This window comes from Canis lupus, chromosome 15 (genome assembly GCF_003254725.2).
Source record: "Canis lupus dingo isolate Sandy chromosome 15, ASM325472v2, whole genome shotgun sequence".
Classification (NCBI taxonomy): Eukaryota; Metazoa; Chordata; class Mammalia; order Carnivora; family Canidae; genus Canis; species Canis lupus.
In genome coordinates this window covers 53,423,685-53,490,002 of record NC_064257.1, presented here as the reverse complement: position 1 = coordinate 53,490,002, position 66,318 = coordinate 53,423,685, and the positions used below count along the sequence as shown (strand labels likewise).

Genomic DNA, 66,318 nt, shown 5'->3' with positions numbered 1-66,318 from the left:
TAAATGGACATTATTAGTTTACTGTTTACCTGTAAGCAATTATGGGACAATGGGAATCATCCTCACTGGGTACTTTGTACAGAATGTAAAAATAATAATAAAGAGCCCACAATTCCAAATAATGTCAGTGATAAAATATTTTTCCTAGAACACATTATTTATTAGTTTAACTTCTCAATTGTTACTTTGAAAACTATTGAACCAGGCCAGGAGCTCCATCACCCTGTCCTTTGTACAACCACAGCTACGCACTAACCACTACATGTAGAGTCAGTATTTCTCATCAATTGGATTATCTAAAAAGGTCAATTGAGGTTTAATTTACCAAAGTAATTAGATGTCAGAAACTTCATTTCTAGTCATGGCTCCACCACTGAGGAATTGTGTGCTACAGGGAAAAGTGATTTAAATTCTATCGGTATCAACTACTCTCTCAAAAGAAATCAGAGTGTTCAAAACAGGTCATAACTAGTTTGATCCAACATAAAATCCTGATTTTATGATTCTTAATAAATTATCATGTTTATTTATTTATTTTTTTTTATTTATTTATGATAGTCACAGAGAGAGAGAGAGAGAGAGAGAGAGGCAGAGACACAGGCAGAGGGAGAAGCAGGCTCCATGCACCGGGAGCCCGATGTGGGATTCGATCCCGAGTCTCCAGGATCGCGCCCTGGGCCAAAGGCAGGCGCCAAACCGCTGCGCCACCCAGGGATCCCAAATTATCATGTTTAATGCAATTTTACAGAAAGATAGACAACATGGAAGTGCCATGTTATAAGAGAACTGGGAAATCATCAAAACCATACCCTAGACCCCTTGTATTCCCTTTGGGTTTTTACTGGTGACTCTGGCATTGCTCATGCAATGAGTAAGGGGGTTTGCAAGCGAGGCAGAGTCACTTGTCCTTATTGTTCTCACCCATGGTGTTTGGGACCAGATGATTACTAGCTCCTTTTTTCCCACATGGTTGTTCAACTAAGTAGTGTTTACAAAGAATACAGCTATATAATTTACTCTACTGCCTGTAAGATTTTTGGGCTAAGAAGTGTTCTTCCCTTATTGATGAATATACTAGTGAAAAAAAAATGAGGAAATGTTCTTTTCAATACAAATTGGAAAAATTAGGTATTTTGAAGCAATAGTCGTCGTCTTCTTCTTCTTCTTCTTCTTCTTCTTCTCCTCCTCCTCCTCCTCCTTTTCTTTCTCCTTCTCCTTCAGAAATAGGACTCCATTTAGATTTTCTAAGTAGTTTCATTTCAGTGGTTAACCTTAGCAACACAGGAACTGATTTTTCAAAGTTAAATTTAGTGCATTAGAGAAATTATGAACTAATCTAAGAAAAACTTATTGCCTTTAGCCAGGACAGTAAATATAATAGCAATGCCTCAACATGAGGCAACATGCCTAGAAACACACTTTCACTTAAAGAATCAAATTTAAGGATGAGAGCCTCAGGCATTATACCAAGTAAATAGAGGAGAACATGAGTATAAGGCAATGATTTGTGGTGACTTCTAAACCCATTGTATATCCATATACATTTAATTCTGTGTATACATTAATTACAGAAAGAATATGCTAAAGATAGGATTGACTGATAAGTCTACTTAGAAGATACAAATCAAGACCAATTCTAGACCTAGGAGAAACTCTAGAAACCACTGAATCTGTTTTAGAAGTAAGAATACCAAAAACCTGAGAGGCACCTCGGTGGCTCAGTTGGTTAAGCATCCAACTCTTGATTTTGGCTCAGATCATGATCTCAGGGTCATGGACTTGTACCCCAGCTGGGCTCCATGGAGCTTTTTTAAGACTCTCTCTCTCCCTCTCTCTTACTCCCTCCCCTGTATGTCTCTCTCTCTCTTAAAAAAGGACTTTTTTTCTCATATATGTCATAAAAGAATATAAAAAATAAAGACTACTAAAACCAAAGACTACATCTCTGGTTCTTTCCTTGTGATTTAAGATTAGAATATAGAGAAGTGAGTCTGGGAGATGAAACAAAGACAAGAATTAGCACTATCAGGTGTTGGGATAAACTTTGAAAGTGAATAGGAATTTTCTTTATTCCTTCAACCATCATGATATTGGTTTCAAAAAAAAAGGCTACAAATAACCAGTTGTAGAATGTAACATTATCTTCTTTCCCATAACCCTCAAAGCTTAGAATTCTTGAAACTTCCACCCCTGCTCTATAACCCAACTGTTCACATTTTTCTTAGTCAACAGTTAAAGGTTGTGGCAGACACAGAAACACTAAGTCAAGAAGGGAGTTCTCATGGATAAATGCTCCAGCATCTTATTTTTCAAGGATAGTTCTGAAGACACTCTGCACCTTTCTCCAAATATACTGGAGGAATCCCAGTTATTAATCCCAGTTATTAATGCTATTAATCACAGGATTGACCTCATTAATGAATCCTTTGTTTTTTTTTCTTTCCCTTCCTATCTCACACCCCCTGCTCTCCCACTATTATTCCTGGGAATGTCTCCCAGATAAGTTCCCTCTACTCAAGTCCTTGTCTCAGGCTCTGCTTTGGAGAAAGCCAAACTAATATACAGATCTCTTACTTATCATGAGATCTAATACATTTAGGAACTAAATAGCTGCTTTTTTGTTTTTCAAAATATTTTTCCTTTCTCAGCAAAGGAGGTTCTGTGAACATATCAGCCATTCAAAAATCCATTCATTTGGTTGATATAGGGAAATACCATTTGATATATAAAATAGTCATTTGTTGATGTTATTCTGTTGTTGTCATTAATGTTTTGTTTGATTCTCAAGATGGCAATCTAAAGAAAGTTAAATCCCTTAGCTAGGATTTGAACTTACTTATACAGTAGAAGCTTTTCAAAGTAAAGCTGGTAAAACTGGGGAATGGTCATCCATAAGTAATATTTGCTCAGTTTTTGTTATGACAGACCCAAGAAAAAGCAGACAAGAAACTATTAGGACACTGATTTCAAGGAAAGGGATACTCATGATACTAATTATGGATCAATTAAGAGATTATTTTGTTCCCTTGTATGGATTTAAGATGACGAGTTTCCAAGGGAAAAATTTATTGGGAGATGTGTCTATGTAAGGCGGCTTTAAGCCATTGTGTAAATATAACTCTTATGTCTCACACAGCAAAAGTATCAGAAAGGAGCCAAAAACTAAGTGATCTTTTGTTATCCTGGGCTATGGAATGTGATATTTGTGGAAAAATACTACAGATAAACTCATATTTTATTTCATCATTTCTTAAAAACCATGGATATTAGAAAAAATAATTCCTTTAATATATCCAATGTAAATCGTAGCAGGTTTCAAATACAAGATCATAAAAACTGCTTTTGTCCATTATTGATGTAATTTGCTATAAAACTCCAATTGACATTTTAACATTTATTCTTGCCCCCAGGTCAAATTTGATATATTGTCATTTAAAATTTGTCACAAAATTAATGTTTTTCATTATAAAAGTTAATAGAAGGATTAGGCAAGATGGCAGAGGAATAGGGGTGCTCGTTTCATCTGGTCGCCCCAGCTTAGCTGGGTAACTTTCAAACCATCCTGAACACCTATGAATTCAACCTGAGATATAAACAATAACTGGAATGCTACAAATAGAAAAGTGACCACTTCCTGGAAGGCAGGAGTGTGGAGAAGAGAAATGGAGGATATATAGGAAGATAAACATCGAGGGGAAGGAGCCATTGTAAGCCAGCTGCAGAAAAGTGATACAACCCCGGAACGCCAAATAAGGACCTTTACAATCTGCTCCTGAGAGAGTCTTCCCTACTTAAAAAGTGTTCAGTGGTGAAATAGGGTAGAAATGCAGGAGGGACAATGAGGTCTCAATATTCCTGGAGGCACAGAAAGAACAGGGGCACCTGAACCAGCAAAGTTACCAAGCACTGGATTGAGGAAATGGGTTTAGGTCAGCAAGCCTGGGAGAAGGCTCCACTTGGTGGGCCAGAAACCACAAACCTCAGAGGAATTGGGCACCCCTATCTGTGCTGGGTCCCTGCAAAGGACCGGAATGCAGCAACCTCCCACTTGCATCTGGGAGAGGCGGAGTGGGTACACACTCAATAGGGTGAAGGCCCTCCACACCGGGGCTCTGCAATAGACAGAAGTGGGGCAACCCTCTGCTTCCTCTGGAAAAGACAAACCCAAACTTTCCCTGGCACAAACCAGGGAAAGTTCTCCTCCCACCCAATGCTCTTGGAATTGTACAAATCAGTGCCCCACAACCTGCCCCTGAGGAGGATCTGAGTTAGTGGGTCCTATAGGAGTTTGCAATTTGGCACATGGTAGGAGCTCTTGGCTCCAGGGCTGGAGATCTGGCTGCTGCCATTGTTTTTCCTTTCACCCTCAAGAGAGGAGAGGCCTCCAGAAAACAAAAGACCTCACAAGGCAAACAGCTTACAATGAGCCTGGCCAAAGAGGGGAGGCAGCATCTCTGCCCAGGCAGAGACACCTGAGAATCAGCACAGCAGGCCCCTCCCCTCAAAAGAACTGCTGGAAGAAGAGGGAAACAGCAAGTTTACTGACCAAACAGACTGGAAAGCTCCAGGACTGAGAGAAAATAGTATATAGAACTCAAGGTTTTTTCCTTATGATTCCTTTATCTTTAAGATTAAAATTTTCCAATATTCTTTCTTTTTTTCCTAACTATAGTATTTATCAACTCACTGTTTTTAGTTTTTTTTTCTTTTTTGACCTTCATATTTTATAATTATATGTTATAGATATATTCTTCATTTTTGGCTTCCTTTCACTGTATTCAATTAATTTTTGTATATATATAATTTTTGTTGTTGTAGTTTGATAACTTAGTTTTGGAATTTAGTACTTTCTAACATACAGACCAAAATACACTCAGAACCAACTGGATCACTGCTTTGGTCCACTCTGTGAAATTATATTCTCTTTCCCCTACCATTTACCTCCCCCAACTTTTTAATTTGTTTTTCATTTTTGTTTTCTTTTTTTCTTTTATTTTCTGGTCACTGACCTCTTCGTAATTATCTAGTGTGTATTTTGCTTGTGTTGTGATTGATATTTCTGAATCTCCTCACTCATACAGCCTTTTTACTTGGACAAAGTTACTTGAAGGAAGAATTCACCACAAAAGAAAGAACGAGAGGTAATACTCTCTGCCACAGATCTAATGAATATGGATTTAAGTAAGATGTCAGAGATAGAATTCAGGATTATTATAAAATTACTAGTGGGACCTGAAAAAAGCATAAAAGACTCTAGAGGTTCTCTTACTGGACAATGAGATCTAATTAGTCTGAACTTAAAAAAGACACTAACTGGAATGCAGTCTAAACTGGATGCTCTAACAGCTCTGGTAAATGAGGCAGAAAACAGTAAATGACATAGAAGACAAGTTGATGGAAAGGAAGGAAAATGAGGAAAAGAGATAAAAACAACTAAGAGATCACAAGGAGAGACTCCAATAATTAAGTGACAGTTTGAAAAAGAATAACATCTGTATTATTGAGATTCCAGAAGATGTGGAGAGAGAAGATCAGAAGGTACATTTGAAAAAATCATAGCTGAGAACTTCCCATTTCTTGGGAAGGAAACAGGCATTCATATCCAAAAAACAGAGAAGGCCCTCCTCCCCAAATCAACAAAAGCTGATCAACACCCTGACATATAACAGAGAAACTTGCAAATTTCAGAAATAAAGAGAAAATCCTAAGAGCAGCTCAAGACAAGAGATTCCTAACATATATGAGGAGAAATATCAGATAAACAGCAGACCAACCCACAGAGACCTGGCAGGTCAGAAAGGGCTGGCATGATGTATCAGGGTACTAAATGAGAAAAACATACAGTCAAGAATACTTTATCCAGCAAGGTTGTCATTCAAAAAAGAAGGAAATAAAAGAGCTTCCAAGATAGACAGAAACTGAAAGAATATGTGACCATCAAACCAGCCCTGCAAGAAATATTAAGGGGGATCCTGTATGCAAAGAGGGAGCCCAAAGAAGCAATCTGCAGAAACAAGGACTATACAGGTATTAGTATGACACCAAATTCATGTATTTCAATAGTTACTCTGAATGTGAATGGGCTAAATGATTCAATCAAAAGACATAGGGTATCAAACTGGATAAAACAGCGAGACCCATCTGTATGTTGTCTACAAGAGACTCTTTTAAGACCTAAGGACACCTTCAGACTGAAAATGAGGGTGTGGAGAACTATTTGCCATGCAAATGGACCTCAAAAGAAAGCTGGGGTAGCAATCCTTAAATCAGATAAATTCGATTTTAAATCAAAGACTGTACTAAGAGATGAAGAGGGACACTATATCATATATAAAGGGTCTATCCAACAAGAAGATCTAACAATTATGAATATTTATGTCCCTAATGTGGGAGCAGCCAATTAAATCAACCAATCAATAGCCAAAGTAAAGAAACACATAGATAATAATTCATTTATAGTAGGAAACTTCAACACAGCACTCTCAGCAAAGGACAGATCACCAAAGAAATAAGGGCTTTGAATGCCACACTGGATCGAATGAATTTCACAAATATATACAGAACATTCCATCCTAATGCAACAGAACACATTCTTCTCAAGTGCACATGGAATTTTCTCTGAATAGACCACATATTGGGTCACAAATCAGGTTTCAACCAATACCAAAAGATTGGGATTATTCCCTGCATATTTTCAGACCCCAATGCTTTATTTTTTTTAAAGATTTCATTTATTTATTCATGAGAGAGGCAGAGACGCAGGCAGAGGGAGAAGCAGGCTGCCCCCACAATGTTTTAAAACTAGAATTCAATCACAAGAAGAAATCTGGAAGGAACTCAAACAATTGGAGGGTAAAGAGCATCCAACTAAAAAATGAATCAGTCAACTAGGAAATTAGAGAATTAAAAAGATTCATGCAAACTAACAAACATGAAAGTACAACTGTTCAAAATCTTTGGGATACAGTAAATGTGGTCCTAAGAGAGAAGTACATTTCAATACAAGCCTCTACTCAGCCATTAGAAACGACAAATACCCACCATTTGCTTCAACATGGATGGAACTGGAGGGTATTATGCTGAGTGAAATAAGTCAGTCAGAGAAGGACAAACATTATATGTTCTCATTCATTTGGGGAATATAAATAATAGTGAAAGGGAATAGAAGGGAAGGGAGAAGAAATGGGTAGGAAATATCAGAAAGGGAGACAGAACATAAAGACTCCTAACTCTGGGAAATGAACTAGGGGTGGTGGAAGGGGAGGAGGGCGGGGGGTGGGGGTGAATGGGTGACGGGCACTGAGAGGGGCACTTGATGGGATGAGCACTGGGTGTTATTCTATATGTTGGCAAATTGAACACCAATAAAAAATAAATTTATTATTAAAAAAATTGGAAAAATCTCAAATACACAAGCTGACCTTACACCTAAAGGAACTAGAGAGAACAAACAGCAAATAAAGCCTAAATGAAGCAGGAGAAGACAAATAATAAAGATTAGGGCAGGACTCAATGAAATAGAGACCAGAACAGATCAACAAAACCAGGAGCTGGTTCTTTGAAAGAATTAATAAGATAGATAAACCTCTAGCCTGACTTATTAAAAAGAAAAAAGACATTAATAAAATCATGAATGAAAGAAGGGAGATCACAACCAATACCAAGGAAATACAAATGATTTTAAGAGTGTATTATGAACAACTATATGCCAACAAATTAGGCAACCTGGAAGAAATAGATGCATTCCTGGAAGCCTACAAATTACCAAAAACTGAAACTGAAAGAAATAGAAAACCTGAACAGACCAATAAGCAAGGAAATTGAAGCAGCCATCAAAAATCTCCCATGAAACAAAAGTCCAGGGCCAGATGGCTTTCAGAGGAATTCTACCAACATTTAAAGAAGAAATAATACCTATTCTACTAAAGCTGTTTCAAAGGATAGAAATGGAAAGAAAACTTCCAAACTTCTTCTATGAGGCCAGCTTCCCTGGATCCCAAAACCAGACAAAGACCCCACCAACAAGGAGAATTACAGAGCAATATCCCTGATGAATGTGGAGGCAAAAATTCCATCAAGATACTAGCCAATAGGGCCCAACAGCACATTAAAAGGATTATTCACCACAACCAAGTGGGATTTATCTCTGCAATGCAACAACATTCATAAATCAACCAGAATAATAGATCATATTAATAAAAGAAAAGAACCATATGATCCTCTCAATAGATGCAGAGAAAGCATTTGGCAAAATACAGCCATCCTTTCCTGATTAAAACTCTTCAAAGTGTAGGGATATCTTAATATCATAAAAGCCATCAATGGAAAGCCCACAACAAATATCATTCTCAATGGGAAAAAACGAATAGCTTTTCCCCTAAGATCAGGAACATGTCCACTCTCATCACTGTTAATCAGTATAGTACTAGAAATCCAAAGCTCAGCAATCAGACGACAAAAAGAAATAAAAGGCATTCAAATTGGCAAAGAACTCAAAATGTCACTTTTCACAGATGACGTGATACTGAATATAGAAAACCAAATCCTCCACCCCAAAATTGCTAGAACTCATATAGCAGTTGTGCAATGTGGCAGGATACAAAAATCAATGTATAGAAATCGGTTGCAGTTCTATACATTAAAAAAGAGACTGATGAAAGAGAAATTAAGGAATTGATCCCATTTACAATTGCATCAAAAACCATAAGATACCTAGGAATAAACCTAAGAGAAGAGATAAAGGATCTGTACTCTAAAAACTACAGAACACATATGAAAGAAATTGAGGAAGATGCAAAGAAATGGAAAAACATTCCATGTTCATTGATTGAAAGAATAAATTTTGTGAAAATGTCTATGCTACCCAGAGCAATTTACACATTCAATGCAATCCCCATGAAAATACCATGGACTTTCTTCACAGAGCTGCAACAAATAATCCTAAGATTTGTATGGAACCAGAAAAGACCCCAAATAGTCAGAGGAATGTTGAAAGAAAAAAAGAAGCTTGGGGCATCACAATGCCTGACTTCAAGCTGTACTACAAAGCTGTGATCATCAAGACAGTGTGGTACTGGCACAAAAATAGACACATAGATCAGTGGAACAGAATAGGGAACCCAGAAATGGGCCCTCAACTCTATGATCAACTCTTCTTCGACAAAGCAGGAAAGAATATCAAATGGAAAAAGACAGACAGTCTCTTCAACAAATGGTGAAATAAAAATGGAACTGGACCATTTTCTTACACCACACACAAAGATAAACTCAAAATGTTTGAAAGAGCTAAATGTGAGATAAGAATCCATCAAAATCCTAGAGGAGAACACAGGTAACAGCCTTTCTGAACTTGGCCACAGTAACTTCTTGCAAGATACATCTATAAAGGCAAGATAAACAAAAGTAATAATGAACTATAGGGACTTCATCAAGATAAAAAGCTTCTGCACAGCAAAGGAAACAGTCAACAAAACTAAAAGACAACCTACAGAATGGGAAAAGATATTTGCAAATGACATATCAGATAAAGCGCTAGTATCCAAGATCAATAAAGAACTTACCAAACTCAACGCTGAAAAAAACAAATAATCCAGCCAAGAAATAGGCAGAAGACATGAACAGACATTTCTCCAAAGAAGACATACACATGGCCAACAAGCACATGAAAAAATGCTCCACATCACTTGTCATCAGGGAAATATAAATCAAAACCACAATGAGATACCACCTCACACCAGTGAGAATTGGCTAAAATTAACAAGATAGGAAATAACAAATGTTGGTGAGGATGTGGAGAAAGGGGAACATTTTTGCACCATTGGTGGGAAAGCAAGCTGGTGTAGCCACTCTGGAAAACAGTGTAGAGGTTCCCAAAGAAGTTAAAAATAGAGCTACCCTATGACCCAGCAATTGCACTACTGGGTATTTACCCCAAAGATACAGATGTAGTGAGACTAGAGGACACCTGCACCCCAACATTCATAGTAGCAATGTCCACAACAGTCAATTGTGGAAGGAGCCACGATGTCCTTTGATAGACTAATGGATAAATGTGTGGTGTATATATATAATGGAGTATTACTCAGCCATCAGAAAGGATGAATACCCACCATTGACATCGATGTGGATGGAACTGGAGGGTATTTTGTTGAGTGAAATAAGTCAATCAGAGAGACACAATTATCTTATGGTATTACTCACATATGGAATATAAGAAATACTGAAAGGGACCATAAGTGAAGTGGGGGAAACTGAGTAGGAAAAAATTAGAGAGAAAGACAAACCATGAGAGACTCCTAACTCAGAAACAAACAAACCGTTGCAGAGGGGGAGGTGGGTGGGGGATGGGATGACTGGGTGATGGGCACTAAGGAAGGCACATGATGAGATGAGCACTGGGTGTTATACTGTATGTTGGCAAATTGAATTTAGATAAAATTTAAAAAGCAAAAAAATTAATAGAATTTTTTAGACTAAGTTACTATTTATAAATGAGAAATGATTTTAACATTATATTTAGTATGACTGGTACAGAAACAAACTATAATATAATCTTCATAAATAAGTCTTAAAATACTAACACATTTTATAATCAACCAAATAAAATCAATGAGATGATGAAAAAGCTTAAGTACTGTAGCCATAACATATAGTTTAAACCATCTGAAATTATTGCTTTTATAAGTCTGAATGGTTGAATATCAACAATTTCATATGGTTCATCTTATTATCATTAACGTAGTATTAAAGCTATACATAAAAATACTATTAAAAGGGGTTTTGAATCAGGAAAGTTTGCAAAATACTCAAATAGACAAGTTTGTTCTTCAAAAAAGAAAAGGGAGACAAATTCTGATGCTACTGTAATAAACTTGTATCTCTAAATATTCAACAAAATATGCAGAATGACTTATTTTATTAGCAGAGAACCCAAGACTTCATATTCTTAGACTGTATAATTTTCAGATTTCATTCCCCATCACTTCCCACTCAAATGTTTTGTAATAAACCCAAAGCATAGTTACTAAGTTCTGGAATCTTCTAAATTCTCCTCGCTTAGAGTAATCTGCCCCTCCACCTGCAGAACTCTTTCTCATTTTTTGAAACACATTTCAAATAGCACTTTCTTTTTCCAACGTACCATAGGTGATGTAATTACCTCCTCTTCAGTGATTCAACAACACTGTGTATTTAATTTCTTAGCCTTATCACATGTCATTGTTATCTTGGGTTTTATGTCTGACTTGTTCACAAAGCTATATTTCCTCTAGACAAGTAGTACTCTGTGTTCTTCCCCTTGGCTCTTCTGCATCAGGCCAGGTAAATAAAGACACAATCATTTATCAATAAAATTGAATCTCATCTTTTTATCACCCTTTGTTTAGCAGAGTCAAAGATAAATTTAAAAATTCAGGTATTGGGGCATCTGGATGGCTCAGTCGGTTGAGCATCTGCCTTAGGCTCAGGTCATGATCCTGGAGTCCCCAGACTGAGCCCTGCATTGGGCTTCCCGCTCAACAGGGAGTCTGCTTCTTTCTCTGCCTTTCCCCACCCGCCCTTCCCATTCATGTTCTCTCTCTAGCTCTCTCGCTCTCTCTCTCTCAAATGAATAAATAAAATCTTTAAAAAAATAAAAGTTCAAGTATCAAGCAGAGAAGTAGCTTATTGAGAGTATTGAGAAACATGGGAAGGAAAAACATGCATAACCAATGAAGGCAGCGAATGAGCTTTGTTTTAAAATGGTGAAGCTTCAGGTACCATATGTTGTGTATTTACACCTAGTCTGTGCATGCAAGCAGGTCAGTGAGTCAACAATTTGCTAAGCACCTTCTCAGTAAAAGTTGTTCTGGGGCAATTAATGATCTTTTGTGCAATTTTAATTCTCATGAGTCGGAGATTAAATTGCTCATTCTCAAATAACTGGCTTATATTTATGAAATGATTTGCACAAATGATTGGAGAAAATTCAATAAAGAGAAAGAGAAAAGGACTGTGTTTTTGTAACATCTACTATATGTCAGGCATTGTTCCATAGGTTCATGAATTCAGTCCTCTGAGAACTGAGACCACAGATGCTGGTAATGGACAGAGCCAGAATAGAAACAGAAGATTCTCACTCTGAGGTATTTGCTCTTTCTCCCATATAGGCTGCCTTGTAATTCCCAATTGTTAGACTTCAATAACGTACTGTGACATAATAGAAAATATATATTGGTCTCTGCCTCCAGTTCCTGGCACAGAGTTCCTTAAACTTTTGTAATTTCCTAAGCAATAAGAGCACTAGGAACATTTTTGGTTCTAATATTTGGTCTTTGACCCTATTCCTGATACAGCTCCTACAACTTCTAATGGGGCCACTCTGGGTGAACTTCTCGATGGTTCTTGGATGAGGGATGGTCACCAGAAAGAACAAGCTATGTATGATAAAAAGCTCAGAATCTTTGGCCCCACCTCCCATTCTCTTGAGAGAGAAGGGTTGAAAATGGAGTTAATGATCCATCGTGCATATATGATAAAGTCTCCATAAAAATTCTAGTAGTATGAGGTTAAGAGAGGTTCCAGATTGATGAAATGGTGGTGTGGGGACAGTGAAACACAGAGAGGGCATAGAAGCTCTGCACTCATCCCCAAATATTTCACCTTTCATTTGTCTGTTCATCTGTATTCTTTTTCATGTCCTTTAACAAACTGATCAACCTTAATATTTCCTTGACTTCTTTGGGCCACTCTAGTAAATTAATTGAACCTTAGGAGGGGGTCATGGGAAACTCCTATTTGGAACTAAATTGGACAGAAGTTATGGGTAACCTGGGGCTCTACCACTTGTGATGGGCACCAGAAATGGGGTAAAAGCAATTTTGTGGGACTGAGCCCCTAAACTATTGGATCTGACACTATCTCCAGGTAGATAGTGTTGAATTGAGTCACACTATAGGAGACCCATCTGGTATCCAACTTTCTTGTTCCTTCCTTTTAAGTGCTTTTTGTTCTTGTCTCTCTCATGTTTTTAGTTGGGAGCTCATGATGGCCTCTGTACCCTGTTACTCTGGGGCAGAGACACTGCCTATCAGGGTCACTTTTTTTCTTTTCTTTTTTTTTTTTGTAGCCATTGTCAGGTGGAAAAATAAGTGGCCAGAGGCTTACCTGCCTCTTGTCTGCTTGATCTACAGTTTAATTTGCTGCCCACCCTTTGTCCTGCTCTTATCTGATATCCAAGTGAGGCCTTAAAGTCTTCACTGGTTGTAATAACTAGGGACATGGAGACAGAGAAAGATACAGAGAGAGAGAGAGAGAGAGAGAATTGCTTGGAGGGGGAAAACTTCCACACATTTGGTGACCAAAAGTAAAGTGTTCTGTGTAAAGGTAAAGGACACACAACTGCTGGAAAACTGAGTTTTTCCTTTTTATATACTTTTACTGATTCTCCTCTTTTTTATTAAGTCCCATGTTTTGTATTGCTATAAATCTAGGAATACCCTTAATTGTCTCATACAATAAAGAAATCATTTTTTACAGTAATGATCTGTTAATTTGACTTGGATTTAAACTTTTCTTTAATGATGTAACAAAATTGCAATATCCAGGATTTGACCTATACAGCAAGCTTACTAGCTTCTCCAGGAAGTAAGGCATTTATGAAACAGTAAGTCTCACTAGTTCCAAATTGGCTTCAAGTCTTGGGTCTATTTAAACAGCCAAACTGGAAGAAACATATCCAAAGGTAATAAAAAATCGATAGGATACCCAAAGACTTGTATCTCTGATGTAGAAACAATTGCTTAGTATTTTCTACATAGTATTTTTTTTATCTCATAATGTCTTAGGTATTTTATTTTATTTTTTAAAGATCTATTTATGTACTTTAGAGAGAGAGAGAAAGAGAGCTGGGAAGAAGGGGAGAGGGAGAGGGAGAGAGAGAATCCTCAAGCAGACTCCCCACTGAGTGCAGAGCTTGGCACAGGGCTCAATCCCAGGACCCTGAGATCATGACCTGAGCTGAAACCAAGAGTTGTCCAATTAAAGGACTGAAACTCCCAGGCACTCCTTAGCATTTTAAATACAGCCTAGGTTTTAGGAATTAAAAGTCACCTAGTTCCATCATCTGTCCAATAAACAGAGAATCCTTTGAAACCGTGTACCCAGATATAATTTTAAGTGTTGATTTAAATTACATTTATTATAAGGTTATTTAAATTTGTGTTAAAAGTATTCATTCTCTCAGAATATTGAGTATGATGACTATGCTATAGGCCATGTTCTAGGCCATAAGATCAAAATGATGAACAGGACAGAATATATTCATTCTTTCATGAAGCTGATGCTCTCAGTTAAGACTGAGAGGGAAATGGCAATAAAAACCAAGACAAGTTAAAGATAAGATAATGATTTTAGATCACAATAAAGATTATAAATAAAATAAAATGGTGTCATTAGACAAGGAATAATGGAGTGGGAAGGTTTGACTGATAAGGGAAGGCCCCTGTGAGAGGGTCAAATAGCTGGGTCCGAATGGCCAGACAGAGTTGGTCAGGCCCAGATCTAGGTGAATGTATATAATGCTTATATCTTCCATGGAATTTAAACTTCAAGCAAATTTGTAAAAACATACAAATACAACTATATATTCAATACATTCAAATTCACAAATCTAACTCAGTGTCCTGTTGAAACTGTGTGACAGGCCATTGTGTGACTGTTTACACTTGTTTTGATACAGGTCCTTCTGAGTTCTGCTTGCCTATGATGACAGGGACGTGTGATGCTTAATTCTGCCAACACTTTTGTCTATTCATACGATTGTGAAACATCTGTTCCAAAAGAACATGGTGATCATATCTGGGTTTTACTTAGTGTCAGATATAGAAAAGTCAGACACCTATTAAGCTCACCTGTGTTCGTATCTTGTTTCCTAGGACAGTTACAAATATTCTGGGTAGTGTGTGATGACTCGAATATAAACATAAATGCACAGCTCTTCTTTTTATAGGTGAAATAAAACCAGAGTTTTCCCCTGTCTGTGTAGAAAGCATCCTCCAGGCTGGAAGGGTAAAGACGGACTTCTCATCAGCCATGACCTGTTGCTCATGACCATTTTTGCCTTGAGCATGTGCAAGACTGTCAGCTAAAATTTTTAAAGCAAATAATGCAAAAATATTCTGTTTAATGGGAGTGAATAACTTATTTTCAATATATAAATCCTCAACCTTTTGATATGGTATTTTCAGAAGAATTTAATGGATAAAAAAATAGTGAAAATGTCATTTGTTGAAGTTTTCTTTTTAATTACCCATTCCACTTCAGATATTGGAAGTGAATTATGATGTGGATCTGTTTTAAAAAATAATTCTGATTAAATCAAAGCATGTCTCCAATAAAAACATATAAAAATAAATAAAAAATAATCAAAACACGTTCTTCCCTGCTCCCATCAAACAAATGAAAACAAAACCAGATCCATAAGACATATCTATTTAAATAGTCAATGAAATATTAGCTAACTCTAGCTGCCCACATATCATAGACCAACCCTATTTCTATCCCACATCTGACAGAAGCTAACTCCATTCCATTCCACTTTCTTCCCCAGGTGGCATAGAAGTTCTGCTGTGCCTTCCAGCTCAAACTACTTGGCTTGCATGCAGTCTTTAAGCTAAGCTGTCTATTTCTAACTGACTGTGAGAATGAAAGCCCAGAGAATTTCAAAATATTAACTAAATGCACAACTAGTTAAGGACAGAATTGAGGCAAAGTCATTTTCAAGCCTCTTGGCAGGATGCCTGGTTTGCTCAGTTAAGTGTAGGCCTTTGGCTCAGGTCATGGTCTCTCATGGTCCTGGGATCGAGCCCTCTGGCTGCTTGCTCAGCAAGAAGTCTGCTTCTCCTTCTTCCTCTGCCCCTCAGGTCATGTTCTCTCTCTCTCTCTCTCTCTCTCTCTCTCGTAAATAAATAAAATCTTTAAAATAAATAAATAAATACATAAATACATACCTCCAAGAACACAATGATCATTCTACTATATCACATTACTTCTCTAAAAGGATAAAAGGAGACTGCATTGATTAAACAAAATATATACAGGTAATTGGTAAAATAAAGTTATGTATTTGTTTATACCCCTCTTGTTCCAAAAGAAAAGAAAAACTTTAAGGCAATTGAGCATGGAAAGAAAAACCACAGCTAAAACTAGGCCAATAAACAGAATAAGTCAAAAGGAAAATGAAGGTAAGAAGATATGATTAAGCCAGAAATGAGATTATTATAATGCAAGCTATAAGAATCTAGACAGTTTTTAGAGATGAGCCAAAATTTGGCTGTAAGTTTTCTAGAAGCCAATACGAAGAAGGAAATAATATAGTTACTTGACTTACAGTCCTATTAAAATAAAGATAAATCAGTTATTCATGAAATCTACAAATGAGAAAAAGCGAAAATTATTTTCTTTTATTACTTAGGAGTTTACCTAGAATATGAATGAAGCTTTTGGATGGATGTCACTAGTCTCATTTGATAGATATTCCATTGAGGATTATGATGGGACTGAATGCCTAAGAAGGTTTATTCGTACCCTACAGGCTTAACTCATCACTTTGGTTGGAGGTGGTTTGGAACAGAACTTCTCTTACTGACTTCATAGGATTAATGGAAATAAAAGTTTCTGTCATCAAATGCTGGCTGTACATAAGTAGGCGTATGCCCTGCAAGTCTTCTTAAAACCTTTCAAATTGCCAAAGTGCATGGTAAATTACAAATTAAGGGATTCTGCTTTAAAAATTCACATAAGCTTATCAAAGACCTAATCTAATTCTATAGAATAAAATTTGGAAAATCTTATACTGAAAATCCTAAATATTTTGTACCTCTTATCAAAATCTTGACATCTCAACTGGTGAATTTACCTTGTGTAAATGTGGCAAAATAAATGAAATACCGTGAGAAGCACTGTGATTTTACAACAAGTGATTGGTGACTGGATGTGATAAGTTTTAACCAGGAGGCAGGAGTAAAAAGTGGAGTTGAAGTTTTCACTAGAGAAATAGGAGTCTCTCATATTAATAGGAGAGGAAAATTAAAATCATTGTGTGCAGTATCCTTTGCTGCAATATGTAATATACACAATTTTGTTAGATGTTTTCTTGGGGTGCAAAATAAAATGGATAATTTCCCAAGGCTTTCTTTAACTCTTGAAGATTTGATTGAAATCCTCCTTTATCATGTTTTCTCCTCATAGCACCATCTATCCATAGTAAAATTTAATTCCTATGATTTCTGAAAGTATATTATTTATAAAACTCTTCTGAAAAATGTTTGCTTTGTCTCTGAATCTAAAGAGCAGACTCTGTAGGGCACCTGGGTGGCTTAGTTGGTTGAAGTCTGACTGTGATCAGGTCATGATCTTGGGATCCTGGGATGGAGCCCTCCCTTAGGCTCTGAGCTCACCAAAGGGTCTGCTAGTCACTCTGCCTCTATCCTTCCCCTTGCTCATGTACTCTCTCTCTCTCTCTTTCTCTCTCTCTCTCTTTCAAGTAAATAAGTAAAATCTTTTTAAAAAAAAGAAGAGCAGGCTTTGTATCTTCCAGAGAGCACAATAAATTTTCTTACTCATGGCAGTCACTATGAAGTTATGTGCATTTAATGCACATAATTTAATGATATTTGCATGACTGATTTGATTACATAGAAGGTTTTTTTAATAATACTCAAAGACAAATAATAGATTATAGACTGCAAATGACTTTGAGGACTGAAATAGGTATGATATTTTTCTATGTAAAAATTAGGAATATGCTTGTAATTATAATTATTGTCAATCTTTTAACCAAAAAATGTGTAAAAGTCATTCCTGACAATATGGGCTAATTCATAACAATAATTGCTAGTATGTGTAGAATTTAACACGTAGCAGACACGTTATCTCATTTAATTCTTGTGACAAATTTATGAGTTGCCACTATATTATTATACAGACGTAGAAAAGCTACCTTGTGGAATTTGAGTGACTTCTCATGGTTACTAATGTAGAGTCTGCATTCAAGTCTCAAGCATGGTTTCAAATACTGTCTCAGACCACTCAGGCTGCTGTAACAAAAATGTCATAAACTGGGTAGCTTATAAACAATAAACATTTACTTCTCGTAATCCTGGAGGCTAAGAATTCCAAGATCGTTGAACTGGTGGATTCAATGTCTGATAAGAGCCTTGCTTCCTCTTGGATCCTCACAGCGCAGAAAGGACCAGAGAGCATTGTTGGATCTCAGTAGAGGACTAACCCATTCCAGAGGCTCTGAGCTTTGGCCTAATCACTTCCTAAAGGTCCAAGTCCTAATATCAACACTTAGGGTGTTAGGATTTCAACACATGAATTTGGAAGAGAAATAATTGATTGCAGACACTATGTTCTTTCTAATCTGTTATGTTGCCTTCCAATAATAAAGTAACTTTGTCACTAAGTGAATTTGTTATCTTGATATTTGTCCAAACTAAGTTGACAAAGTATAACTAGGCTAATGAAGTATAATAATAGCAAATAGGAGAAGCACAAGATATAAGAGGAAGGAATTCCATAAAAACAAACAAAAATAATGGCAACTCTAGATTTTTTTTTAAAGATTTTATTTATTTATTCATGAGAGACAGAGAGAGAGAGGCAGAGACACAGGCAGAGGGAGAAGCAGGCTCCATGTAGGGACCCTGATGTTGGATTCGATCCCAGGTCTCCAGGATCATACCTGGACTGAAGGCAGCGCTAAACCGCTGAGCCACCCGGGCTGCCCTAGATTTTTTTTTTTTTTTTAAGTCTAATTATCATTCTAACTTGAAAGAACTGTGGTTTATTTTAAGCAAAAGATTTTGGTCATCTCAGGCAAGAAAAGGCTACAATAAAAGAGCCATGGGCTCTGAAAACTATAGCTGCTACCACCAATCAAGAGGCAGATGTTATTTTTTAAATATTTTATTAAAATTCAATTTACTAACATATAACACCCAGTACACATCCCATCAAGTGCCCTCCTTATTTTTTTACAAATATGTATTTATGTGTTTATGTATTTATTTGAGAGAGAGAAAGAGAGAGAGAGAGAGAGAAAGCACTAGGGGGTTGGGAGAGAATCATAAGCAGACTCCATGCTGAGTGTGGAGCTTGATGTGGGGTTCAATTTGGGGCTCTATCTCACGACCCCGACATCATGACCTGAGCTGAAACCAAGAGTCACACGCTTAACTGACTAAGCCACCCAGGCGTCCCTGGGGCAGATGTTATTTTACAGAAGAAAAAGAACCATTGCTCTCTGATTGATTTTTTTTTTTTGATGGGGGGAGGTATTTCATTGATTGTTAAATCCATTTCACACCTCAGTAGCAATTTCTCAGCAACTCTGTAAATACACTTAATGCCAATAGATTCCAGCTTTCTTTTAGACGCCTGCCTTGGTGCTTAGTCTGAGAAGCATGTTGTTAAGGTGAAGGTTGGTGTTTGCGTTGTATACAGTGAACACTTAGAATTGTCATAGTAAGGGAGGAAAAAGTTTTCCTTGACCCTCTTAGGGTCCCTGGTTGGGTCTGAAAATTAAACTGACCGGCAGACCAATGAGAGGAAAGTTTACAAATGTTATTGAATTTGTACATGGGAACGAGGGCATTCATAAGAGAATGAAGACCCAGACTGACCAAAGCAAGAGGGTTTCATACCTTTTAAATAAATAGGTAAGTAAGTAAGTAAGTAAGTAAGTAAATAAATAAATACATAAATACATAAATAAATAAGTGAAGAATTGGCAAAACAAAGAGATTTAGACGAAAGGGTATGGTGAAGTAACTAGAAAAATAGTTTAACAATTTGTCTGCAGATTACCCGGGTTACTTCTCTGAGCTGGTAAGAGTGTATTTCCAGTAAAATGTGAAATTTTTTCTTGCCTTTAAGCAGAAAAGGGGGAGCCTTTTTTGCATTTACTGCTTCTTTATTGCCTTCAGCTTAAAATAACTTTTAAGTCAAAGAAGTATATTTTGGGATGATGTATTCTGGTTTCATTCACTAATGACTGCTTGATCACTTTGGTTGTTCTTTGTATTTTTATCTAACTGGCTATTTAACACACACACGTACACACACACACACACACATACACACACACAATCTTACTTAGCAATTCTTTTGAAAACCCCTTTTTTTTCTGCAGGAGAAAGGGTTTATCAAATATAAAGACCGCAGGGGAAGAATAGCGTTTTTGAATATTTTATTCAAACAAAAACATACGTGTTGTAACAACATGCTAATACACAAATGCAACAAGTCAAAAATGAAAGTCACTGGAGCTCCACTTCCCAGAAATAACCAATCATCAACTTGAATCTTACCCTCCCTGAATTTTCCCCTGCCCAGAAAAACAATAGATTTAAAAAATTTTTTTTTTTACTTTTTTAAGATTTTCTTTAAATTTATTTGAACGAGAGAGAGTGAGTGAAAGAGAGAGCATGAATGGGGGAAGCAGCAGAGGGAGAGGGAGAAACAGACACCCTGTTGATCAGGGGGCCAGGACTTGGGGCTCAATCCCAGGGTTCTGGGATCATGACCTGAGCACATGCTTAACCAACTCAACTACTGAGGCACCAACAATTGACAATTTAATACTTATAATTTTAATTTATATCATTTTAGGCAAAGCTTTCTTTACTTCTGTTGAAAACTATATGTATGTCTATGAAAATGTCTATTGCACAATTCTTCAACCTCAGCCAAGACACATTCATATCCTAAGCAAACCAGTATTTCTTGCTTAACCAGTTATGTTCATCCTATTGAAGACACTGATTCTCAAAGAAGATCTCTTCAAGGATGGCTGCAGCCCTTGTACCATGAGAAGGGACAGAAATTCTACTCCCTTATTTTCAGATTGCTCTACTTTTTTCCCTAAAAATTCCATTCCTCCTCACTGTTGCTATTACCTGCTGCCTCTCACATCCTCCTCCTTGTTTTCTCACTGATTTTACCTACCTGCTTATTGTCTGTCATTCTCTTCAAAAGTTCTCCTTTGTTAGTTCTTAGAATTTTCAGTATAGGTATAGATGATCCTACCAACAGCCTGGCCATTTAGTTCACTGAACTTTCCTCCTCCCCTAAGGCTTCTGACCTCCAGGGTCTCTCAGCCAGTCACTCCTCACCGATCACCCAGACCCACACCACCAGTGCAGGAGCCATTAGCCATGTGGCTACTAAACCCCTGAGATGTGGTTGGTCCAAACAGAGATGGAAAGTGTACATCAGATTCCAAAGACCCAGCACTGAAAGAAGAATGGAAAATGTTCCCCCTTATACCTAATTTGATTGCAAGTCAAAATAATACTTTATTTTGTTAAATAATATCTATTATTACAATTAATTTCACCTGTCTCCACCTTTTTTTTCCAGCCACAAGAAATGTTGTACTTGTCTGATACTAGTGCCACACTGCTGGACTCACTTTAAATCATAACCATGAACTTCAAGTGAACTCTTTATATTGCCATGCAGTTATATGATACAATCCCAGGCCATTCATTCTATTAATTTTCACACCTTCTTGTCTCCCCCCACTCCTTTATCTACTCTCAGCTGATGATCCTGATTTCATTTTCACTGAAACATTTGAAACAGTCCGAGGAATATTTCCATTTTCAATGTATTGTCACCTCCTAGCATCAACCCCAAATATCCTGTGCTCCAGCCCTTTACCATAAATGAACTATCATACAAAGCTCTCTACTTGTGTATGTATATCATAATCCACCCTGACATAAGAGCTTTGCTCCAACAATTATGCCCTCGTTCTCCCACATATTTGCACTTTCACTCTTAAGTGCATCGTATCTATAAGCACACAAGCATGCTATTATATTTGAAACTCATGAAAATTTTTTTTGACCACATTTTGGATGTCAGCACTATTTTATTTTTCCATTTAGTGGTAAAAGCCCTCAAGAGAGTTGTTTATATGCACTGTCTCAAACTTCTTGAATTCTCCTTTCGGCCACTGGAATACCCACCCGCCACTTCTCTAACACTGCCACAGTGCCTAGAGCAATGTCAAATTTCAGGCCTTATCTTGCTTGAACCATCAGCAGCATTTAACATTGTTGATTACTCTATCACCACCTATGATTCACCTTCTTCATTTGGAGACAAGAATACCTCACTCTCTTGGTTTTTCTCCTGTCTCACTCTCACTGGTCATTCTACATGGTCTTCCTTTTTCCCATAGCTTTTAAGATTGGAGATCAGGGGTCAATTCTTAGTCATGCCCTCTTCTCTAGCTATACTCCCTGAGTTGGTGATTCACTCATTCTAATGGACTTAAATACAATCCATTTACCACCAATTCCCAACTGTCTGTCTCCAGCCTAGACCTCTTTTCTGAACTCCAGACTCATATCTCCAAAGCCTATTGAACATCTCTATTCCGATGGCTAATAGACATTGCAAACTCAACAGGTCTACAACTGACCTAATCTTTCCCATTCTATAAAATCAACTCTACTAAAAGTTTCTTTATCTTATTTGATAGTAATTCCATTCTTCTGATTGCTCAGGTCAAAACTCCTGGAGTCATCCTTGACTTCTATCTCTTTCTCACAACCCCCATGTAATCCACAAGAAAATCCTTTCGGAAAAAAAAAAAAAAAAAAGAAAAAGAAAAAAAAAGAAAGAAAGAAAAGAAAAAAAGAAAATCCTTTTGGCTCTACCTTTAAAAATGTAAGAATCCAACAGCCTCCTACAGCCTTCTCCAGCACCCCTTCACTTGCTCCACCCACTTACCACACACATGCTCTTCCCAATACCTCAAGCAAGAATACATGTAAATTGGATCATGTCATTCTTTAAACAAACTTGAAAAAAACTCTCCATTTTATTAAAATAAAAGACGAAACTCTCACTGGTTTATAAGCCCAGTATTATATGTCCTCCCATTACCCTTCTGACCTATCCTCTCTTTTTCTCACCACAGTCTACCTACTCTGGCTTATTTGCTCCTCCTCAAAAACTAGTAGCTTCCACCCAGGACCTTAACTTTAGCCCTGCAGAGTGCCTGGAATGTTCTCCTCTAGAGTAATTTCTTTATTGTTTTCAAGATTGTTCAAATTTGACCTTCCCAAGTATGTCCATACTGCCTACTCCGCTTATTACAATTGACACCATCTCCTCAAACTGAGAATTCTTGATCTCTCCTGCCATGTTTTATTTCTTTTCTTTTTTTTTTCCATAGCACATTTCATCTTCCACCTCATTAGGTAACTTACTTAGTGATTAGTGATTAGTTTTATTGTCATCTATTGTAAGATACATTAAGCACACAACTTATAACCTTCCTTTAGAATAGTCCTCCAAGGTATGGAAATAATGACAAATATTTTTGTTCTAAGTAGTTGGAAGGCAGAGACATTTCTCTCAAATGTTCTATTGCACAAAAAGATAAGGGATTCGAGTCAAGAAAACAGAAAAAAAAAAAAACTACATAAAATTGCAGCTAGAATGTTTGTATAATTGGACCCTGTCCAGGCTACCTTGACCCACAGGGTTATGTACTATACAGACACATAATTTTGCAACTTCCTGGCCCTACAAGTTAAGCATTAGTGGAGTCCTTCCCCCTCCATTGACCAATAACAGGAACATTTTCAATACTGTGCAGAAAACCACAAAGGTGTATAAACAGAGGCGTGGCTGCAGTTGAGTGACAAACAGAAACCTCCCACAAACTGAGCCAATAGCAGACTATGGCAGAGAAATGGAATAAGAAACTCATTAGCAGATTCTCAAAAGCCTTTCATTTTCAGAGAGCTAAGCATACCAGTGAGGGAGGGGCTTTAAAAAAAAAAAAAAGATTTTGTTTATTTATTTGACACAGAGAGAGCACAAGCAGGGGGTATGGTTGGCAGAGGGGGAGGGAGAAGTAGGCTCCTCTCTCCCCTCTGAGCAGAGAGCAGATGCTGGGCTCCATTCCAGATCCCTGGGATCACGACCTGAGCTGAAGTCAGATGCTTGACCGACTGAGCCACCCAGATACCCCTAGGGATGTACTTCTTAAATACATGAATAATTGGAATAGACCCATAGTACATTTGATATGTTTGTTAATGATGATGTCACAGATATGTAACATTTTCTTGTGTATACTACTCCTATATAAATTATAAAGCAGTTGTTTCCTATATTTAAAGATCTAGGGATGAACATTTCATTCAATCAGTACATGGAAACATAAGTCAGAAGAATTCCATTTGGATAACAAGTTTAACGTCTTATTAGACAAACTAAGGCAACAAGAAATAGAATAAAGAAATACACCGTATGCTCTTCACTGTTGTACTGATCCAAGAAATTTGGTTTCTAGTACCTTTACTAGGAAAGCATAAAATAAACATAACACAAGCAAATTGTTGACTTATTTAAAAGGAACAACCAGAAATTAGCATGTCTATATATTGTCTTAACCGCACTTTTCATAACCACCCAAATAATTGAGAGCCATGAATCCTAACCCTTCTTCTACAGCTAATTATTTTAGTGCTTTAAGTTGATTAATCTGAGTCTAAAGCATCACAAGTTTGTCTCTCAAACTGACCGTGTTTTTCTCCTAAAACATATTTGAGTTACTAGCTTTTAATAGAAAATGGGACAGCAGTAAGCCTACTAATTTTATTTTAGTTAGTCCTTCCAGAAAAGGTGCCAATTTAAAGAATCCCTTAGATGAATAACCATTGGACTACATTTTCATGTACAGAACAATGAAACAATCCATTGGCTAAAAAAAATAAGCAGGGAAATCAGAAAAGAATGCTCTTTTTTACAGAAGAATGCAAAAAAGCCCCACAGAAATAATGATAGGAAGAAAATATCATTATTTTGGAAACATCATAGCAATAATGAATTCAGACAAGATGTGTTGATTTATGCTGAAACTCATTGCATGAAATGCTGAAAAGGAGATATTTTAATCTCAAAGAATCACTCCTAGGATTACTTACCAATTACAAAAGGGAACAAGTACCTTTATAAGAACAAATCTGACGGCACCTTAGCCACGAGATCAAACATGCTGCCACCAATAATAGGAGAAACTGAGATCATGTACTTCTTGATGTGATGCTTTGTGAAGAACACACATCTTTCTGGTACTCCAGAGACCTTAAACATTTGACTTGAACTTGATCAGGAAGAAGAAACTATACAACCAAGAATTGAAAGGTATTATGCAAAACATCTGACATTGATTCTTCAAAAACATCAATGTAACAAGAAGACAAAAATAAATTGAAGGTTAGGAAACCATTCTGGATTAATGGTGTGACTAAATAGACAGGATAACGGAATGCAATCCATGATCCTTGACAAGATTCTGGATTGGGGAAATAAAACATTATAAATAAAGTGTTCTCTGTTTGGGGAAGAAGTTGGAGATTCTGAATGTGGAATATATAATGAATAATGGTGCTGTATTGGAGTAAAGCTTCCTGACTGAGATTTTTATATTATATTTCTTCAGGAGGATGTCCTATCTTTTTTTGTTTTTTTTTTTAAGAGATAAGAGAATGGGGGAACCTGGGTGGCTCAGTCAGCTAAGCATCTGCCTTTGACTCCGGTCATGATCCCAGGGTCCTGGGATGGAGCCTCACAGAGGGCTCCTTGATCAGCGGGGAACCCGCCTCTCTCTCTCTTCCTCTGCCTGCAGCTCCCTCTACCTGTGTGTGCTCTCTCTCTCTTAAAAAAAAAGAGAGAGAGAGAGAGAGAGAGAGAGAGAGAGATAAAAGGATGATACATTTAGAAGTGAAGATAAAGCAAATATGGGAAAATGTTTATAATTAGTGAGTTATAGTAAAAAATATTTAGATATTCATTGCACAATTCTTTTAACTTTAAGTCTGCACTTTAATTATTTTTTAAGATTATTTATTTATTTGAGAGAGAGAGCATGCACACACATGCAAGAGGCAGTAGGAGAGGGAGAGAGAATCCAAGCAGACTCCCTGCTCAGCACCAAGGCCAACATGAGGCCCACGTGGGGTTCCATCTGTCCACTCTAAGATCACAACCTGAGCTGACACTGAGAGTGGGACCCTTAACCGATGGAGACACCCACATCCCAGTCTGCACTTTTAAAAATGAAAGGTTGGAAAAAATTGCAATAATTTTCTTCTGTGTGTCATGAGGAAAGTACAAGGCTAGGAGAAACTTTATATTCATTCGCAAATATTTATTGACTGCCTCCTATCTGCCAGACATTCTTCCAGAGAATCAAACAGGCAAAGAGCCCTCCTTTTGCAGAATTTCTGTTCTCTAACCTCATGTCTGAGCTTCCTCCCCTGTTACATGGGTGAGGGTGGGAGATGGCAATGAAGTGAGACATGGTGATGTCCATCGTAAGGCCCCTTTCTACACTAACTGCTATCATTTTTGATGCATGAATTTATTTGTGTTGAGTAGATATGATAGAGTGGCTAAACACTTAGTGTTTTAGAAAAGATTATATTGTACTGAATACAAAAACACTAACCAACAAGGCTTACACACAGGGTATAACAGAAAATAGCAGTATCACTTCTGCTTTTGGTATTATTGCAAACCAAAGCAAGACATCATCAAAGTATTTATTGAAAACATGCTAAGTTTTGGGTTTGCTTTAGTTTCTCTTTCCAAAATTATTAAGAAAAAAAATATCTATTTCCAATAAAAGATAAAGTATTCTTTACCTTCTCTTCTTTTGCAGATCCTATAGTCTTTCAAATCTGTCTAAAAAGAACAAAAATGCTTCACTATTAATGGTTATGCATTGTCCCAAACATAGTGTAAAATACAGAGTTTTAATTCAAAGCTAAATTCAAAAGTCGTAGCCAAAGATGATCCTTTAAAATACCTTTAGAGGGCAGCCCGGGTGGCTTAGGGGTTTAGCACCACCTTTGGTCCAGGGCAGGATCCTGGAGACCTGGGATCGAGTCCCACGTCGGGCTCCCTGCATGGAGCCTTGCTTCTCCCTCTGCCTGTGTCTCTGCCTCTCTCTCTCTGTATCTCTAATAAATAAATAAAAATCTTAAAAAAACTATTTAAAAAAATAAAATAAAAGACCTTTAGATATGTGCCAGTTCAATAGGATCAACATTTTTATGAAAAACATAGGAGATTTAAAAAAATAGAATAAATAGGAAATACTTGAATAAGACACATTCATGTGGCATATTATTGGTACTAGGTCCTAATATACTTCTTTAGACACTGCATAAAATTCTTAATGTTATGTTCTGAATTCAAATTTGAGGTCAGATGAAAGGTTTTTTCCACCTCCTCTCCATTCTCTTTTATTTTACCTTTTGCATTTATTAGTAATGAGTGACTTTCTGCTGTTGACGCTACTTGTGCTATGACAATTCAGAACACTGTAGATCCTCACTGCATTTGGTTTGCCATGTGCTTACTCACCTTTGTATGTGTGCATGTAATGGGGTGTTGTTGGAAGGGATCAGGAAATCAGTCTTTTACCAAATGCACTCGTTATGCAAATCAACTGCAAGAAGCCCAGAAAGTAGGAGGAAAGAAAGTGGGAGTTTCTGTATTTTTAATGAGATCCCCCAGAGAGTTAAGAAAGTTCAGAAGAAATAGGAGATAATGGTGGAAAGGACAGTTGACTTTAATTTCAATCAAACAGGGAAGACAGGGCAAATGGGTGGGAGATTTTCTCATTGGACATTTCTCATGGAATTTAAGTCTACTAAAAGTTGTTAATAGAATGGAGGAGAGGGTGAAGTATTTGTAACCGAAAGAGAGGAGAAAAGAAAGCAGCCTTGAAAAGTTCATCTTAAAGCGGAAGAGAGGTGAGGATCAATGCACTGATGATGAGTGCAAGCAGGAGCAAATACTTTCATCATTTTTAAATGTCCCAGAAAAGACAGAGAAGTTTGAGCAAACACGAAATAAGAAAATGCTTTTCTTTTCTTTTTTGTTAAGTAAAAATAGGGAAGAAATTGAGAGATCTCCTTTCTTTCTGTTTCACTCTATTTTTCTTTCTCTCTGATGGATGAAGACGCTGTGGGGAAGTAACCCAAGGTATAGGCTCCAGAAAGAGGAAGTGAAGCAGAAGTGAAAACAAGAAGAAGAAGTAAATATGAAAACATGAATACACTTTAAGAAAATTGCTAGTTATTTCTGAGCCTTGGTTAAATCATGAAGAAAATAATATATAGCTTTAGAAGACTTTCTTTTGATCCCCCTCCCCCATCTCTGCCCAGAAACTCCTCTCCTTTCCCTCTTTATTACTCTTGCTCCACCTGGCCTGTTCTTTCTGGACTAGCTCCACTTCCCACCAGGCTGTTCCCAACTTGTGTCAGCTAATGACTGCCCTGAGAAGTTCAAACAGTGGATAACTGGTAATTAAGCCAACTTAGCATTCTAACCCATTACCTGGTTCATCCAAGGGTTCCCCAGCCTCTGTGGAAAAATGGTAGGATGAAGAAACAAGGAAGACAGGAAAGGGAAGAAAAGGTGAAGAGGTAAGTCAGCTGCCATTCCTCTCAAGAACCACTGAATTTAAAAATTCTCTGAGGTTCTAATGGAATCCCCAAAGACCCCTTTCATGGAGAAATCCATACATCATGAGATTGACCCTCTTCCTAATATCTTTCATTTGTTGAGAACATCATCCCATGACTTTCATTTTACATCACTTGAAATTTCTTAGTTTGCTTCCATATAACACTAGTCTTAACTTATAGTACTGAGTTTCCAAGGAAATATATGTAAAATGTATCTGACCATGTTAATGGTTAAAACACTATTATGGTAACTAAAAAGACTGGAAGTAGTGAGCCATGCAGTTCCTCAGTTGTGTCAAGAGGTGGTGCCATTTATACACAATTATGCATATTTCTCAGTTTATTATTTAATATAATAAATTCTAATAATTTCTCAAAAATGTTAATAAGAAGAAATAATTGACCTCTGTGCTTTATTAAATTTGTATGCTTCCCGCAATCATTACCTCTTGAAGAAGTTTTATGTTTTATGCTGTCATTTTCATTGATTACTATTTCTGTTTAAAACATCTTCACTTGTTATTAAGAAAGTAACTTCAACCGGGAGAAGACATCTTTATCCCCCAAAATTCAGTTCAACTGCATTTTGATTGAAAGCAGGATAAAGAGAGAGGTAGATAGAAGAGTGAAGGAGACTCTCTTCCAAGCGTATCACATGAGTGTCAACTAGGCTCCTCAGGGGTGATTCTAAAATCACAGATTTGTTGGGATTCTCTCTTTAATTCTGAGAAAACGATTTCCAAATTATATTTTTTCATTTCACTCTATGATGGCTTCTCCTCAGTCCGTAAATACCCATAGCTGTTTCTAGCAGCATTTTTGGTTTGCTGATCATGCTTTATGAGGCAAAACATAGCAACACAAACATTTAAATTACCCCCATGTTTTACGACCTCAACTGCTGTATTTTATATAAAGGCCACAAAATGAATATGGTTATCGATGAAAATCGGATATACCCCAAGGACTCTGCACGCTGAACTTGAGAATGGAGCAGACTGAGAAACCAAAAGCATCTGCTGAGAAAGGTGGGTAAGGAGTCAACTGCTCAGAGCAGTTTCTACGTTCATTCCCACAGGCTAGACATCAGCCAAAGGGAAGGGGGATTATGTTTTTCATTTGGGAAATCTGATTTCCGCTATTACTTGGATATGAGTAGCATAGTTTCTGTTACATAGGAAAGAAGTAATTTGTATGAGGGAGACCAATGAAAATTGTTTTAAAATATTTACTATATGCTAGAATCTATTTTTTGGTTTTATTTTGTTTCTTTTTGTTGTTGTTGTGGTTGTTTTTTGGGGTTATTTCGGTTTGGTTTGGTTTGGGTTTCTATTGATCATGTGCCTACAAGTTTTATTTTTAAAATACAGTAAAAAGTGTTTGATATTCCTCGAAATGCCTCTATGAGGATCAGTATTCAATACAAAGGCCACTTCCAAAAACTGTGTAGTGTTTACTTCGGTCAGGGAAGTAAGACATTTCCCTAGCTTTGCGGGCTCATGTGCCGTTTATTAAGTCAATTTTAACCTTCCTCATGGTAATATTTTACCTTGTTTCTTCACTGTTCGTGTACAATAATAAATTATTTACGAAACTCTTTTAAAACCTTAGCAAATGATTAAGAATATTCCAGTAACACCAAAGCAATTGTCAAGGAGTAGTATTAAACAAGCTGATTTTCAACAAATAAGCCTGAAACTTATTTTTCAAGGTAATACTTGCAAGCGGCAATACTTTTTGGTTTGCCAGTTACTGATTCCTAGATTACTCTTCCCCTTCTAACAGCATTGAGCCCTCTACTAGGAGGGGTGCCAATGCCCAGAAACAGAGTTGTCCCTCTGTAAGAGTCAATTCTTCGTGTTTGTAACTAAGGCTAAGTAATACACGAAAGAGTGTTGCTAAATTTATTTTGCTAGGAAATATTAATAACAATAAACTTTTCTTATATTTTTTTTTGCCCTGGGACTGTGCCAGTTACTTTACATAAACATTACCTAATTTTGTATAAAAACAACAGTATGTGGGACTATTGTAAAAGTTTTGTCTAAACTCAAGCTAATCAGATTAATACAAAATTTCCTGTTTAGTGGATAGTCTATAAAATAATCATAATATAATCTGTGCTTTGCAAATGAAATGGGGTATCTTAGAAAATGTTTTAATAGGTACCTTTTATATATCATAATGGAAGCTCAGCTAATTGGTTGGGACCTATGAAGTATTAAATCATGATTTAATGGTAAGCCACACTTGAAACCTTTTAGAAATAAATTAATGCTGATCAGCTGACAGAAATAATACTTCTTGAATTGAAGTAAAAAATATAAAAGTCAATTTTTTAAATTATGAACATTTTTTTAAAGATTTTATTTATTTATTTATTTATTCATGAGAGACACAGAAAGAGAGAGAGAGAGAGAGAGGAGCAGGCTCCATGCAGGGAACCCAATGCGGGACTCGATCCTGGGACTCCAGGACCACACCCCGGGCGGAAGGCAGGCGCCAGACCCCTGAGCCACCCGGGGATCCCAATTCTAAGCATTTTGAGGCCATTAAGAACTAGTTTCTTAAATTAAAATTGTAGACAATGTTAAAAAATATTTTAACCATTTGCCCCGTCACTAGTAAATTAGCAGAATAATAAAAATAGCTAAGACAAATTGAGGACTTATTATGGTTCATATGACATGCCAAGCCATCCCAGGTATTATCTTATTTAAAACTCCCAACAAACTCTTGAGGCAAAAGACTGTTCTCCCACAGAGAAGAGGAACCAAGTATTAGAAAGATTGAGAAACTTGGCACAGTGTCTGAACAATAGCACAGATTATAAGAGGCAAGGCCTAGAATCAGGAGGCTGATATTTCCATTTCAAAGACTGTCTCATCCTCTGAGATGTTTGCAGCCCTCCTTCAGCAAAGAAACTCTCCATGTCTTCTACAGAAAGATAAAAATGAATTAAACCAACAGAAAATTTGGAATAAGTTCTATACTGCCAGAAAAAAAAAAAAATAGGGCCACCTTTTACCAGTCCTTATCAATCAATACAAATAAACAAGAGTTGAATGATCACTGGTAGTGTTGAAAGAATTAATTCACTGTCTAAAGAGATTGACGATAGACTCCTCACCTGATGGTGCAACTTTAAATATTCCAGACTAGATTAACCAATTGAAGTAAAATAATTGTGTTTCAAAGCCAGCGAAACTCCAGAAGTTCAGTCCCACAATACATTACTGTAGGACTAAAATTAATTGAAGACAAGATTGCTTTTTAGCCCCACTTACGACCCTCAGAAGAATCAGCCTGATTTTGTTCATGACATCTAAGGGACTCTGTGATTCTTCAGTGAGAAATTTAATTAAATTAATTGATTAATTACTTAATTTTTAAGACTTTATTTATTTGAGAAAGAGAGCACACGTGCGTGTGGATGAGGGAGGGCAGAGGGAGGGAGAGAATCAAACTCCCTGCTGAAGAGGAAGCCCCACCCAATCCCAAGACCCTGGGATCTTGACCTGAGCTGAAGGCAGACACTTAACCAACTAGCCACTCAGGTGCCCCAAGAAACTGTATTTCAAAAGTAAGAGCCATTTTTTTTTTGAAGATTATGAGTTGCAAGCCACCCATTCTATCAGACCCATGCCATCAACACTTCTACCTCTTGATTCCTAAAGAAATCATTTAACCAAGATGGATTTTGAATATCTATGTATTATGCATAAAAAGGATAACCTGCTTGAACTTCTTTGAGTTATATTTCTCACAGATGGCATTACTTTTGTTTGTTTAATTATTTTGTTAAAACTTAAGGACTCTTGGAAAAGATAAAGCTATGCCTTTCAAAGAAGCCGCTGCCATCTCCCACTGAACGGAAGAAGTTTGACCATGACTTTGCCATCTCTACTTCCTTTCATGGGGTCCACAATATTGTTCACAACCAGAGCAAAATTCGCAAGCTGATCTGGTCGGTGATAGTCTTGGGCTCAGTCTCACTCGTCGTATGGCAGATCTACAGTCGCTTGGTCAACTACTTCACATGGCCCACCACAACATCTATAGAGGTTCAGTACGTGGAAAAGATCGAGTTCCCAGCTGTGACATTTTGTAATTTAAACAGGTAAGGGATCCCTGGGTGGCGCAGAGGTTTGGCGCCTGCCTTTGGCCCAGGGCGTGATCCTGGAGACCCGGGATCGAATCCCACATCGGGCTCCCGGTGCATGGAGCCTGCTTCTCCCTCTGCCTGTGTCTCTGCGCCTCTCTCTCTCTCTGTGACTATCATAAATAAATAAAAATTAAAAAAAAAAAAATAAAAAAAAAAAATAAACAGGTAAAAATTCCTCTTTCAGTAGTCATAAGTCTCTATAACTTTGCTAGCATGACTTTATATCACTGAGATAGTTTCACTCTATGATATTGAATGTATATGAAACCATAAAGTTCTTAAATTATACCTAAAAACCTAAATTTAGGAGGGCAAAGAAGCTTATTTGATTTCTTCTTTAATTTTCTTTCTTTTTTTCTTTGTTTCTTTCTTTGTTTGTTTCTTTCTTTGTTTGTTTCTTTCTTTGTTTGTTTCTTTCTTTCTTTCTTTCTTTCTTTCTTTCTTTCTTTCTTTCCCCAATTGCTTACTAGACATCACACCAAATCCTGTGCTTCGGTAAATGTAAAGGTCCTGATCCTTGTGTTTAGAGTGTGTTAATTAGCAAAAATGAAAGAAACATAAGCAACCACAATGCAATATGTATGGCGCTTGTGCAGTACAATAAAGTATGCACACGGGATATGCTAGCACAGGGGGCAGGTGACAGTCTATATCTGGTGTCACAGGAGTCAGAGTATCAAGGATAACTAGGCAGTTTCCAGGTGGGAATGAGGAAGAATCTGAAGAGGGAACCACTGTGCAGAAGTAGTTTGGAGACAGGAAACGTTCTGATGTGTCCGTGATGAGACCTTTAATGTAACAGAGGCAGGCCAGCTTCATGGGTGTGTGACCTGTGCAGTCACAGAGGGCTCTGAGCTCAGAAGAGCCTCACCCTTGGTTTAATGCTCTGCTGTTTTTGAGTCTTTAACTACAAGTCCCTCCAGAAAACAGCAATTCAACAACTACCCCAAGTCCTGTAGGAGGGCAGCTATCCCCCACGAGGCCTTCCAGGGAAAACCCTGTATTTGCCCATTGATGAGCCTGAAAGATCACATATAGGATTTATCTGGGGGGTGGCAAGGCTGATTTCCTTAAGGTCTACCACTGATCCACTACTTGATCCTGGACAACTCGCTTAATCTTAGCTCAATTCTTACATGCATAAATTATAATGTATATATATAATATATATGTAATATATATATTAAAACATAGTTGCTGTTATGTTAGATGAGATAACATATACACCATTTTGTCTTGTTCCTGGGGTCTTCCTTGGATAGGTGTTCCATACATATTAGATATTATAGCATGTTTGTGTGACTGTTACATAAGTGTCTAGGTGTGTGTGTGTATCAAGGTCCCAAAAGTAAAAGCAAATCAACCCCACTCCCCAAAGATTTTCTATACTATTGCCCATGTTAAATGGCCTGCATTCTAATATAAGCAAAGGTTGGTTGAAGATATCTTATTAAAATAAAATGTATATACTATTTTGAAAATGGCAGTCTGAGGAACTTCACAGATCTCTTCAGAGAAAACAATCATAACTAGTAAAAAAGCAATCATTGAGGGTTAAAGCTTCAAAATATAAAGAACTCCTACACCTCAATAGCAGACAAGCAAACAAAAATAACTCAATTTAAAAATGTACTAAGGATTTGAAGAGACATGTCTTCAAAGAAGACATACAAATGGGCAACAGGTATATGAAAAACTGTCAAATGTCACCAAACATCAGAGAAATGCAAATGAACACCACAATTAGATATCACTTCACACCTGTCAGGATGGCTATTATTAAAAAAATTAAAAATAAATTAAAAGAGTAATAAGTAAATAATTTAAAACAACAACAAAGATAGCAAGTATTGGTGAGGATGTGAAGAAATTGGAATTTTCATACACTGTAGGTAGGAATGCTCAAGGGAACATGCATTATGGAAAACAGTGCAGGGGCTTCTCAAAAAATTAAAAATAGATTTACCATATAATCCAGCAATTTCACTTCTAAGTGTGTACCCAAAAGAATTTAAAACAAGATCTCAAAGAGATCATCATTGTACTGGGGAAAAACTCCGTATTTGCCCATGGATGAGCCTGAAAGATCGCATGTAGGATTTATCTGGGAGGTGGCGAGGGTGATTTCCTTAAGGTCTACCACTGATCCACTACTTGATCATGGACAACCTCATTTAATCTTTAGCTTCAATTCTTGTATGTATAAATTATAATGTCATAATATTATAACATGGTTGCTGTTACGTTAGATGAAATAATATATACACCATTTTGTCTTGTTCCTGGGGTCAACAATTCTGTATTGTACACTTAGATTTGTTTGAAGAGTAGATCTCATGTTAAGTGTTCTTATCACATAAAATCAAATTTTTAAAAAACTGGTAGAAAAAAAGAGAAAATCATTGTATCTACTACTTAATACCTAAATATAATAAAACATACCTAAATATAGTTTTCTAAAGCAACCAATAAAATATCAGGAAATTGTCCTCAGAGAATATAGCAAATGAAGAAACACTAAAAAAAATAAAAATAAAAATAAAAAAATTCCACTAAATCCCAATAAGAACAGTGTAGAACTTGCTTCACAAACCACTTAGTTCTTCTCTCTTTCTGTCTTAGCATGATAGAAGCTACATTCTAGGTGGGTTTGACGAAAAAGAAGGGCTCTTTCTCCTCCCCCTTTCCAGTAAAGGGCTATATTATGCCCAGGAAATTCAGGCAGCCGACATTCCATCCAATTCAACCTCATACTGAAAGGCTAAATTCCAGACTAGAAGAGGTAAAAGATGGGTTCCCTTCCTCTATGTCACCTCCTCTTACAGGGTGGAAGCTCTACCCCAGGCATGGTGGGCTGTAATGCTTAATTACCTTCACCTCAACGTGGAGCTTCCACACTGAGAGAGAGGCATGGTCAGAAGACTAAAACCACTGTCCTGTCCAGAATGCTGCTGGTAAATATTTTGCCCAATGGGAGGGGCAGGCCATAAGAACAAAGAACTCTGACGTTCTCCCTAATGGAACTCTTCTTGTAACAGAGTGTGGTGAAATTCAACTTTTCTTTTAACAGATTATATGGCTCAAGCCTAAGGATGCCCTCAAAACAGAATCGATTTTGGTGGTAAACGATTAAGTGGAGGTTAGCAGGTTCATGAGACCAACAAGCTAAATTGTAGGCCAGCTAGTTTTTCAGTAAGAATAAAAAACAAGAGGGGCACCTGGGTGGCTCAGTCAGTTAAGCATCTGACTCGGGTTGTGGCTTAGGTCATGACCTCAGGGTTGTGGGATAGAGCCCCATGTGGGAATCTGCTTGCCCTTATTCCTCTGCTCCTCCCTTTGCTCATGCTTTCTCTCACTCTCTCTCTCCATCTATCTCTAAAGTGAATAAAATAGTCTTAAAAAAAAAAAAAAAAAGAATGCAGAAAAGAGATATACAAGAAGAATTCTCCCAGGGTCAGAAGAACTCTCAAAGACTGGCCTCAAAATTTACTCCTTTAAAGGGGCATGAATTCAATTAAATTAAACTGTGGAGAAATCTATGCCTCACAGTATTATTAAAAACAATGGAGGGCAGCCTGGTGACTCAGCGGTTTAGCGCCGCCTTCAGCCCGGGGCATGATCCTGGAAGCCCGGGATCGAGTCCCACGTCGGGCTCCCTGCACGGGGCCTGCTTCTCCCTCTGCCTGTGTCTCTGCCTCTGTCTCTCTCCCTGTGTCTCTCATGAATAAATAAATAAAATCTTTAAAAATAAATAAATAAAAACAATGGAGATTAAGATAAGGAAAAGACAAGCCACAAAATGAGAGAACTATTTGCAAAAGACATATCTGATAAAGGACAGTTAGCCAAACATAGCGAACTGTTAAAAATAAGAAAACAACTTGATTAAAAAATGAGTCCAAACATCAACAAACACCCCACCAAAAAGAAATGTACAGGTGGCAATGGGGCACATAAAAAGATGCTCCACTCCACATTATATGTCATCAGAGAAATGTAAATTAATATAACAATGAGATACCACACCACACACGTATTACAATGGCCAAAATCTAAAACAAGACCTCAAATCTTGGTGAGACTGTGGAGCTACAGGAACTCCCATTCATTGCTCTCATTATTGAATTTAAAACACAGTATGTTACTGGAGATAAAGAGGTCAGTTTATACTGATAAAAGGGGTGATCTATCAGGAAGATATGATTCAGCATATATAGTTGCATGCTTCAGTACCCTACTTTCGGTAATCAGTAGAACAACTGGGCAGAGGCTCAACAAGAAAACAGAAGCCTGAGCAGACTTGAACAGCCATATAAACCAGAAACTAGGCCTAAAAGACATCTGTAGACTATTCTATGCTGTAACAGCAGAATCCATACTCTTCTCAAGTGCACATGAAACATTTTCTAGGCTAGGTCATATGCGAGGCCATAAAATAAGCTTCAATGAATTAAAAAGATTTGAAATCATTCAGAATATGTCCATCAACAATAGAATGAAATTAGGAATCATTAATAGAAAGAAATTCAGGATAGTCACAAATATATGGATATTAAACACCACACACCTAAATAGCTGATAAGTCAAAGAAGAAATAAGATGATATTAGATAATACTCGGAGATAAATGAAAAATAAGGATACAACATAGAAAAACTCATGAGATTCTGGGGCTCCTGGGTGGCTCAGTCAGTTGAGGATCTGACTCTTGATTTCAGCTCAAGTCATGATTCCGGGTCATGGGATGGAGCCCTATGTCAGACCCCAAGCTCAATATAGAGTCTACTTGTCCCTCTCCCTCTACTCCTCCCCCTGTTTGTGCTGTCTCTCTTTCTCTCTCCTCAAATAAATAAATAAAATCTTTTTTTTTTAATTTTTAGAAATTTTTTTATTTATTCATGATAGTCACACGGGGGGGGGGGGGGCAGAGACACAGGCAGAGGGAGAAGCAGGCCCCATGCACCGGGAGCCCGACGTGGGATTCGATCCCGGGTCTCCAGGATCGCCCCTGGGCCAAAGGCAGGCGCTAAACTGCTGCGCCACCCAGGGATCCCGAATAAATAAAATCTTAAAAAAAAAATTATGGGATGCTACTGAAACCACACTGCCAGAAAAATTTGAGAGCACCTAATTTAGAAATAAGGAAAAATCTTGGGAAGCCTGGGTGTCTCAGTGGTTGAGCGTCTGCCTTTGGCTCAGGGCATGATCCTGGATTTCTGGGATCAAGTTCCATGTTGGGCTCCCTGCATGGAGCCTGCTTCTCCCTCTGCCTGTGTCTCTGCCTCTCTCTGTGTCTGTCATGAATAACTTAATAAAATCTTAAACAAAGAGAAAGATCTCAGAGAAAATATTTAATACTCTGTGATTTAAGTATTTTCATAACTTTTAGTATAAAAATTTAATTCATTTTACGTAGCTCAAATTGCAAATCAATGATTTAGGCTCTTGTGTTAGATGGTGCTATCTCAAAAAACTGCTAGTGTATTCTAGTTCAGTTAGATACAGGAAATACCCAGACCAAAAACAAAATTCAATATTTTAGAAACTATAATTACTGAATAAGGAAATTCTTAATTGTAAGGGAATTATTCTTTTTTATGTGACAAAGAACTTAGGTGACATCTATACTGTAGAGGTTACAGAATTTTCATCTCCCAAAGTCTAATTTTATAGGTATATAATTTGAATCCCAGTACATGGGCATCTAACCCAATATAGTCCACCAGATTATTGGCAGGTCAGGAAAAAACTGAAGCTGTCTACTGTTTGGTTCTCAAAGCCACTGGTCTTCAAATGTTTTGGTTCTTGGGCCACATAATGGAAACTTGAAAAACTATTTTTCTTGCATATTTTAAATTGGTATCTAATTTTAAACCATAACTGTAAATAAGTTTATTTCTTATTTTAGGAGATTAAAAATGTAAATTTGGGGATCCCTGGGTGGCACAGCGGCTTAGTGCCTGCCTTTGGCCCAGGGCATGATCCTGGAGACCCGGGATCGAATCCCACGTTGGGCTCCCGGTGCATGGAGCCTGCTTCTCCCTCTGCCTGTGTCTCTGCCTCTCTCTCTCTCTCTCTGTGTGACTATCATAAATAAATTTAAAAAAAATTTAAAAAAATGTAAATTTTATGAGATAGAGTAGGAGAAGAATCATTGATGATAAGAAAACATATTTTAATTGATTCCATGAAGTTTTAAGAATTTTATTGCGTAAACCACATTGATATAAATCACATAAATAGTTATCTGTGGACTTTATTTTCCCAATAATCTAGAAGTCACACAGAATAACCTAGTTACATTTAAAATAACAAATCATACTGCTTTGTACTACTACAGCTTTTCTCAACTCACAAGATCCCAGCAAGGGCTCAAGCACCTTGTGTCTAACGCCAACCTTCACCTTAATCAGAAATATGTGCATGATAAAGCAAGACAAAATTTAAGGAGCCTTGATAAATTAATTCTTAGAGTCTTTTCTGAAGCAAGATACAATTTAATTGTGCGAATCGGTCTATCAGAAGCCCTGAGTTTGTCACACACCAGTATGCATTATATGCTATGATTTGTGATGGGTGACAGGCAAAAAGTCTTTCATAAATGAGAGAAGAACCATGGTGAATGCAGGCTGTTTTTAAACTTCAGGTGAAAGTTGAAGATCTGGAAATTTATTCCCTTAAAATTGACTGTTCATGAGTACCTTCAGGTCCATGCACATCGTTTGAAGACCAAGCTAAGCTAAACTCATCACCTCCAATTTACATGAGAGAAAATAAGGCTTACCATTGCAATTTTCCAGACCTCTGCAAAAGATGTCTGCTGTTGGATCCTACTGTCTGTAGTCTTGCTAAACTACCTTATCAGCAGGAATGGATACCTGCGGTCAAGAAATTTTGCCAAGGGATCTCAAATTATTAGAAAAGGTTTACTTTTAATCATGGGACTTATGCAGTATATATGACAGCCTAGAGTACATAATTTTTGTACCATTCCCCTCTTTTATACAAAAAAATATATTTTCAGTTACAATTATGAAATTAAATATATGGCAACAATAGCCTATTTGTATTTGTTCTAAAAATGTTTTTAATTAGGCAAATATAACACAAAAATGGGAGGGGGGAGCAATGCATTGATAATTTTTAACATTAATGTATTTTTGAAATAAAAAGAAAAGGTTTGTATTTTGCATCTGTTGCAGTTATGGATAATAATAGCATTGTAGCTTCCAGTTTTTCAGCCTTTTGCAAATTTGCCAATGGTTTCATCAAAATTAACCTTCTTAATATATTCATGTTCAATAGAGCTAGATTTGTAGATACAGTTTGATTCACAGTTGATTGAAAAATACTTATTAATTTTAGTTTTGAAAATTTCTTTCACACTAGGCAAAGATTATACAAAGAAGACAAACTCATCAGGATGCACTTGGCAGAGATTTATAAAAATTACACTTCATGATAAATTCCAGGAATTGCAGTACTGCTTATGGTTTTGTTCCTGTGGGATCCATTCTAGAGACTTTCAGATGTTCCTGTGTCAAACATTCTCACTAAACTATCTTCATAAAATTAATCACAGATTTCCCTTATATTTGGTAAAAACTTCTGAAATTTGTTTCCTTCTACTAAATGCAGGAATAAAATAAATAAAAAATAAAAACAGAGATAATGACTGGATGTAGTGAATATGGATACTATTTGAGCAATTGTATTAGAATGAGTAACTCGAGTTCTGTTCCTTTATCATCACAGTAGTCACTGTGCTTTTTTGTTTATTCCAAATCTACTATTTAAATGCAAAAACAATATGAGGTAAGAGATTTTATTTTTTTGTTTTTTGTTTTTTAAGATTCCATTTATTTATTCATGAGAGACGCAGAGAGACAGAGAGAGAGGCACAGGGAGAAGCAGGCTCTCTTTAGGGAGTCTGATGCAGGACTTGATCCCGAAACCTTGGCATCACGCCCTGAGCCAAAGGCAGGTGCTTAACCCCTGAGCCAACCAGGCGTCCCAGTAAGGGATTTTAACTAAAAGATAAAATCATGACTCTTACACAAGTATAAAATGAACACCTGTCAAAGATTTTATTTTAGTAGAGAACTGTGAAATATTAAAATTGGCTCCCAGGAGAATCCAAACAGAAGATATTCTCACCTATTTTTCCTTCCCATAAAATGATCTGCAAAATATACATTTCTTGTTAATACATGGTAGACTTAAATCTGTCTTGGTGGGATTCAATGAGGGCCTGAGTCAGGCATCAACTTGGACATCAGATGAAATGTGTGCATTTGGGTCACAAAACCTGGGGATGTGTAGTTAGAGGCATTAGTACATGCAAGGACAGATTCATTAACCAGCTATTATATTAACTTGTTTAAACAAATCAATGGATTTTTATTCCTGTTTTCTTTTGCCAGCCTCTTACCAGTGTATGTTAAATAAAAGAGCAAGGCAAACTCTAATTATGCAAGATTTCTGAAAGAATAGACTTGGGAAGATTTAGAAATTTGAATTAAAGTAAAAAATACACTCAGATCAAGACGCTTTGGTTTTATGATGAACAATACGTCTCACAATTTTTTTTTACTTCCTTTGTTCCAAATATTGTTAGACCTTATTCATTAAGTTTAGCTCATCTGCCTAACTCACCTTCATGGTCTCAACTATTATTATTATAATTAAAAAACCTTTTTTGAGAATATTTTAAAATGCCCTCCCTTTTACCCTTTTTAGCTATTGTATTTATACCTCTTACATGTGGGAGAATTCCTTCATTTCTTTCCATAGGCGCTTTTGAAAAGAATCCAGTGAACATTGAATCTCTTTGGGTAGAAACTCCAAAGTTGCAGGGCTTGGGAGCAGGTCCCTTGTATGTCATCATTCACAGAAACAGAGAGCTGAAGGAAGTTCAGTTAGGCCTAACACTGTGATCCTCCCCCAAATCACTTGCAGATGTGGACTGTTAACTCCCCAAATTTTGACCAAGAGAAGCAAGGTTGTTGGATATACTCCTGTTAGGTATAATACCACCATGGATTTCCTTTTCTCTAAGAAAAGGGGAAGTCAAAGGAGGATATGTGTAGGATTCTAGAACCTTAAGGCCATCTAGGTTTCAAAGCTGGTTATGTAAGATATTGTATTAGGACCTGACCATGAAAACCTCTAAAAGAATGTATGATATTGGTTTGGGTTTGTTTTTTTATTTTCCATGTAGGGCACTCTACCTTGACTGAGAAAGGGTTTAATGTGGCTTGTATGAGAAAGCAAAATTATATAAAAGATAATAGAAAGTGAAGAAAGTACTTACTGTAGTTAGGGCAAGTAGATTCCTTCTGCTTTAATTGCCAGGAAAATACTTTGATAATAAAAGAGGCATTAATTTCATGAATATTTACCTAACTCTCACTAAATTCCAAGAACTCTTCTAAATGTTTTAGGAAAAATAACTTAATCCACAAAATAACATTTTGAGGTAAGTTTTTTTTTTTTTTTTAACATACCATGATTTTACAAGGGAGGAAGCTGAGTCACAGTGAGATGAAGAAATTAGCCAAGTCATACCATGAAATGCCTACAACAATCAGGGCTTGATCGGAGAAAAAGAAGCACTGTGAGTGACACAGAGAAAGGACTTTTTTATAAGGATTAAGCCCACTGCATGTAAGGGCTGGGTAAGCTGTCTTTCTGAGTCTCTTGCCTCCATTTCTGGTGCTGGGCTTGAAGTCAGCAAGATCAACAGTCAGAAAGGAACACTGATCTGAAGCAAAGGGAAGAAATACCAACTAGAAGGGTACGGCTCTCTTTTTCACTACCCCTGATCTCGATGGTGCAGGCGTCTTGCAGGATGAGCTGGCACCTTCTCCAGGTTGCACTCCCATTTGACCCAGGATTTGAAGAAGCTGAAGGAGGCAGGAAGGAGGAGCTACAGTCCTGGCTGTTGGCCCATATCAACAAGTTGAGTCAGGAGATGTACCGCAAATGGGTATGAGGCCCAAGTTCCTACTCTACGATGAACTTGAGATTGTAACTAGATACATCCTATGGAGATGTTGGAAGATAGTTCTAACATAGTCATACGGGTGCAGGGCAAAGCCACAATGAAGAGCTGGGATTTGAACCCAGGAAATCTGGCCCCTGAGTCTCTATTCTTAGCAGCTTCACATTCCTACCTCTCTCTTCATGCGGGGTCTTCAAGATCCATTAGGATGCATCCAGATCAAGGTTTGGAAGTGTTCTAGATAAATGAAACTACATGCACAAATACAAAGCAAATGCAGGAAATGACAAAGACCTCTTAGGAATTCCATTTTGCTTGAACGTATTATGAACGAAGGAGAGCGTAGCAGATAAGCTGGAGAAGCTGATAGGATCGGGATATTTGGTGTCTGTCCTCTAGATAACAGAAATTTTTTGCTATTCTGAATATTGCCTTTATTTTTACTCATAGGTTCCGAACAGAGGCTGCAGCCAAATTTGGTGTTATTTTTTTCTTATGGAATATCGTGTACAAAGTCGTCCATCTTCAGGAAATCAGGTCCAATTACTCTGGCTTTAAAGATGCTACTGATTTTCTTGAAAGTCATCAAAACTTCAGCATTACAGAGTTTGTTAAAAAAAATGGTTTTTACCTCAACAATAGAACTCTGTTGGAATGTAACTTTTTTGGAAAGCCATGTGGTCCACAGGTAACACTTTGATGTTTCTGCAAAGATCATCAACATAAGAAACTACTGCAACTGTACTGTTTCATACTGAGATAAAGTTTACTTTCATAGGGAATCAATCTAAATTTACTCAAAGATTATATTTCATTAGCTCAGCCTTATGACATCAGGGGGCGTGGAATATACATGAGACATATTTCTTTTTCCAAGTGGTTGGATAAGAAAAAATAGAGAACAGAAATTTTGATTACCTTTACTTCAGGACAATCTCAAAAAAAAAAAAATTTAACCCAAGGGAATATTTTAATATTTCCCATTCTTTGATAACATATGCCAAGACAGCATTTTTATTATCATGAAGGAGCCAACATTCAAGGTTTGTTTTTCTTTTTGCTTGGAGGCAGTAGAAAATGAGCAGGTGCTGGCATTTGACTATGTAACTATATATATACACACACTTATATTTCCTTATATATATATTTACTTATATATATATTTACTTATATATATATTTACTTATATACTTATATATTTACTTATATATGTATTTTATTTTATTTATTTATAAATATATTATAAATATATTATAAACTATATATATTTCTCTAATCACTCATAACATCCTGTTTTTATACTTAGTGTAATTTACATTTAAGATAGTGTTGGGTATACCTGGAAACTATTAGCAAAGGGTATGTAGGCACTTCAACACCCTGTTTCTTGTATCAGCAATTCTGTAGCCCGTGTTGTTAGGTGATCCCAAGCAAACTTCACGAATTCATGATTCTGGGACACAATTCCTTATCCTTCTGGTAGCCTTCCTTAGTGCACAGAAAACAGAAAAAAAAAATGCTTGACAGACCTCTGACAGAGATGAAGCCCTGTTCCAAACTCTTAACTTAGAGAAGTTCTTCTATGTTGCTTGTTATTTACCAACCAACATGTTTATTTTTTGTTTTTTTAAGATTTTATTTATTTATTCATGAAAGGCACAGAGAGACACAGGTAGAGGGAGGAGCAGACTCCCTGCGGGGAGCCTGAAGCCTGCTGTGGGACTCCATCCTGGAACTCCGGGCTCATGCCCTGAGCCAAAGGCAGAAGCTCAACCACTGAGCCCACCGAGGCGTCCCTCAACCAACTTGTCACCAAAAAATTTTGTATTAGACATGTATCAGACGGGAATTTTTCAGTTGCAAATTACAGAAACCCACCTCTGGAAGCTAAAGAGTAAAAAGAATGCATTAGTGTAATGAACAGAGAACTCTTGAGAGTAAGACTGGCTTCAGAAAAGCTTCAACCAAGGATCTTTGACAACCTCAATAACATTCTCTCTCTTGACTCACATTGATTTTTTCCTGTGTGAATTCTCCTCCCAGAGCCATGATGCCTGCTGACAACCCTCGCCTCTTATTATCATAGGTTAACACTCCAGTATCCTTTCAATAATCCCATGCAAAACTGATTAGGTTTACTTAAGACACATGTCAATTCCTAAACCAATCACTGAGGTGAGAGTGGGGTATTCAGATTGACCCAGTTTTTATCTTATGCTCACCTCTGTAGTATCCGCGTTTGGAGGAAAAAGATCACCAAAAAAGCAGAACAATGTGATTGGCTGTCCCAACATGGTGGGGGGGAGGGGGTAAACTCCTCAAGAGAGGATGTGAGAGCCTTCTCCATAGGTAAGAACACGTTTCCATGAATCCTTACTAAACATAAAACAAATAACTTTTTAAAACATTTTCATTTACATAAAAAAGTCTCCATTAGATAATCACAAATTAATTAACAAGTGCATATTACAAAAAAACTATTAATGAACACAATCCAGAATCACTGTTATCTATTCTTCTGATATTTCTGCATTCTCATTAGACAGATGTCTATTTAAAAAACAAAAAAAGAGCAATCTAAACTTCAAAAATGACCAAAATATCTAACTAATTGCATTTAGTTTGGTTCATTTTCTTTTCTTTTCTTTTTTTTTTTTTTGGTTCATTTTCATATTGGAGGACTTCGCACATGTATTCACTGAATATGGAAATTGTTTTACTTTTAATCATGGTGAAAATATTCAAGCAAAGGAAAAAGTGAGTGTCTCTGGAAGAGGCTTAAGCTTGCTCTTCAATGTCAATCAGGTACTGAATTTTCTTAAACCTAGTCAGGGGTCAAGACAAACAAGTATGTGCAGATGTTTCAAGAGATTTGACCAAAATATTTTGCCCTATCAAACTGTTCTCACAGTTGGTATTATTTCAGTTTTTGTTAATGTAGTCTGGAGCCCCATAGATGCAAACATTGACTTTACAGATTAAAAACATCAAAATTTAGAGGCATAACCTGGACGTTTTCAACTATACTATTAGCTGTCATTTTTGTGACTCCAGAAATGTTTATGCCACAAAATCATGAAACCAGAGGTTTCCAAATTCCAATGTATGTAGTTGATTTAAAATGACTTTATCTATTTTAAGAATATGTTAGAAAGATTTTTATGTAAAAAAGGCAATATGTTTTAGAGAAGAGTCATACATGCACACTTGACAAGCCATGGAATCTATAGTCTGAAGGATGATTTAAAAAATATTTGTTATATAAAGAATGTTGTATAAATTAATTTTGTTTAAGCCTAGCTTCTGCAAATTTGTACTTGGTCCAAGAAGTCTTAAGTATTAGGCCTGAGAGGCAGATGTCCAGACACCAGAGGAATACAGCAGTTGGTATCTTCAAGGGTACCTGGTATAGCACCCTACCAAGGTTATTTCTCATGTTCTATCTTATACAACTGTTTCTAGTATTATACATTTAGAGATATATGCTTCATTATTTTGGTTTTGTAAATGAAGATTCTGAAATGCTGACAAATTAAGCATCCAAAATCATACAATTAATGCACAGGGGAGAAATAAACCTAGTTACCCCAAATTCCATTGAACTATCCTACCTCCCAATCCAAGTGAATGGGGCTGTTGGCTACTTCCAAAGAATTTTTCTTTAAGGCATGTTTCATAATTTCCTCTTGTACCCCATTCATTACTTTTGCTCAAACACAGTACTGCACAGTGTAATGCATGTATATATATTTGATTTTATATATAAATATATATTTTTTTACTGGAACATATGTTTGATTAATATTTCCAGGTCATTTAAATATTAGTCTTATAGTCTGTTCAAATATTATATCATGAATTTTACAAACTGGAATTTCCCAAATATTTTTAGAATGTAATAAAAACCTGCAAATGCAAAATAATATTCCATAAGTAAATGGCTCTTAAATACTTGTCCAGACTAGCCGGTTGAGTGTTTCTTAAAGAGTCATAACAGACTCAGGAGAAATAGGTTCCTGAGTTACAAATGGAATATTAAGCATGTTTATTAAATGTAATTACATATGCAGCTGACCCATTTGAAGGAAAAATCATCATATTCCCAAGCCCGTTCTTTCCCCTTATTTTCTGAAATTACAACTATAGACAGTCCTCAACTTAACAATGTCTCCATTTACAATGTATCGACTTTACAATGATGTAAAACTGATCTGTATGCAGTCAAAGTCATACTTCAAGTTTTGAATTTGCATCTTTTCTTGGGCCAGTGATATGTGGTATCACACTCTTTCATGATGTTGGGCAGCAGGAGTTCCCAGCCAGCCAGGCAATCACCAGCGTAAATAACTGATACACTTACAATCATACTGCCCCCATACAGCCATTCTGGTTCTCACTTTCAGTTCCATTTTCAATAAATTACATGAGATATTCAACATTTTATTATAAAATACGCTTTGTGTTAGATGATTTTGCCCAAGTGTGTGCTAAAGTGAATGTTCTAAGCATGTTTAAGGTAGGCTAGGCTAAGCTATGATGTTAAGTTAGGCATATCAGATGCATTTTTGATTTATGATATTTTCATCTTACAATGGGTTATCCAGATGCAACCTCCTTGTAATTCAAGGAATATATAACAAAGTTCAGTTTAATTTTTTTCAACTGGCATAGGATTTATAGAAGAGCACTGTTAAAGACATAGTGTAAGTCTTCATCTTAGGGGGAAATGAATTTCAATTTTAAATAAGGCCAGATTTTAATCGCAAGGAGAAGAAAGGAGCCAAATGATTTTCTAAAACAAATGAAGCAAAAAGAACAACCAAGAAAGAAGCAACTAAAAGGCAACAAGGTAAAGAGAGGGCTCCTAGGGAAACAGACCATTAATAGTTATGGCAAGTACTACAGTATTCATCCAAGGCGAAAATAATCTATGGAAACTGTTGACACCTTGAACATGTGATTCAACCATGAAAAGTATGTCTTAGCTGTTTAATTTTCAGTTTTTACATAAAAAGAAATTGAACCGTGATATGAAATATTTGATTTTAAGTCAGTTAAATGCCATCACAAGGTAATAAAACTAAATCTTAAATTTGTGTAGAATTGATATCAATTTGTATTTTGGGAAAATTTTTGTTTGTTTGTTTGTTTCAGGGGGAATTCACTGATGACCCAGCCCTTGGCTTTGTTGATGCTGGAATCATCTTTGTTATCCATTCACCAAAGAAGGTGCCACAGATTGATGGTTTAGGCTTGTCGTCACCTGTGGGAATGCACGCACGGGTAACAATCCGCCAAGTCAAGGTAAATAATATGTGCAAGGTGTAGTGTGAAGGAATCAGGTAGGTTAATAACTGTATATACACAAAAATAATATTTCCACTAGAAACCCCTTTCTGCCATGCCTTTAGAAGACCTATGGAAATTCTATAGTTAGTTTCATATCACATTCTTTCTCATTACTAGGAGGTCCATATGTAGTAAAATCAGTGAATTCACACATACAATGTAAGTGAAAGCTGGGAAACCTGACAAATTCAAAGTAACTTTAAATTGCATTAGAAATGGAAAGGGTCAGTAAATACGAAGAGACCCCTAAGTTGTTGAGCCATGCATTTTCCCAATGAGATGTCCTGGGAAGAAGAAAAATAAGTGGGAAGAAGAGGAATCTTAGAATCAGGCATGTCTGGCAGATTTCCATTTGCCAGCCATTTGCCTGCAATCTCCTTAATTAACTTCCTGAAATTCCATCTCCTCCCTCTGATAAAGATAATATCTCTTTTTCCTAGTTATTGTAATAACTATGATGTTTAAGTGAAATAACATAAAGCACTTACCAGGGTGTCTAGGTGGCTCAGTTGGTTAAACATCTAACTCTTGATATCAGCCCAAGTCATGATCTCAGGGTCCTGAGATCAAGCGCCATGTTGGGCTCTGCACTCAGCAAGGAGTCTGCTTGGGGTTCTCTCTCTCCCTCTCCCTCTGCCCCTTCCCCTGTGCGGTCTCTCTCAAATGGATAAATAAAATCTTTATTTTTTAAAAAAAGATTTTATTTATTTAATAGAGAAAGAGAGAGAAAGATAGCACAAGCAAGAGGAGTGGCAGTGGGAGAGGAAGAAGGAGATTCCCCACTGAGTAGGGAACCCAATGCAGGGCTCAATTCCAGGACCTCAGGATCAATGACCTGAGCCAATCATGCTTAACTGACGTACCCCCCAAGAGACCTCAAATGGATAAATAAAATCATTTTAAAATAAAATAAAAAAAAAACACTTCATATTGTCTGGCACATAATAAGTGCTCAATAAAATATTTTTGGTGTTTAATTTTGGTTGCTGTTTTGTGGGTGGACTGATGAATATGTCAACATTATTTCCATAAATTATACTATTTTTTTCTTACATGAGTTAATTTTTAGAGCAGTCTGAATTTATTGATTCACTTTACGTACAGAACATTTAGGATATGTGTTAAAGGCACTGCTATATTTACCTTCAGGGATTTTCAGATTAATAGATTAAGTAACATGGGAAAATGTAGACAAAAAAAGAAAGAGAAAAGAACTCTGAGAGAAAAGTAAAAAATGTATATTAGCTTCTCTTCTTGGGATGCAAAGGTGTGGATTGACTCAGATAAACCTCCTGAACTAGGTGTTTATTTTCTCTCAAGACAGTTCATCAAGAACACCCTTGGGGAGAATGCAACCCTAACATCAAGCTACAGAATTTTAGTACTTACAGCACTTCTGGTTGCTTGAAGGAATGCAAAGCTCAGCACATACAAGAACAATGTGGATGCGTACCTTATCTGCTTCCTGGTAAATAAAGAATGACAAATTTCCTCTTATTTAATTATTTTTTTAAGTAATTGGAATCATGGGAAATAACATCATGAAATTGTTTTCCATTCTTATGAAAGCTATGCCAGAAAGTCATCTACTTGACAAATACAACCTCAACAGACAGATATTAAATCATGGAGTCATAGGAGAGATTTCCGGAGAAGAAAATTGAGCCAGTCTCCAATTCTTATTTTCAGGCTGTAAAATTGGGTGCTCTTCAATATCTCAAACTAATCATCACAATTTTCTCAATTCAAAAGAAAAATTAGATTGTCTATATAAATCTTAGTCAACCCTGAATATTTCATTTTGGGAAATTCTTTTATCTGTGGTCAGAAAAACAACCCCAGGCTCCCTTTGCATACAATTTGAAACATTTCTAGGGCCATGGATATGGGAAGCAGGCACTGACCGAGGCGTGGAGCAGGATGGATAAGAAATAGACTCTGACTTAGGCTCCTCATCTCAACTACACAGTTTCTCCTCTCCATGACCTTAAACTAAACCTCTTTGTAGTTTCTGTATTTAAAATGGGGAGAAGGATCCCTGGGTGGCTCAGCACCTGCCTTTGGCCCAGGGCATGATCCTGGAGTCCTGGGATCGAGTCCCACGTCAGGCTCCCTGCATGGAGCCTGCTTCTCCCTCCTCCTGTGTCTCTGCCTCTCTCTCTCTCTCTCTCATAAATAAACGAATAAATAAATCTTTAAAAAATAAAAAAAACTAAATGGGGAGAATACTGACAGTGTCCTACCTTATAGGATTGTCATAAGGATGAAAGGAGTATGTAAGTGGTTTAAAACATACGTGATACAGAATACATTCTACATAAGCATCGATCATTTTTATTCAGACTTGCCTCATCCCTTTTCTCCAGTAAATTTATAAGGAAATGTAGAGTGCATTAAGGAGATACCAGTTTGGCTCTTTAAATTTTTCCTCCCCATGTATATTTTCTTTAGATATTAGCATGTTTTTATAGGTTTTGTTTTGTTTTGCGAAAGAGCGGATGGATGGATGGATGGATGGATGGATGGATGGATGGATGAAAGGTATTTTCGTCCTTACATCACTTATTTCATAAAATGTAAAGTCTCTATGTTTACACTTATTATTTTTAAGGAAACGGGATAGAGTGTGACCTACAAAAGTTTTACAACTGTGTTTCTCCTACACTTGGTAAGTGATTTAATGTAATTCTTTATTCTCAGAAGTTACATGGCAGTTACATGTTCAGAGTTATACAAGTCATTAAATCATACTATGGCTTAGTCCAGAAATGAAATAGAATAGAGACTGTAAAAGAGGGAGTTTTTTAGTGTTTTTAAAATTAAGAACAAAAAACAATTAAGAACAGTAGCTTTTAGAGACATAGACAGTAAAACAAAACAAAACCCTCTGATTTAAAGATACATCTGAATTAAAGATTTTCTGTGACAAAGTAACAGCAAGAGGGTTTTGATTTTTATTTCTATTTTATTGTGTTTTGAATTTTATATTTTGTATAATCAAAATAGCTTTTTTTTTCTTATTGTGTAAAGCATGCTTCTTGTGACTAGTTCAAACATTTCAGAACAGAGAAGAATCTTGTGGAAATCAGTAGAAGTTGCAACACTCTGAGAATTACTGTCATTATTTAGGTGACCATTCTTTTGTTTATTCATTTCATTATACATATATTATATATAAATGCATATATTAAAAATAATGCAAATGAGATCAAACCATACATGCCGCATTTACTGGGGACAACTTCTTAAGCAACATCTTTTTTGCTTTCATATTGTTTATCTTAACACCAAACCAATGTTAACACTCTAGCATATTTTACCTTTATTTTTTTCCACATATGTAGCTTCATATTTATAACACCAAATCATTGGGGTTTTTTTATTAAAATAGAATAATATTATATACTCTTCTATAAAACTTGTGGAAATTCTCTCCCATTGTGGAAATACCTCCAGGAAACCAGGAATAGAATTAAGTTTCTTTTCTATTGTTGTGAAGTATTTCATGGAACGGGTATGGGTAGAAAGGATCATATATATATATATATATATATATATATATATATATATATATATTTTAGTAGCTTTCAAGCTGCATATGCAGAAGTTAGATTAGTGACCAGTGGGATTAGGAGTTACATTATCAAATTTCTTATCATTGGCCTATCCCTGATGGGGGCTAGAGAGAAAGTTTGGAGATACAAATTGTGCATGCAGTTTCTTCAGGGAGTGTTGTAGGATAATGGAATACCCAGACAGGTGTGTGTTCGTGACAGTATGTGCTTGTGAGTGGATGTTTTTGTGTGAGTAGAGGGAAGGAGTGGTGCTTTTAACCAATAAATAAAGCACTAGAGGATGCATGCAAAAGTCATGCCCTGAAGGAGTATCAAATTTAGATTCTGGAAAATAAGCCCAAAGTTGATCATTAATCAGGAGTTCTTGGTGAACAAAGAGTTCACAAGAACAAAGAGTTTCAATGGCAGAACCACAGGGAAATCAGGAACCTGAATATCCACCAAGTGTGAGGAGCAGTGAGATTGGGCACTGGGATGTGCTCCGAAGGAACCCTGGAGAAAGTATCACCTCCTGTTGGGGACTTTTCCAGTACACATTTGCATAGTATATACTTTTGCTGATTGCTCTGCTGAGATCAAGAGAAGACAGAGGACAGAGAACCCTGTGGCTGATTTAGAACTAGGTCCACAGATTCAAGAGAATCTCAACACCCAGCCACATATCTCACACTGTTAGAATTTGAGATAAACCCAAGGATAAGTTTACTTTAAACCTGAGTCATTGGCTCTCGGGATTATGTTTGAAATTTGTTCTCAAAGCAGCACAACATCACACAAACAACTTTCCATCTTTCTCCTGTCTGAATGAGTACTATTTTATGGAAATAAGTCCAGAGACTTTTTGGAAAGATTTCTGATTTCTAACAATGATCAGAATCCAGTGACTCAATGAATTTAAAAGGTAACAGCTCCTATGTTTCATATTGTCTTCTTTGCTACATTTATATTAAAATATAAATTAAAAAAATAAAATAAAATATAAATAAAATATAAACACCATTTGTTAAGAAAGTAATGATAGAACTCGTTAACCATTTTTTTAGCATTGAAAGTGAAATGATATAGTTTTTAAAAACTCTGTCCTCCTAGCTGTAAAGCAGTCCTCTTCTCTGAGTAGCCTGTCCTGTTTTTCATTTCAGATCTCATTGAATTGAAGGGATTATGTACAATGGGAACACATAATTCTAGCTGCCCTGTTTCTTGTGAAGAAACAGAATATCCTGCTACTATATCTTATTCTACTTTTCCAAGCCAAAATGCTTTGAAATATCTTTCGAAGAAGTTAAATCAAAGTCAGGAATATATCAGGTAATCTTTTCAGTCTTATAAATTATTTGTAATTAAAATGAATATTTTATATACTCAAAACTTTTAAAGGCCAAGAAAACAAAATCCTGATCAGTCCAAGGAGGCAATGGCTTATGCTACTAAATTTTTTTTTAAATTTTTATTTATTTATGATAGCCACACAGAGAGAGAGAGAGGCAGAGACATAGGCAGAGGGAGAAGCAGGCTCCATGCACTGGGAGCCCGATGTGGGATTCGATCCCAGGTCTCCAGGATCGCACCCTGGGCCAAAGGCAGGTGCCAAACCGCTGCGCCACCCAGGGATCCCTGCCACTAAATTAATAATGGAAATTTAGCATGTCTTTCAATCCTTCAATTCAATTGTGTGAAAGGTAAACTGAAGCCTGCTTGAGTAACTTGCTCAATTTGTTGACCAACTGGGGAAAAAGTTCTGGCTAATAGTAGTTGATGCTTTAAAATACAAAAACTACTGACTTGCATAGCAGATAGTTTGAATGTTTTAATAACTGTAAGGTTGATGAAGCACAAATTATTATTATCACTTTATAGGCAAGGAAACTGTATCTCAAGTAACTGTCCTGCAAATGTAGTCAGTGGTGCAGAAAGAACTTACGTCCGAGACCAATGGCACTGGGTCCCACATATTTTTCCAGGAAGATATATATACTTCCAAGTTTGACTAACCGAGAATTGTATTAGGTCTCTTTCTGCTACACCATGCTGCCTCTTCAAAATTATGAGTCAAACTTCATAGAGAACTCTTTGTTTTAAAATAAGGGAGCAACCTTAGCACTTTTCTTTGTTTTTTGCTTATATTTTTAAGCTGAGCACCTGAAACAGCAACATCGTACACGGGTGTTTGTACTTTTATGTGATATAAATGAATATGTATTAACTACTTAAAAACTGATTTACTTTTGCACAGCCAGGTATCTAACTTTGAAAGCACATTTTGATTTCACTTTTAGCCTGGTATTCATTGTCATGAAATAAAGTAGTCTCCCCATGTAAATGCCCAGATAGTAAAGTGATCTTTAAAAGTCAGGAAGAAAAAGTACTTTCCTCAAGACAGGGTTGATAGGTATGATTTCAAACACTTAGCAGGTAAAAAGATGAAAGACAAGAACACTTGCAATTATTTCTTTGTTAACACTCTTTATCTGGTACAGATGTCTCTTTGTATTCCATTTTAATATGGGAAAGTGATTTACTCATGGTATTATTTCTGTTATACATAAATATGACTGAGAAGTACCGTTTGTGTGCATTTTGGCTGATAGAGATCTCCTGAATCTCATCATTACGTAATATGCAGAGAACGTAGGCATGATTTTGGAGACAGACTGGCGAATCAGAAAAGAACCCATGTATAAAGGAGATGATCTTAGAGAACATTGGTTTCTTTTCCTCCTAAAACTTAGATTATTATAAACGGCTCTCCCATAGATCTTATCACATGATTGGCATGTGAGAACCTTACACAGTTGTGAATAGTAGAGGCTAACTATGAGGAATAAGGCAAGTAGCTGACCTGATGCAGCAGGATGCGGGGGTGTTCCAATCATAGATGGAACTGGTGGTTGGAAGTCACACATATAATTAAGAAACTGGTTTGGGCACAGGTACCAGAAATCAAAGAGTAGTAAATCAAAAAAGACAAACACAGTCTGTCATGAGAGCAGATGTGAAATCTTAGCAGCAGTAAGACTTGAGGCAAAGCAACCCCTAACTGAGTCATGAAGAGTGTCGGTGTTTTTTCCAGGCACACAAACCAACCTCAGACCAATCCAGGTCAGTCTAGGGCCTCAGTTGCTGAACCACATTACAAAGATGATAGCAAGCTTAGCTTGACTGAGGCAGGCAGTATGGAAGTGAATATAAGGATGAATTTTGGCTGAATCTTGGCCAATTTAATTTGTAAAACAAGTGAAATTTTTAAATTGTTCTGTTTTGACCTAATAATTTTGCAAGCAAAAATTGCATGAAATTGTTTTATCCCAAACTAATCCATTCCCCTTAATATAGCACTCATACTCAAGTAACTGGAAGTATTTATTGTTTTGTAAATGCAATAAACAATTTTTCCTTGATCTCCTTGGCATTTTAAAATCCAAATATTTTATAATTGTGCCTCTCCTGACACAAACAAATATTCTTGGGCTTAAATCCTAAACAATTTCACTACAACATGAGGCATAGATTCAGTGAAACCTAAATTACTAGGCAAGCCGCCTGCCTGAGAGAAGGTGATTGGAAGTGGTTATGAGGTTTGTGCTTGGGAAATTAAACACTATTATCAGGGTACATGCAGATTAGGAGCACGATGGAGGACAAAAAGATTGCGGTATTACTAAATTACTGGACTTCCAAGACAACTTTATTATTTCCTTCACTTTGGCAACTGTTTTATTATTTGTAAATATGACAGTACCCCCTAATTATCTACTTAAACATAGTACATTCTCCTGTTACCCTGGGTTAAGCCAATAGAGATTAAGTAAACATATTAATGATATATTCTGAATTAAGTGTATTTGGGAGTATTGATTTCTAAAACTGAACAATTAGGAGAGTGATTTACAGCCATGTTCCTAAGATATATTAGAGGACGCCATGTAGTTCTAGGAAACATTGCTAATAGGATTCATTCTGAATGACAACTATTGTTGCCATCTGAAAATCATCAGGTGGTTGGTTTCCACCTCAGTTTATACAGCAGATTACTGTTTAGCCCTTCATTCATTGCTTTCATCTTCAATTTGTTCCTGTATTTTTTTCATTTTACAAATATATAGTGGACACCTATTTTGTGTCAAGATTTGGGGTGTTGTAGGTGTTAAGGGTTCCTCAATGAGCAAAAGACAAAAACCCTGTCTTGTGGCACTTATTTCCATTGTGAAAATGAACAATAAATATGTATAGTCACGTCAGTGCTAAGCGCTGTGGATAGAAAGGAATTGAAAAAGGGGCTGAGGAAGCTAAAGTCAGGGAGGACTGTTCTCAGGGTTGAGGACTGCAATCAAGTCCTAGGAAGCTGATAATAGAAGTCCTGGGAAGTCGAAGACCTAAAGCAGTGGCTCTCAAATGTTTTGATCTCAAGGTCCCTTTGCATTCTTTAAAGTTACTGAAGAGTTTAATGAGTTTTTCTTTATGTGAGTTGTATCAATAGTTGTCACAATAGAAATTTAAACTATGAAAATGTTATATATTCATTTATTTAAAATGACAATAGTAAATGTACTATATGGCAATATAGATAAAAGCTTTTTACAAAGAGTATTTTCTGAAACAAAAAATAATTCAGGAAGAGGAGTGGTATTACTTTAGAATACTGTAAAATTTCTTCAGTTTCTGGCTTAACAAAAGACACCTGGATTCTCATTTTTGCATTTAATCTGTTGATTTATGTTATTGTGGTTAATGAATATAAAGAAAATCTTGGGTCAAACAGATATGTAGTTGGGAAAGAGATATATTTTAATAGCCTGTGTAGATATGTGACACTTTTCTTTGATAACACATCAAAACTCAGTAAGTGTAATTTCTTAAATGTTAATTGTAAATTGAATCTTGTGGTTGCCCCATGAGGAGTGGGACTAACTCTTGATTCAAAATTTGATTTGGATGTTGGGGCCTATGATGCCACAGATGCAGCAAGGGGGTATGAAAAAAATTCATTGGTCATGTAATGAGCCTCTGGGATCTCCCAAGCCAATTCTCTCTTGACTTGGAAGGATAAGGAGAGGCAACTGGCTTTGCCTTTCATTGTGGTCATGGTGTAGGACTTGGATGAGAGGTCTCATCCCAGGGTTTGAGCTTACCCAGGTGCCAGTGGAGAAAGTACATGGACTTTCTTATCAGCTTATCTCTTATGGGTCAAGAAGAGGGAAGGGTGGCATTTGAAAGCTGCCATTTGAAAATAATGAAATGTCAAAACATATCAATGAAGTTTTCATACTTAAATATATTAAAATCTATTGATTTTGTACTTTCAATGGATCTTTCATTCATGAATGATTTTGAACATTTTTTGTGATCATTAGAAAAATTCTAAGTTGTGCAGATCTTCCAAATATTGATCCATTTTCTTATATAATATACATTTAGTTTTAATATCATTATTTATCAGAAGAGCCTTTAAAAGTTGGGAGTTATCAAGCTCATCATAGTAGACAGAAATTTTCCAAAATTATAACTGCAACATAAAAGCTAAGCTTGAAATTTATTATTAGCTACAAATCATATCAGTTATTTCTCTTGAAGCAACAAGTCATTTTCTTCATTTTTGTGACAATATTTGTCAAATATCATAGCCTAAACAACTATAGTTTTCCAGTCATCCTTTCAAGTAAAAATGATGTTCCATGTAAACATGGTTACGGTAACTTTATTTAAATAACAATGACAGTGAAAATGTCACATAATATGTTTGTATATTATGAAAATAATTTTTATTTTTGTGGACCCCCAATAAATATTGGTGCTCAATATTGAGCACCCTTAAGCATCTGTGACCACACTTTTAAAACTGCTGATGTAAAGGAGATATAAGAACTAGCCTCAGTAAATGGTGGGAGAACATCCCAGAAGGAGGGGAAATCAAATGTGGAGAGAGATCTTAAGCCAACAGCATGCTTCATGAATGGATAGAAAAGAATGGAGATTGGTGTGACAGGAAACACTGTAAGCAATGGCTAAAAGTGGTAGGGAATGAGTTCAAAGTGAAGTAGGTGGCAGAGGTAAGGTGATGGAGTTTTAGTTAGAGTATACTAGGACATATCTGGGGAGTTTTGAGCAAAAGAATGATACGATTTGCAAGTTGCAGAAGTATTATTTTAGTAATTGTGTGATGAAAAGAAGATATGTATATATTGCAGAGAAATACATTAAAATTAAAAGTGGAAAGATCAATCAGAAAACTATTGAAAAAATTGAGGTGAGGGATAAGAGTTTAGGCAAAGGTAATAGCAGTGAATAGGGTGAGAGGTGGTTGGATTTTGTATATATTTTTAAAAGAAAACTAATATTTATGCACGAACTTGGCTATATAGTGTTATTACATTATAAATAAAGAAATATCAAGAGCTTGGCTTGAATATGTTCAATTTGAAATACCTATTGAATATTCAAGTAAAAATACGACAAGACAATTGGATATATTATGGAAATTCAAAGTAAGGTCTAAGCTGGAGACAGAGAGTGAGAGGGTATCCAAGACTATCTGAAGAGTTATTTTAAAATAGCTTTTATTCACTCTAGTCTCATTTAAAAATTTCTAGAAAATATTAAGAAAGCAGAATCTCTGCTTAATATATTATTGATATAAAGTAAAAGACTACCATTTACTGAACATCTGGTATATACCAGATTCTGTGCCATTCTTTACACACATTATTTAATTTCTCCTCATACAACACTAAAATCCCCCCTTTAAAATCCCTACTACAGATGAGGAAACCAAGAGTCAGGAAGGCCATGCTGTTTCTCCAGGATCAAACCAGGACACAGATTTGAATTCAAATTAGACACTCATTTACTTACATAAATGTATGTAAATATTCCAATCTACTTAATAGATATTTACATTTAATGGCTTTTTCCAATTTTCTCAGGAATAGGGCATAGAAAAATGATTGGATCTTGGAAAAATTTCTTCTCTCTAAATACCAACATGACAAGTGTAACTTCCAAATGGAGCTTTGTGACCATAATGCTGTGTTTCATTCAACATTACATGACATTTGAATTAAAAATGAATATTACTTTAATCAAATAAGAATTAAAAGTAGTGCTGACAATCTTGAGCTAGATTAACTCTATTTTTATCCTCAGGGAGAATCTCGTGAACATTGAAATAAACTATAGTGACTTAAACTATAAGATAACTCAGCAGCAAAAAGCAGTGAGTGTGTCTGAGTTACTTGGTAAGTGTTCTTTAGTCATTTCTCAATTTTTAAGACATCTCCTATCAGGCTTTTTTGTCCTTTTGTACTTAAGCTTTTAGCTTATCAATGAAGAAGAAGAGATAGTAGTTACCTTTCTTTTTTATTATTTTTAAATTTTATTTAAATTCAATTACTTAACATATAATCTATTATTGGATTCAGAAGTAGAGGTCAGTGGTTCATCAGTCTCTTATAATATCCAGTGCTCCTTACATCACATGCTCTCCTTAATGTTCATCACCCAGTTACCCTGTTCCCCCAAACCCCTCCCCTCTAGCGACCCTCAGTTTGTTTCCTAAGATTAGAAGTTTCTTATGGCTTGACTCTCACTTTGATTTCTTCTTGTTTTATTTTTTCCTCTCTTCCCCTATGATCCTCTATTTTGTTTCCTGAATTCCACATATGAGTGAGATTATATGGTAATTTTCTTTCTCTGATTGACCTATTTCACTTAGCATAATATCCTCTAGTTCCTTCCACGTCTTGGCAAGATTTCTTTTTTTTTTTTTCTGATGGCTGAATAGAATATGATATATATATATATATCACATCTTTATCCATTCATCCGTCGATGGAAATCTGGACTCCTGTAGTTTGGCTACTGTGGACATTTGTGCTATAAATATTAGTGCTTGTCTTTCATCTGTCATTTAAATCTGACATTAAAAAAAAAGAAATCTGACACTTTCCCACTCCTCAGACACACCTCCAGTAAACCTCACACCCGTTTTCACAAAGAAGAGGCTGACATTCATATCCACACCCAGCATCTTACTTTCCCTTCAGACACCACCCCCTTCCCCAGCAAATGACTACTGTTGAGTGTTTCAACAATCCTACCTCTGAGTAGAGTATCAGGCTTCTCAGACCTCCACCCAGACTGGGTTGAAGAGACTGAGCAAGCAAAATTCAACCTTTAAGTTACAACAATTGTCCGCTCACATCCTTAACAAATTATTTGTTGATTTCCTAGATCTCATTTAAAATTTAGAGGAAGTCATATAGGAGACGATAGTCAGACACAGGCAAAATGACAGCAGTCACACACTGGCAGTTGAGCCCTGAATGAGGAGGAAATATATAAATTCTTCAAAGCTCTAGGGGCAATTGACACTTGATTACCATGCTTTACAAAAATAGCATGATCCTAAAATGGCCCAGGGAAATGAGAATAAGATTCATAATGTAATCTATTTAAGAAGTTAGTGCTCCAATAGTCAAATTCATAGAGACAAAGAGTTAGATGGTGGTTGCAAGGGGCTAGGGAGAGTGGGGGATTGGGGAGATTTTTTTAATGGGGTGTGGAGTTTCAGTTGGGAAAGATGAAGGAGTTCTGGAAATGGATGGTGGGGATGGTTGTTAAGGTGAAGTGTGAAGGTACTTAATACCACAGAACCATACACTTAAAATCTATTAAAATGGTAAATTTTATGTCACATTTTACAACAAAAAAAGCACAAAGAAAAAAGATAAATATAGGTTTTTAAAATTTCTTAAACATAAAAATTTTAATTCAATATGTGTTAATATGTTGTTGGATGAAATATTACAAATGCTTAAAAAGAAATAGTTTTCCAAATTGCTTGGAATTTGTTGCTGGAAAACATCATCACTCAAGAAAGCCATCTGAAGGTTACATTTCTGTTCTGCATTCAACACATGGAAATGGATTTATAATTGTCTAGGATGTTTTAATAATTTGCCTGGATTTCATGTCTTCCTAAATCTTTGAGTTATATTTTTGGAAAGGTTTTATAATTGCTTTCTCGTTCTCCCTCTCTCTCTCCCCTGTCTCTTATTTAAGGCACTGGTTGGTTAATTCTTTCTCTATAACTTTTTCCTTTTGGGGATGATTTATATAAATATTATTTTAAGATATTATTAGTTGCCCATTACTTTATTCATACCAAACTTTTAAAATAATACAATTAACTTATCTTATGTAATATCAGTTACAATTGACTTATTAGCTTCAAATAACTTAAATTCTAGTAATGTTTAATTTGCTTTTTATTACAAAAATGATTCATTCAATTTTTGAGTTTTTGATTTTATTGCAGCAGATGTTGGCGGCCAGCTGGGCCTATTTTGTGGGGCCAGTATGATTACAATTATAGAAATTATTGAATATATATTCACCAATTTCTACTGGATATGCATTTTGTTCTTGCTGAAGATACCCAAAATGACACAGGGGGCTCCTCCACCTGGGCATCATCTGGAGAAGAGAAATCACATAGAAGAATGCTAATGTTCATGAGGGACAAAAGCTTTTGGTCTTCTTTTCATAATACCTTCAGATTTATTCATGACTAATTCATTGTTATATAACTTTAGCATATATATATATGTATATATATATATTAGGTACTGTCATGTTTTTTCACTATTGAATTCCCAGCACCTGTAACAGTAGAGATTGTGTAGTAGGCATTTTATAATTTTTTTTTTAATGAATGAGTGTGTAATGCAAAAAAGACATGCTTTATGACTGGATATGCAAATTGGACCTGGTAAATGAACTCTATGAAGAGACAAGATAATTATTTATTGAGAAACGAATATATGTAATTTGTGCTTTCCAACATTTCAAATAATCTTTATTTTCACTAAAATTCAACATAATTTTATTTTGTCTGGAGACTTCTACTGTCTATATAACTTTTGGAGAGGCAGGGATCTCTATTTCCTACTCAGGTGAATACCTAAAATAAATCTACTTAAAAACAAAGTTAAATTTATGGTATACTGGGAGCACATAGTATTTTGTCATTTCCTCCAAGTATCTCCATCTACTTATTTAATCTAGAGAGAAAATTCAAGATTTGCAGTGTTCCCATCTCCCTTTTGGAAAATCAACCTGATTTAGCCTCTCAGAATATTCAGTTGATGCTGAATTATTCAAAGGTCATGTCAAATACATTTAAGAAATAATTATCGAGTCATAAAATTCTCCCCCAAATTCATTCTAGTATTACTGGATCTTCTTTCCTCTCTGGCCACATGATAATAATTTTTGAAAAATCTTAAGGTGTTGTTTTCAAGTTTAATTATAAGCAAGTGTGAATGCCCTGGAAATGAAGCCAGTGCAATCAGACAGGACTCAGGCAAATGAGAAATATGTATACCTCATCACTTGGAAATCCCAACCATGATAAATACTTCATAGAAATTCTCTCAGAGACATGTGACAGACTAGTTTCCTCATCTACATAGCAGTCAGTGTCTCCCCACTGTCAGCTGTGTGAGGACATGCTATGGAAGATAAAGTAGCAGAGAGACACTATGGATTAAATGTGATCACTCTCAAATATTAGTACACTGATAAATCTTAAAAATTGTTAGGTAGAAAAAAGCTTAAAGGGCACCTGGGTGGCTCAGTAGTTAGGCGTCTGTCTTTAGCTCAAGTCATGATCTCAGGGTCCTGGGATCGAGCCCCCAGTTGGGCTCCCTGCTCAGGAAGGAGTCTACTCCTCACTCTCCCTCTGCCCCTCCCCTCAGCTCATGCTCTCTCACTGGCTCTTTCTGTGTCTTAAATGAATAAGTAAAAAAAAAATTTTTAAAAAGAATAAAGTTCCCTTTAAAAAAAAAGAAAAAAGCTTAAATGCATAGAACACTCCCAAAGGCTATCATGCAATAGTTCATGTAAATCAAATATACATGTATACAGAACATATATATGTCTTAAGAGAACATGTACTTAAAAAGTAAACAAAAATATAGCATTAAATATTTACATAAAAAACACATTAGAAAGATTGCCTGTAGTGGAAGGGGGAATGAGAGATGGGGAAATAGAACAAAATGAAATAAACAAGGTAAATTAACAGAAAATATAAGACAGATGAAAGTGCAATGTGAAAATTCACCCATTTCTCTGTCTTGTGGACCAAAAAAATTAGAATAAAATATTTGGCTGCAAAGCCATGTGTTTTGTTTTGTTTTGATATTTGTGAAAAATCATTTGTTGTGTTAATATTAGTATGACTGAATCTCAGGCTTAATACAAGGCAGCTTCTCACTTATAATTCTTCTCTGCTTATCCAAATTTGTTTAGCAAAACCTAGGAGATAATATTCTTATTCTTTTTTCAACATGTTGAAAATATTATTTAAATAATTTGTATTATGAGTGAGTCATGGAAGAAGGATTTCATAAGTATTGTTGCATGCCTAACATAAAATGAGAAAGTAGCAGAATATAATTGGGATGCCTCCTATTTTTTGGACTTGATGAATCCTGAATTATAAGAAATTCTAAGTATTACACATGACTTTCACTAACTTATCTTCCTATGCTTTAAAAATCACAAGTATATATTGTTTAAAAACAATTAAATAAGGATTGTTATAATGAAAAAGGTAATTGATTAAGAACAGAGATTCTTAGAATGTAAGCTCCACTTCTCTTAATTAATACCCAAAATCCAAGACTCTAGACCCGGGAACAATGCCAGTCAAGAGAATTGGGCAATGCAGAGCAATATAAGGAGTAGCTTTTGAATCCTTAAATCAATAGATCAGAATTACTTTGGGAAAACAATAAATATTATGGATTTCGTGAGATTTTGATGCCTAACAGTTGTCATCATGACCTTGGTTTAGAGTAGCAAAAGCTCTAAAATAGATTGCCAGAGACCAATCTTATTCATAGACTTTGCATGATACAGCTTTGGAAAGTTGGAAAAATTGATTGAAAGAAAGAAGTTGAATGAAAGGGGAAATGATGGAAAATAGGAGACTGCTGTTTCTGTTAATCACTTTTGTAAAAGTGAAATTACTGATGAGGAAAGGGAAAGAAAATGAAACACAAAACAAGGTAAAATCGAGACTGGTATACAAAACAAACAAACAAAATGGGACTTATTTTTTGCCCAAAGTTCTAGTGGGAACTTGTGAAGATACAGTGCTCCCTCATGAGGCTACTTTATGACTATTACAAATTCACCATCTCCATACTATTCGGTAACAGGTCAGAGGAGAGCTGGACCACTTGGCTGAAAAGTACCATCAATTCCATATGGATCTTTGCTATCTTCATTTTTTTTGCTTAAATGATCAAGGGGAAAATAACTGAGTAGAAAACACAATGGAACGGAGGAGACTATTTGGGATGAGCATTAATCTTTGGTTAGTTGCCACGGTCAGCATCTGAACAATTTCCTAGAATTTTAAATATACAAGTATTACTTCTTTGGGAATGGATGAAGGTGGGGATACAAAGAGTCTGTGCTTTGAAAGACAAAGTTACAGCTCTGTCACCTACAGAAAAAAATGGAGTTATTCTGAAGCATTTGAAATATGGGTATGAGCAACCCTAGGCTTGTAACACGATAACCGATAATGAACCATCCTCCAGTGATACAACCCTGGGGTAAATAATAGTGGAAGTCAATAAAGGTTTGGGCCCCTTACATAGCCCTCCTGTTAAGAGGGGACAGGGTCATATAGGAACTCAACTGAAGCTGTGAAGGTGAATACCCAAAAACCTGAAAGAACCACTGGGAGTGTGCATCGGTGCTGCAGGGGATGACATTAGTGCTAACAAGAAACTGCAGATTGGAGAGCTAAAAAGAAAAAAAAAAAAATTTTGTGTGGCCTTATCTATACTTGAACCCATAAGGGAATGCACTTATTATATAAAATACACGGTTTTCCCATTACTGGCTTATAGCCTAAATAAGTCAGTTTCACCTTTTGCTCAATTTTAATTCATCATGCTAAATAAGAACTTTAGGATTACCCAATTTTTACCCATAGTTAATATTTTAATTTTAAATAAAGCACAGATGATTTTGGAAGTATTGTCAAATGGGTGTTTGAAGACTCATCTTCCTGACAGAGGTCTAGTATTGCACCTCAGCACAAAAGAGTAGAAATTTAGGCCTGCAAATCACTGACTGCAGCAACTACAGACCATCCTTAACATTGTCTGTTACCAGGCTTTGGTGGAGACAGATCCTGCCACTGAGACATCAAATAATTCTAAACCCTAGTACAGTTGCAATTCTGTCCAATGAAGACAGAACAACTCACTGATAAAATGGAAATGGTGCACACAAAAGCACGTTTGATGGCAGCAATGAAGGAAGGGAAGCGTGGGAGTATGTTGCATCTAAGAATAGGTCGTAACTGTGCGTTTTAGGGCCAATGACAAAAATCCCCCAAATAGTGATCTCTTATTGCTGAATGTTTCAGATATCATTGTTTCCTCTCTGTTTTAGCAGCCTGATACACTGACGGAAAACTCTTTACTGATAGATGAGTCAGTTTGGAAATCAACCCCATTCACCCTATGAACGGTGAATCTTTGGTTGAAGAAGGCAGGGTAAGTCCATAAAATGGACATAACAGGAGGCATTATAATTAGAAATACTGAAGCGTGAGGGGATTCCTGGGTGGCTCAGTGGTTTAGCACCTGCCTTTGGCCCAGGGTGTGATCCTGGAGACCCTGGATTGAGTCCTGTGTCAGGCTCCCTGCATGGGACCTGCTTCTCCCTCTGCCTGTCTCTCTGCCTCTCTCTCTCTCTCTCTCTCCCTCTCTCATGAATATGTAAAATCTTTTAAAAAAAAAAAGAAATACTAAAGCTTGGGACTCTCATCCCCAGAATAATATTTAAATATTTATAAATTAATGGATTGGTTCATAGCCAAGCTGTATAGCCAATCAAATAGGCCCTCAATGAACCAATCCATTCTCAAGGACAAGAGCTGGTAGGTAGATTACCAGTAACCCCAGATAGAACCCTTACCAGTAATACCAGGTGACTTCAAATGGGTTCTGATCAGAACAGGCATGATTCCTACTTTGGGCTTTATTACCCTTGACTGAAGCCAATCCCCTCAAGGCTTTGAAACAACAGATTGTGTTCCTGTTTGATTCTACCAACTACATTTCATAGATCAAGGAGACACATCACTGCTATCAATGTACCAAGATGAGGTGAGAAATTTAGTTAATCTCCTGCCACCCTCAAACTGGCATCAAAACAACTTACTAAAAATGAGGAGAGTGTGATAGCGGTGCAAAAAGCCGATCTGACTTATGGGTAAATGCACACCTTATCAGAATGTGAGGGATAGTGGAGGAGGAACACCTCTGGAAAGGATTCTTTTGAAAGAATATGGGGATTAGAATGAATGTTGGAGGACGATGCAAGCATATCTATTTTCTTATCTCAAAAATAATTTCCTCATTTCACTGGATCTAGCTGTACCAGGTCGAGGATTGTACTTGTATGTGCTGGAAGAGGGAAGAGCCACTATGCAAACAATTGATACCATAATGCCAATTACTCTGAAAGTATGAATTTTCCTACAGGGACAAATGGACCCATTCCACATTATGCGGCTCACCTGGGACTACCTGGAAGTGCTGGCCCACTGCCTGTAGTAGCGATAATTCCATAATCTTTACATTCCTAA

The 66,318-nt window shown here is 36.4% G+C and overlaps 1 protein-coding gene across 1 annotated transcript; it reads left to right on the top strand.

The window, feature by feature from the left end:
* The first annotated feature begins 29,157 nt into the window (after nucleotides 1–29,157).
* ASIC5 (acid sensing ion channel subunit family member 5) lies at nucleotides 29,158–62,778 on the top strand. The gene is made up of 10 exons (XM_025439081.3): nucleotides 29,158–29,578; nucleotides 32,364–32,670; nucleotides 43,168–43,405; nucleotides 45,397–45,522; nucleotides 47,872–48,021; nucleotides 49,387–49,534; nucleotides 50,678–50,734; nucleotides 52,781–52,949; nucleotides 58,782–58,873; nucleotides 60,955–62,778. Exons 1-10 carry the CDS (start codon nucleotides 29,539–29,541, stop codon nucleotides 61,143–61,145), a joined length of 1,518 nt encoding a protein of 505 aa, XP_025294866.1. The 5' UTR covers nucleotides 29,158–29,538; the 3' UTR covers nucleotides 61,146–62,778.
* The last annotated feature ends 3,540 nt before the right edge of the window (nucleotides 62,779–66,318 follow it).

What these genes read in the sequence shown, in the direction of transcription:
- ASIC5 (XM_025439081.3), top strand. Translation starts at nt 29,539, where the DNA reads ATGGAGCAGACTGAGAAACCAAAAGCATCTGCTGAGAAAG. An exon ending in AAAAGCATCTGCTGAGAAAG is followed by an intron (nt 29,579 to 32,363) that starts GTGGGTAAGGAG and finishes TTAAAACTTAAG; the next exon opens with GACTCTTGGAAAAGATAAAG. An exon ending in TAACAATCCGCCAAGTCAAG is followed by an intron (nt 48,022 to 49,386) that starts GTAAATAATATG and finishes TTTTCTCTCAAG; the next exon opens with ACAGTTCATCAAGAACACCC.